General features: G+C 40.9%; 2 protein-coding genes and 1 pseudogene across 3 annotated transcripts; 1 reads left to right on the forward strand and 2 right to left on the reverse strand.

Moving 5' to 3' along the window:
* Nucleotides 1–14,254: 14,254 nt before the first annotated feature.
* Nucleotides 14,255–25,865, reverse strand: LOC110185375 (uncharacterized). Of its 2 annotated transcripts, none has more exons than XM_086838597.1 (2): nt 19,277–25,865; nt 14,255–15,492 (listed from the first exon to the last, which is right to left on the reverse strand). In XM_086838597.1, the coding sequence occupies exons 1-2, from the start codon at nt 20,249–20,251 to the stop codon at nt 15,448–15,450; spliced, it is 1,020 nt and encodes a 339-aa protein (XP_086694723.1). In that variant the 5' UTR covers nt 20,252–25,865; the 3' UTR covers nt 14,255–15,447. The 2 variants fall into 2 exon arrangements, with proteins under 2 accessions (XP_086694723.1, XP_086694722.1); XM_086838596.1 differs by having other exon boundaries at nt 14,255–16,788.
* Nucleotides 25,866–43,692: 17,827 nt separating this feature from the next.
* Nucleotides 43,693–44,378, reverse strand: LOC147642797 (uncharacterized; annotated as a pseudogene).
* A 3,783-nt stretch (nt 44,379–48,161) lies between these two features.
* On the forward strand, nt 48,162–48,782 carry LOC147642798 (uncharacterized). The gene has a single exon (XM_086838599.1). The coding sequence runs from the start codon at nt 48,162–48,164 to the stop codon at nt 48,780–48,782; it is 621 nt and encodes a 206-aa protein (XP_086694725.1).
* Nucleotides 48,783–72,089: the final 23,307 nt, after the last annotated feature.

Here is a 72,089-nt window from a genome sequence, read left to right on the forward strand (position 1 = left end):
TCATGTCTCGACTTAATGTCGGGGTTCACTAAATTAAACTTGAAAAAAGTTCCAGAGAATGATGACTATAGCATTCTCCGAACTAGAACCCTCACAAGCATTCCTATACATGGATTATCTTATAGTCATTGGTTGCTCTGAAAAGCATATGCTTAAAAAACTGATTGATGTTTTTGAGAAATGCAGAGAATACAACCTAAAGCTACCTACATCCAGAAAAATGTTCGTTATCATTCATGAAGTCACATTTTTGGGACATAAATGATCTGATAAGGGAATCATGCCAGATGAAATCGGCGTTAATTAAACCTATTTTGCTGCAATACCCAGATTTTAGTAAGGAATTTTGTATATTAACAGACGCTAGTAAGCAAGCGTGTGGAGCTGTTTTAACTCAAAACAGAGATGGACTCCAACTTCCAGTTGCTTACGCGTCTAGAGCATTCACTAAGGGTGAAAGTAATAAAAGCACAACAGAGCAAGAATTTGCAGCTACTGATTGGGCAATAACCCACTTTAGACCATATGTTTATGGCAGGCACTTCATAGTAAAATCAGACCATAGGCCACTAGGCAAGCAAAGTAACTTGCCAAAATATTTTAATAGCGACCATACAATAGACTATATAATATAGATGATTATGCTAAGGAAACAAAATATAGATTAGAAATAGCATATAAAAGAGATAGGATAATGTTAGAAGAGCATAAGACAAAGAATAAGGAAAATTATGATAAGAAGCTAGTAGAGTTAGACATCCAAATAGGAGATAAGGTAATACTAAAAAACGAAACCGGACACAAAGTAGATCCTGTCTATTAAGGACCATTGGAGGTCATTGAAATAGAGGAAACAACAATGTAGTTATAAAAGATAAGAAACATAAGAGACAAAAAGTATATAAAGATAGATTAAAAAAATTTGCAAATTAAGAAAAAATTAATAAGAATTGGTCTGATCAGCTTTGCCAAATTAAAAAAAAAAAAATAATAATAAACAAAAAAAAAAAACACAAAAATATATATATTTTTATATTAAATACTTTTTCATTAAAATAACTTCATTAGATAACGTTATTTTTCAAAAAGAGGGAGATGTGATGTGCGCATATTAATATAAAAACATATAAGCATAATGCATAACAACAATAAATGCCAATGCTCAAAACATACAAATACATTGTGACACTTTGTTGCAATGCAAGCACAAGTTCAAGTGCAGATGTAATATGATCGCCACACTCAGATGGCGAGCATTTCAAACTGTTTGGTCAGCGTTCCCACGCAGACCCAAAACAGCACATGTATGTAACGAACTCACAATTCTCTCACTGCTAGCATAAGTATATGGAAATAACTGATACACCTAAGCGACCCGCTCCTCTGCCGACTTTAGCGTCAGCTTCGCGGGCTTAGAATAAAGCCAAGTAACCAAAATTGTTAAGATATAAAATGCATTCAATAAAGACCAATACAACGAGCAACAAGTCTTCTTAATGGTAGCAGGTGACTTAGAGCGGAGACTTCTAAAATATAGCCATTTTATATTACTTTACAATTTTGTTTAAAATTCTATGAAAATCGGACTACTATATAGGTCCCGTAGGAAAGATCGAGAAATTAATACAATTAAAAATTAAACCTTTTTCAGTTTTGAACAGATTTTTATCAAATTTGAGATATAGCTATTTTATATTACTTTGCAATTTTGTGTACAATTTTATATTACTTTGAAATTTTGTGTACAATTTTATGAAAATCGGACTGCTATATCCAACAGCTCCCATAGAGAGAAATTAATACAATTAAACTTTGTAACTTATTCAGTTTTCAGCAGAATTTGATCAAGTTTGATATATAGCCATTTTATATTACTTTACAATTTTGTTTAAAATTTTATGAAAATCGGACTACTTTATCAAATAGCTCCCATAGGAACGATCGAGAAATTAATACATTTAAAAATTATAACTTTAAGTTATAGCCATTTCATATCATTCTACAATTTTGTGTAAAATTTTGTTAAAAACAGACTACTATATCCTATAGCTCCCATAGGAACGATAGAGAAACTAATACAATTAAAATTATAACTTTTTCAGTTTTCAACATAATTTGATTAAATTTGAGATAAAGTTTTTTTATAACACTCTACAATTTTATGTTAAATTTTATAAAAATCGGAATACTATATCCTACAGCTCTTATATCTAAAATTTGATCAAGTTCTGTTGAAAACTTTTTATACCCTTGCAGGGTATTTTAATTTCAGTCAGAAGTTTGCAACGCAGTAAAGGAGGCACCTCCGAACATATAAAGTATATATATTCTTGATCAGGATCAACAGCCGTGTCGATTTAGCCACGTCTGTTTGCCCGTCTGTCCTTCTGTCCTTCTGTTTGTCTGTCCGTCTGTCCGTTTCTACGCAAACTAGTCTCTCAGTTTTGATGCTATCTGAATGAAACTTCGTTGGTAGTCTTCTATATACTCTTACAGATACATAAGTCAGAACGGGCCGAATCGAACGACTATATCATATAGCTGCCATAGGAATGATCGCAGAGTTAAAAAATTTTAACATTTTCAGTTTTAAACAGATTTTTATCAAATTTGATATGTAGCCATTTTATATTTCTTTGCAATTTTGTGTACAATTTTGTAAAAATCGGACTGCTATATCCTACAGCTCCCATAGAGAGAAATTAATACAAGTAAACATTATAACTTCTTGAGTTTTCAACAGAATTTGATCAAGTTTGTGATAGAGCCATTCTATATTACATTACAATTTTGTTTACAATTTTATGAAAGTCGGCCGAAATCTGATGTGGTTTAGCGCTGGGCAGAAGCAGAGCAGATGTTCCGGTGTCTCTTGCTCTGTAGGTTGCTTACAGCTTCTACAGATTGCATTGTATGGCAGTGCCAACTTCATTGCGTGCGAACCGATCGCCCAATGTCCCGTGGTGACTGCCGTGATCCTGCTAATATAACGCTTGCTGTTGGATAGGAGTTCACTAGTTCGTTTTTTGTCGTACCTCGGCCAACATTCCCTTGACCTTCTGTGGTCGCTTTTACTTTGCCATTATTTATTAGCTATGTGCATAAAGTGGTCATGGATCCTTGTCTGGATCGCGTTTAGGGAGATCGGTAATTCAAAGTCCGAACTTAGCCTTGACTGCTCGGGCTAGTCTACCTTCTCGTTTCCTGGGATCTCGTTGTGTCCCGATACCCATGTTACTTGTACCTTATTTTTGTCAGCAAGTCTATTAAGGGCCTTCTTGCATTCTTCCACTAGTCGTGAGTTCGTTTTCACGGCACCTAAGGATTTTATAGCCGCTTGGCTATCCGAGTAGATTCGAACTCTTTTGCCCCTGAGGTCCTGCCTTAAAGAATGTTCGACTGCTTCCCTGATGGCTAGTAACTCAGCCTGAAAGACCGTCGCTGAGTTGGAGAGATTGAAAGCCTTTTCAATTCTCCAATTTTCAACGAAGATCCCATCCCCTACGCCGCAGCTCATTTTTGAGCCATCGGTGTAGAGGGCCACCTCGTTCTCCACTACTACTTTGCCCCACTCCAGTCTTCCCTTGATGGATATGATGTCGAGAATGCGTTCCCAAATTTCATTTCCGTGATCATGTTGTCGGTCTTAACGTCTGTGTTAATGCCGCTGTTTCCAAGGATCTTGCGTGGCCGGCGACGTAGTCCCTCCAGCAATGGCTCGCCTTCAGTCTTACTGCGCTGTGTGCCGCAGTGTCCTTCACGAACAGCTCTATCGGCATTATATCCAAGGTAGCGTTGAGAGCAGCCGCGGGGCATAAGCGCATTGCACCCACGGCCCCCGCACTCGCTGTCCGTTGTATCCGTGTCAGCTTCGTTCTGTTGTAAGCCCTAGTTAGTGCCGGCCACCATACTAGGGCTCCGTAAGTTAGTATTGGCCGTACCACTGCTGAGTAGAGCCATAAAATTATCTTTGGGTGCAGTCCCCAATTGTTCCCAAACATTTTTCTACAGGAGTAGAATGCAATGCTGCTTTCCTTACTCTTTCTGCAATGTTTTCTTTCCATGAGAGCTTTTTATCCAGAATTACTCCTAAATACTTCGCTCGCTCCGCTAGTTTTAGCTCCATGCCGTAAATACTGGGCATGATGAAGGGTGGTATCTTAGTTCTTCGTGTGAAGAGCATAAGCTCTGTTTTAGTTGGGTTGATACCTAGTCCACAGTTTTTTGCCCATTTATTTAATCGACCAAGCGCACCCGTCACTATTTCGCTAATAACGTCAGGGTATGGTCCTGATACTAGCAGTAGTACTACTACTGCTTTAACTCCACCCGTATTAAGATGAACAATTGACGTTTTCCTCCCTCCATAGGAGACGTAAATGGCTTTAAGCGATTTGCAAATGGTTTCCTTGGCTGTTGTAGCATTGCCCGTATTAAGCCGTCTGGGCCCGGGCTTTTGTACTTATCGAAAGAATATATTGCCCACTGAATTCGCTAAATGGTAATGATGTCTTTCGTCGGCGTGTCCATTTGAGCGATCGTTCCCTCCTCGGGTTTCGACCTCACTCTTAGACTTCCTGGTGTGAAGTGAAGTGGGTGTCAACTAGTAGCTCTTGTGACTCCTCAATTGTCGTCGTAGCAGATCAGGGTAGGGCTTATGTGCCATTTGGCGAGAATTTTGCTTACTCTCACCGTGTCCTTTATGCCTTCTAGTGATTCTCAGTAGTTTTGCCAGGACACTTTCTTGGCCTTGTATACTGCCTTCTTGTTTTGTGCTTCTTTGTTTGTTTCCCAATCTCGGGTTACATAGGTGTTGTTGAAGGACTTTCTCGCGCTCTTTCTGAGCTCGCCTAGTTCCTTTGTCCACCACGGTGGGTATTGCTTCTTCGAGAATGTTAGCTTACAAGTCTCTTTCAAGGCGTTGTTCAGAATATTTGATAGGTCCTCCACCTCCTTGTCGAGTGCCTTTGCAGTGGATATAGTCTTGATCCTCCTGCCGTTTACTTTAGATTGGACAATTTCGCTGAAATTGCTCCAATCCGTCTTACGGGGGTTTCTTCTTGGCACCTGTTTTTTAACTGGTGTCGTTATTTCAATGAAAATGTACCTATTGTCTGTATTTGTTTTTATTTGTTTTTTTATTCGTATTTTATTATATTAATATTAACATACATGCATATATTAAAAAAAAAAAAACTTTAAGATTTTCTAATCTAAACTTTCAAAAATATATTGGGTAAATTCGAATTTTGAAAATTTAAAAGCTGGAATCGTTTGCCCATTTTATACCAATGTTTGCTCACTAATAATTTTTTTTTTTGCCCACGTCCAGTTTCAAATAATATTAAACTTCGAAAATTCTGGTAATCTCCAAGTTTACTTTTTTATATTTTTTTTTATTGAAATCAAAATAAAATTTTTTGCCCACGTCTGCCCACTCTTTAAAATTTTGGATAAACTATAAATATAGAAAATTTTCAAAATTATATTTGGAAAATTTAAAAGCTGAAATCGCTTGCACATTTTTTGCCCATGTTTGCTTATTAATTACTTTTTTTTGCCCACGTCCCGTTTCAAAAGTATTAAAATTTAAACCTTTTTTTAAATCTCCTCATTTAGTTTTTTCTAAATTTTTTTATGGAAGTTAAAATAAAATCGTTTGCCACTTTTGCCCACGCCGTAGAATAAAAAAAAAATACGTTTGCCTATCATCAACAACTAATAAAATCGTTTGTCAAAACCTTTAAAATAAATATTTTGAAAAAGAAAAAACCATTTGCATACCCCTTTAAACTTATAATTATTGTTTGTCCACCAAAACAAAACACGATTGCCCATGTCTTAAAATTAAATAAAATCGTTTCCCCGCCCCTTAAGCCTAAATATTTTAAACAAAAATAAAATTAAGAAATTATGCCCAAAAAAAAAAAATTTGGTAACAATTTAAATATAGGGTTTTAGGTGTGGGCAAACGATTTTATTTAGTTTTAAGGGGTGGTCGAGCGATTTTTGTTAAAAATATTTAGTTTTAAGGGGTGGGAAAACAATTTTACTTAGTTTCAAGAGGTGGTATAACGTTTTTTTTTTTAAATATTTTGATTTAGGATGAGCAAACGATTTAATTTAGTTTTTGAAGATGTGCAAAAGTTTTTTCTTAAATTTTTTTTTAGTTTAAGGGGGTGGGCAATACATATGTTATAATACAATACCTTGGAAAACCGGAGAAAATGTAGAATGTTGCATATTTTTTTACGCCTGCAGGGGTATTATAATTTCAGTCAGAAGTTTGCAACGCAGTAAGGGAGGCACCATATAAAGATATTCTTGATCACGATCAATAGCCGAGTCGATCTATCCATGTCCGTCTGTCCGTCTGTCCTTCTGTCCGTCTGTCCGTTTCTACGCAAACTAGTCTCTCAGTTTTTAAGCTATCTGAATGAAACTTTGTAGTTTGTTTTCCATATACTCTCACTCGTATATATGTACATATGTCGGAACGCGCCGAATCGGACTACTAAATCATATAGCTGTCATACAAACGATTGTTAGATATAGAAGAAAATGTAAAAATTTTAAAGGAAAACTGTAAATATAATATATATACAGGTGAATGAAATGAAAGCTGGCATTACTTCATTATTTTTTAACATTAATATATATAATTTTGTTAGCTTCCTTTCTTGTCTTAAATTTTATTTTTCCTAAATTCTTAGGGGTGGGCAAACGATTTTATTTTGATTTCCATAACAAAAATTTTGAGATTGGAGGTTTTAAAAAATTGGTCGTGTATGAACGATGTTGAAAAAAAATTTTAAATGTCAACTTTTGGTTTTTGGAAAAATTATGGAAATTTTCAAATTTGTGTGTGATTTTGTAAAAAATATATGGGAATTTATTTGGCACAGTACGATGAAAGAAAATATAAAAAAATTTAATTTCACCGAGCCCTTTTTAGCCTTTAGGAATTGTGATTTGACTTGTGTATTTTAAAAAGGTTATTAATATTTTATCCTGTTATTTGCCTTCAGCTCCTTAGCGGTGTAGTACATTAAAATGATTTCAAAATTCTTATAAACTGTACTTTATAAAGTTTTTGTTTCTAACCATAGCCATTTTTACCGTTTTGGCCCACTTTGTGTATTGTTATTATTATATATCACACTGGCCAAAACCAACTTTGGAATCAATCGAGTGATGAAGAATCTGTGTGCGTGAGGAGCGCCACGTTAACTTCTTTTACTTCACGCTTCTCAATTAAAAAAACAAAAAGAGGGAACCCAGCTCGGTTGGCATTTAAGAAGTCAACAATTAGATACTTTTTGACGCACAAAAAGGAATATGTCAGTTATCTTTGTATTTTATAATCTTCAAAACATATAATTTTAGATATCTTACCTTGCGTTTATGTTTTAAGACAATCAAAAATTTAAGTGCATAAATTTCCTGACTTTCGTAATACATATAATCATTAGTAAACTTGCCGGCGACGGCATTGCCCGAGGCAGTGCATGGCTCTTGAACTAGAGCTACATCAGCGGACCCTTGCTCCATGACAATTAGGAGTTCCGCCGACGCTAACTTGCTCTTATGAAGATTGAGCTGCAGCAACCTTACGGACATGGGTACCGGGCCCTCGACGGGTTGACTACTATCGTTAGGTCATCGTCTTCCTCCTCTTCGGACTCATCCAGCGTTAGTTTCTGGGCGGCGTCAACGATGGTTTCCAGACCTAGGTCCTTCTCCACCTCGCCTGCTTTAAGGGTGTGGTCATCCTTATCCCCGGGATGGCGCTTTTTAAGGCGCAGGTAGACGCTACACATGCACCACGCCATCTTCCCGGATACAGGATGTCCACTGCCTTCTTGTTAATCCGGAGGACTGCGCATTGCCCCCTCTTTGGGTTGCGGGCTCGTGATGTATGCGATTGGAATGTCGGGATTCTGACGCTGCCCCGTCCCACAACGCTTCCATTCGGCCGACCATTTGCGTGAGCCACTTTCTCGTCGGGTCATCCATACATTTTGGATTTTCACCCCATTAAGCTACCCGGCACCATCGAATGTGGGAATGGGTCTTTCTCCATCCCTGTAACCAATGACTCAATGAGCCGCGCATGCACCATCTTCCACCGCGCCTTGGTCATCTTGCTATTCACATCGCTCCTGTCAATGAGTGCCACGATCAAGTGTCGTTCGGTCACCTCACTGGTCTTCGCAATTTTCTGTTGGCGAAACCGGTCGTTGATGCCATGTTAGAAAGCTTAGCGAAGTGCAGCCTGCTCTCTTCAATCCTTTGCTCAGCCCAGTTGAGCTTTACCTTCTCCTCATCGGATAGGGCAGCTTTTTTCCGGTGCCGGCTCTGGATTCGAAGGGCAGCTTTATACTGTGCCTTGGCCTTCTCTCCCTCGTTTAAACGTTTCGGCCCGTCCCTGCGCGGGGAGCTGGTGCCTGATTCTGGTGAGCGAATAGGGCTTTCTTCCTCCTCTTTTGAAAGCTGCGCACTCTCCAGGTCCGAGTCTGTATAGACTACGTCACCTATGCGGCTTAGGCTTCTTTGTGTAGTTATTCTGGCAGAAGCGTTACAACTGACGTGACCTGCTCCCGTCAAATCAGAGGTGTGCCGCTGGAGACACGCTGAGAGGATTGCTTCCGCCATGCCCGCCGGTAACGCCTTCCACCGAAGCTTGGGCTGACATCCCAGCCCCGGCTCTGCTAAAAGTTTGGATTATTTCCAGGGAACCACTCAATGGCGTTTTATGCCTGCCGCTAGGCGCTTCCAACCATGGCTAGTGATTCATTTCCTAAGGCGTTTAAGCGGGAGGAATTTAATCGAAGCCTTAGCTATACACTGCGCTACCCCAGACAAAGCATGCGCCACTGCATTATCATTGTATGTAGTAATACAGTGTCCATTGCCCAGCCGGATCCCTCGTGAAGGGTTCAGCTGGAGGATTTTTGCCAGCCACACGTGCTACACATCGGCAAATGAATATTCCCCTTCAGTATATATAATTGTGTGTATATAATTGGTTTTATTTTCCAATTTAGTTGTGCTGCTAGTGCTAGCTTTAGCATATTTTGCATTCCTTTTTGTGCCTTCTTCGTCTAGCTTTTGTTTGCGCCGTCGCAACAGCTAAACGTTTTATTTACTTATCTCCCACGCTCTCCCACTCTCTCACTTTAGCTGTGCCGCTGCACTTCTTATCTTATTCGATCTCATTCGGTCTCCCGCTCTCTTGCTCTCACTGTGACTCTTCACTTCTTTCTTCATAGCTTTGTTGTTATTTTTTCCAAGTACAAGTACAGTGGTAAGTCCTTATAATGTCTGTAAATATTGTCTGTTTCGTCAAAAGCTGAAAAAAGGCAATTGCTGCAGGTGACCTTACAATCGGCTGCTGGCTGTGCGACAACGTCATGCACGCCAAGTGTATTGGAGTTGCAGCTCGGACGGTGGTCGATGTAAAAAAAAACATCGGCCTGCGTTTCTGTTGTGAGGCCTGTCGCGATGTAGAAAGGGAGATGATGTCTTTCATGCGGCAAACCAAAAGCGGTTTTAAGGGCATTTTAACGAGTTTTCGTAAAACTCTTGATATGTTCTTGGCGCTGGACACCCAATTTAATAGCCTTACGCTATTAAATGAGTCTCCTAGGCGCAAAAAAACTGCTATTGGTGGGCAACATGTAGACGGACCCCAACTACCTGCAACGGGCTCTCAGCAGCAGCCTCCCTCGGCACAGCCCTCGACCTCAGCATTAATCCCAAGAGTGCTGAGATCGAGCGCTAGAAAAGATTTGGTACCCGAATGTGCAGCGGGAGTGGCCGTACCGCCGGTGATTTCTGTTTTGTCCCCTGGGGGGTCGGAAATATTGACCCCTCAAAGTCCCGTGTTTAACGATATATCTGCCCAGGGTGTTAGGACCGGAATACCGGCCGACAATGGCACGGCAGATAACCAATCTGCCTTGCCAAAAGCCCTTATAGCGGTTCCACAGACGAGACATATTTTTGTTTCGCGGTTCTCCCTTGCGAGGCAACACTACAGCCGAAAAAATTAAGATAAAGGTGGAAAAGTTCAAATTTTCTTACGCAAGGGACATTTCATCTTTCAAAATAAATGTCCCTAACGAGCTCTTTAACACTATTTGCTCTCCCAACTTCTGGCCACAGTACATCGTTGTTAAGGAGTTCGAGGCGAAGAGAAAGAAAAAGCGGCCTGTAGGAATAACTCTTCCCAGGCCTGATGATACCACTGTGCCTTCTACGTCTTCCAATCCCTTCCCAATTAACTAACCTACTCCTTAGGTATTTCCTATCAGAATGCAAGAGGCTTACGTAGTAAGCTTCCTAACTTGTATTCTGATAGCCTTTCGTTTGCATCTCAGGTTATTGTGCTCACAGAAACCTGGTTAAAGCCGGAGATTCTGAGCTCCGAAGTTTTTCCAGCTGTGTTCACGGTATATCGTCTAGATCGCCCTATCAGATGCGGGGGTGGAGTTCTCATAGCGGTGGACTCCTCACTCACGTCAGAATTATTAACCTTCGAGGAATGCAACGATGTTGAATTCCTCTGTGTGAAGCTATCTATCAAAGGTAGCTCCATTTTTATTACCTGTTCCTACATACCTCCACTGTCGGATCTTCCTATTTATTGGAATCACCTTTCCGCTATTCAGATGGTTTCGAGTAGACTTTTGGATAGAGACCAGTTGGTAGTTCTAGCAGATTTTAATATCCCTTGTGCTATTTGGTGCTCAAATAATTCCACCAATTCTCTCCATACACCTGCACAACATGACTTTATCGCTGGCTTGTTTGACATTTCGCTATCTCAAGTCAACCATGTGCGAAATTCCTTACAGCGCTTGCTTGATCTTTGCTTCGTCTCTGATCCTGCGAGAGTCAGTTTAGCAAAGGTAGCGCCTCTGACGCAGCCCGAAGATCCTTATCATCCAACTTTCGATGTGACTCTTGATATTGGGTGTGACGTACAAAATATTTCTGACCGTCCAGCCAATAAAGTCCTATGTTTTCGCAAAACGGACTTTGAGCGGCTGAATAATTTTATAAACGAGTTCAATTGGTCCGATCTATACATGTGCACTGACATGGCAGTTGCCGTGGATATTCTTTACAGTGCCATGAATTCATTTTTTACTGAATGTGTTCCGTTATATTATCCGCCAAGCTCAAATAAACCGCCGTGGTTTACTAAAGAGTTGAGCCGACTTAAAAAAAAAAAATCTAGACTGTATGTTAAATTTAAAATCACCGGTTCTCAATCTGCCCTTTCATCTTATTTATCAGCTCGGTCAATCTTTACCGTGCTGAACGCGCAGTGTTATACAAATTATTTAACTCGTTATAGGGCCCAGTTCTCACAGGACCCAAAACAGTTTTATAATTTTGTTAACACTAAACGTAAGCCTAAAACAAATCCTTCCTCGCTGTCATTTGAAAATACTACCGCAAATAATGATCAGGCAATAGCTAATCTATTTTCGCAGTTTTTTCAAACAACCTATTCTAGCTCTTCGTATCTACACCAGACCTATTCCTACGACATACCCAAATTAAACTTAATTTTCTGTCCTAGCCTAAACGAAAGCTCTCTCCTTTTAGATCTTCATCGTGTCAAGCCAGTTTATTCGCCATGTCCCGACGGAATTCCTTGCTGTGTGCTCAGGTATTGTGCCGACGCCCTGTGCTATCCCCTTCTGAAATTGTTTACCTTGTCGTTGGAAACCTCCCACTTTCCCATTATTTGGAAGGAATCGTTTATTATTCCTCTCCACAAAAAAGGTAGCAAATTGGATACCAGCTAATGTAGAGGAATCTCTAAGTTGTCGGCCATCCCTAAATTATTTGAAAACATTATCACCCCTCACTTACAGCACCTTTGTAGATCGGTTATTTCTCCATGTCAACATGGTTTTATGAAGCGAAGATCAACAATAACAAATCTTTTGGAGCTCTCTTTCTATATTATAAAGGGCTTACATAATAATTGTCAGACAGATGTAATCTATACTGATTTCAGTAAAGCATTTGACTCTGTTAACCATTCCTCGTTAGAAAACTCGATTCAATGGGTTTTCCAAGTGATCTTTTTAATTGGATCTCAAGTTATTTGAATGGCAGGACGCAAAAGGTCCTCTTTAAGAATAATTTATCCAATGTTCTAAGGGTTATGATGTTGCCTGCCAGTCGGATTTACAAAAAGATCTTAACAATTTTCAAGCTTGGTGCCGTGTAAACTTATTAAACTTGAATGGCTCGAAATGCAAGCTAATGACATTCTCTCGTGTCGTTCCTAAGCTTGCTACTTACACGCTGAACTGCTGCTCTTTGGAAAGACTTAATAATACTGTTGACGATTTGGGCATCCGTTTGGACCCAAAACTTGACTTTATTGATCATATTTCGTCTATGGTAAATAGACCCAGGGGTGTGCTTGGATTTATTAAACGGTGGTCGAAGGAATTCAATGACCCCTATGTTACTAAATCCTTATATACTTCCTTAGTTCGTCCTATCCTAGAATATGGATGCTGCGTTTGGAGCCCTCACGCGGTTTAAATTGGGATGCAAACCAAAGATTACCTTCCTACTCTAGTAGACTCCTATTTATAAACTTGCCGTCCTTAGCCAATCGTAGAACGATGCTAGGGACAACCTTTATTTTTAACCTTATACTTGGTGAAGTGAAAAGTGCTGACTTGTTGAGTCAGCTTAATTTCCATGTACCATGTAGAACTACTAGATCCTATATCCCATTAGTGTTGCGCCACTGTAGAACCTCCTTTGAACTGCATGAACCTTTTAAAGTGATATGTGCAAATTATAATGATTTGTACACACTAATCTCTAACGTAGATACCCTTCCCAAATTAAAATCTTTAATACTAACACACTTAGTAAGCAGGCAAGCTAACAATCTGGCAGCACGCCGGTGCTCGTATTCTGTCCTGTATTTTCCATCGCGCCTACTAACACCTAACCCAAACGGGCACGTGCCTGGTGTCACACGGGCCACTTGAATGTACTGACCTTAGTGCATCAACGACCAAAAAGTACCAAAATTCCTTTCCTGACCATTTCCTGGTGTCATGTTCTAAAAACAAAAACAAATCTCATGTGTTTCGGTAAGACAACTCCGAAACAAAGTAGGCAGTAAAAATTCTACCTGTGTTCGGATACTGCCAAACAATTAATTGTTGTTTTCGAAGGGATTCGGAGCAGCGGTTCCGATATTATATTGAGATGATGAAAAATAATATTTAACGAAAAATAATAGATTTTTTCGCAGCTCTAATGACAGCTGAAGTATTCACAAATGTTTTGCAATGTAATTTATTAAATATTGTTAAAGGGTAAGTGACTTATTTGTATTCAGTTAATAAATTCATTTCCAGAATTGCTTTTGAACCTGGACTCTTTTTTAAGCTAGACGGTGTGAACGGAAGGCTATTATATATCCAGTATTTGTTTTTGTTCGCGCCACGAGGGCGCTTTATTTCGAGAAGCAGTGTGGGGGCACTAGTTTTCTCTCTCGCTGCTCCCGATCGTCGCTCGCTCCCTCTCGTCTCTTAGCCGAAGGCGACTCCGCGGTCCCAGCTGCCCTTGAGCGGGGCTTTAGTTTTAGTACAGCAAGAACTGCTTAATAAAGCAAACATATAGTGAAAACCGACGCCCATCTACTTGTCATTTTTTTCTGGGAGAAGAACAGCCACTGCAACACCAACAACAAACAGCATTTATCAGCCTGACCAGCGGCAGCCGACGAAATACTGAGCTGACGACAGCTACTCATTTTTGTTCACCATCCGCCCTCTCCTTGTGGGAGAGCTTGAACACTTGTTCACAAGTGTCCTTTTACATGCACCGACCTTAATTAAGTGCATCTTTATTACCCCATCCATTGACCGGTTGACAGCTAACCCCCATTAAAAACATTTGTATACCCTTGCAGGGTATTATAATTTCAGTCAGAAGTTTGCAACGCAGTGAAGGAGGCACCTCCGACCATATAAAGCATATATATTGATCAGCAAAAGCCGAGTCGATCTAGCCATGTCCGACTGTCCGTTTCTACGCAAACTAGTCTCTCAGTTTTGACGCTATCTGAATGAAACTTTGTAGTTAGCCTTCTATATACTCTCACTCGTATATACGTCGGAACGGGCCAGATCGGACGACTATATCATATAGCTGCCATAGGAATGATCGAAAAAATTTTACAAAAAAAATTATAACATTTTCAGTTTTCAACAGAGTTTAATCAAATTTATTATATTACTTTATAATTTTGGGTAAAATTTTCTGAAAATCGGACAACTATATCATATAGCTCCCAAAGGAATGATAGAGAAATTAATACAATGAAAAATTTTGACTTTTTCAGTTTTCAACAGATTTTCATGAAATTTGAGGTGTAGCCATTTTATATTAGTCTTAAATATAGTATCAAATTTCATAGAGGTGCCATACAAACGATCGTTTTATTTAGAGGAAAAATGCAAATCTGTGTATGTAAAACTGCAAATATAATATGTATAATATAATATACTAGCGGCCCGTCCCGGCTTCGCACGGGTATTAAACATTACATTTAGATTTGTCAATTTTAACACATTCATAATAATAATAATAATATGACACATATTCATCCCTTTTTGCGTCGAGCTCCTAAAAAAGAGTAAATAAAAAAAATAAGAATAATTAAATTCAGATTGTTTTGAGGAGGGCATTAATTTATGCCACCTATTAAGCGAATTGATTTAGCGAGGGGTTTGTTTTGTGTTGGCGTAAAATTAGTTATGTTTTAATTTGTGTGTGCTTGTGTGTGGTTTGGTTACAAAGTTTTTGTGTGTTTTTAGTTTCAACGTAAGTGAGCGAATGAATCGAGAGAATAGATAAACCAAACAGAAGAGCTGCGGCGGAAGAGCTTTCATGCCGGCTTATGAGGTGGAAAGCTTCTGCCGCAGCTGATCGCTTGTTTACAAATAATGATTTAAAACATTTAATATTAAATCTGCTGCTTCTGCTCCCGACATGCTCCCCCCGCTGGATGCGGCACGCTGCCAGATGAGGTGGTTTCCAGGGGTAGAACAGCTATTTTGCCAACAGCCCTTTTTATTAGGCCAGTGGCTGTCCGAATGACAGCGACACGGGCCACACCGTCAGCTCCATGGATAATGCTCTCCACTCTGCCAAGACGCCATTGAAGCGGAGGGATGTTGTCCTCCTTGAGCACCACAATGCTATGCGGTAGGATGTTGGGCCTTGATGCACGCCATTTCCCACGTTCTTGTAAAAGCGAGAGGTAGCTGGTACTCCACTTCCGCCAGATGATTTGCTGAATTTGGCAAACTCGTTGCCAGCGGCTCAGCCGATCGATGCTGAGGTGCGTGATGTCGGGCTCCTCGATTGTGGCGAAAGAAGACCCAATCAAAAAGTGACCAGGTGTAAGGACATCCAAATCGTTAGGGTTTTCTGAAATTGGACAGAGCGGTCGAGAGTTAAGCATCGCTGAAATTTCATAAACTAAAGTGCGAAGCTCATTGAATGAGAGAATAGTGTTGCCAACGACCCGATGAAAATGATATTTTGCAGATTTGACGGCAGCCTCCCATAGGCCGCCGAAATGAGGCGAACGAGGGGGAATAAATTGCCATTTGATCCCGATGGAAACGAAGGCCTGCTGAAGATCGCTGTTTTGAGGGTCGGCGAGAAATAGTTGCCTCAGTTCCAGCAGCTCGTTTTTGGCTCCAACAAAGTTTGTAGCGTTATCGGACCATATTGTGCCAGGCTTGCCCCTTAGGCTTATGAAGCGCTTGAGGGCAGCGATGAATGAAGCCGCAGACAAATCCTCCACCAGCTCCAAATGGCAGGCTTTAGTGGCGAAGCAAACAAATATTGCGATATAGCATTTGACGGGTGGCCGGTTTCTGACTTCAGACTTGGAGTAGAAAGGACCACAGAAATCGATTCCCACTGTGACAAATGGTCGACTTGGCTGCACGCGGTTGGATGGCAAGGGGGCCATGATGTGCTCAGCTAATTTGGGCTTTAATCGAAAGCAGCGAATGCATTTGTTGATAGTGGCGGCGACTATTTTTCGACCACCAATTGGCCAAAACCTTTGCCGTAAAGCCGCCAATAAGCTCTGCGGACCTGAGTGAAGAAATTTCAAATGATAGTGAGCTATGATTGCTGACGTGACTGGATGATCCTTGGGAAGCAAAATTGGGTGTTTTGCATCATAATCCAATAATGAATTCTGCAGCCGACCGCCAACTCGAATAAGTCCCGATTCATCGCAGATTGGATGCAGCGAGTACAGCTTGCTTTTTGAGGAAATCTGCCTTTCGGATTGCAGGGCCTTATACTCCTCAGCAAAGTTGATGAGCTGGATTCCCTTGATGAGCAGATGCGTGCCTCCCTTGATGTCGTCTACTGTAAGAGGTCCTCGCCGTCGTGGCTCCTCCTTGGCTTTTAGCATTAGGAACCGATGTATGTAGCCAAAGACTCGCTGCAGCTTTCCAAAACAATTTTGAAACTTGCAGCCATACGAAATATCCTGGCTTTGCGTCAGCAACAGCGCGAGGCGGCGGCGTTCAGGCACATCTACTAGAGTCTGTCCGCAGGAATGGTGGGCCCTCACGCCACAGCGTCGAATCCAAAAGTTCGAGCGGAGTACATCCTCTGGATAATATGTCAGCCGGGTTGTAGTGGGTCGATATATGATGCCAAGCCATATCCTTGGTCCTTTCTTGAATCTGCGCGATTCTGTTGGAGACAAAAATGTTAAAGTCTGATGGGGCCTGGCGAATCCAAGAGAGCATAATTGTTGAGTCAGACCAACAATGATATGTGCAAGGCTGAGAAATGGGATTAGCGATGTTGTGGATGAGTTCGGATAGCAATAGAGCTGCGCATAATTCAAGTTTGGGTATGGTTATTGTTTTAAGCGGCGAGACTCTAGACTTGGAGCAAAGCAAATGTGATGAGTAGGTGCCCCCTGCTTCGGAGCGCACATAAATACAGGCACCATATGCCGCCAAGCTTGCATCACAAAATCCATGAATTTCCAAAGATGAGTCAGATTGCATGATGAAGCGAGGAAATTTTAAATGGCTGACTGCCGAGATTTGCGCGGAGTGTTCCAACCATAAGTCTCATCCCAGTCGAGCTTATCTTTCCACAGGATTTGCAGGAATATTTTGAGCCTGGTTATAATGGGCGCTATAAGACCTAGGGGATCGTTGAATTTGGCTACGGCTGATAAAATAGACCGCTTGGTAGCTGGCTTGTCTGCTACATTTCCAGAAAATCCAAAAAGCAAATTATCGGAACTTGTATCCCAGTATAGGCCAAGTGTTTTGGCGACGTCAGTCCCATCACTGAATTTGAGCATTTTCTCGCGATCAGCCTCAAGTTCTCCTTCAAGCGCTGCCGGCTCATTGGAGCACCATTTACGAATTGGAAATAGGCCTTTTGCAAGTAACGATTTAACCTGCTGCCGGATATAAACGACCTCTTCGATCGAGTCGCCTCCAGAAATAAGGTCGTCAACATAAAAGTCCCTACGCACGATCTTGGCTGCCACAGGAAAATCCTTTTCCTCATCATAGGAGAGCTGCTGCATAGCACGAATTGCTAGGAATGCAGCAGGCTTAGTGCCATAAGTGACGGTGTCCAGGGTGTATATTTTAATTTCTTCGCCTGGACTATCACGCCAGAGGATGCATTGGAGCAGATTATCAGGTTCGGAGACACGCACACAGCGATACATTTTGCAGATGTCGCAGCATAGTGCCACTTTAAAGAATCTAAACCGAACCAAAGTGCTGAAGATTTTAGGCTGAATGGAGGGACCAGCAAAGAGCAACTCGTTTAAAGAGTATCCAGACGAAGACTTGGCAGAACCATCGAAGACTACCCTGAGTTTGGTAGTCGAGCTGTCCAATTTGTGAACGCAGTGGTGGGGCAAATAATATTGCGGCAAAGCTGACTGCTTGCAAGAGAGCGACATATGGCCTAAATCGATATACTCCTTTATAAAGGCAATATATTCAGCCTTGAGATTAGGATTTCTAGCCAATTTGGATTCCAATGATTTGAATCGCTGCGAAGCACGATGGTATGAATCTCCTAGCATATCGAGACTAGTCTTTGCGGGCAATCGAACTGAATATTGGCCTGACTCAAGCCGAGAATAAGATTGAGCAAATAAATTCTCGCACAAGGCATCCTCATCAGTTGGAGCAGATGACGATCCACAATAGCTGTCAATTTCCCAAAACCGTTTGACAAGGTCCGGCAACGATTCAGGTTCCAATTGTACATCGTGCTCAACTGACAATGCGGGAAGAGAAGAGTGTTTATGGGCCGGCGAAGATATGCCACCGGATACTACCCAACCCAATCTAGTTTTTTGCAAGGAGGGAAGGTGATCGGCCAGCCGTATCTGCCCAACGCAAAGCAGGTCGAAGAAGATTCCAGCTCCTATAAGAATGTCAATCCTTTGACTTTTATGAAAGAGCGGATCGGCGAGGAATAAATTGCTGGGGATGTTCCATTCTGAAGAGTTTAGGTCGAAATGCGGCTGATAATTTGTGATGGTGCTAGTCATTATTGCAGCGAATGATGTTCGGTAACCTTTGTTGCGAGATTGTACAATAATATCTACCGCCTTATCAGCCATGAGTGAAGACTCTCCTATACCTGAGATGCATGTATTTGAGCGACGAGTTGACAGTTGCAATTGATGAGCGAGTCGAGAAGTAATGAAATTAATTTGCGATGCAGAGTCGAGCAAGGCTCTGCAGGGCACCATTATGCCGGAACGATTTCGGACATATATGATGGCAGTGGCAAGAAGCACATAATCAGATTGATGATCTACCGAGGCTTTAGGTGGGGGTGAATTTGGCGAAGCAGAAATGAGCGAGGCACTATTTTGAGGAGCAGAAGTGGATGTGGGCTGCGAGGGTGATGAAGCATGATTTGACTCCAAATGTAGCAATGTATGATGCTTAGAGCGACAATGCCTGCAGTTCCCAGCCTTGCACTGCTGCAGGCTGTGGCCTTTACGCAGGCAATTTAGGCAAAGATGTAGCCTTTTTGCTTCTTTGTAGCGTAATGTGGGACTCAAGGCAATAAATTGTGGACATTTCGAAATAAAGTGATCCTTAGAATCACACAAAATACATAATGAGGTGTAGGATGATGCGGTGCAAGCGTTTTGGACATTTTTATTTATAGTTTTTCCCACCTGGTTGCTAGGTGTGTGGGTTACCATAGCATTTTCAATGTTTTCCATCATCCGACATCTCTTCTCCAAAAAGGCAGCCATATCCGTCCATTTTAGCAGCTTATTGGTAGGCAATCCCTCTTCCCACTTCTCCTGGGTATGCTGATCCAGTTTGGAGGACACCAGGGATATGAGCATTCCATCCGCAATCTCCTGGGTGGTTGCCATTGTGTTAAGGGCTCGCAGATGAGAGTTGATGCCGTCGCTCAATTGCCGCAAACTCCTTGCCGACCCTTTCACCACACTAGAAAGCCTGAAAATAGATCGTATGTGCCCCTGAAAATGCAAAAGTTTGTTATCAAACCTAGCAGTCAATAGGTCGACTGCCTTCTCATAATTGGCCTCTGTTGGCTCCAGCGAGCGAATTGTGTCTAATGCGGGGCCATCCAAACAGGAGCGTAGATGCTGGAATTTTTCCAAATTGGTCAGGTCCTCGTTGTTGCCGATGACTGTAGTGTACATAGCGTAGAAATCTGGCCAGTCCATATAAGCGCCTCCAAATCGTGGCAGCTTAAACTCAGGTAGCCTAGTGGCCCGAACACCAGCCCTGGAGGTTGAAGCCTGCTCGATGTTGAAATTTGGGAATGCAGTCGAATTTATCACTGACACTCGGCGGAGTTTTGCTAGTTCGCGAGAGATTTTGGATTTCACCGCACAATAAATGTTTAGAAATTTTGCACGCACATCACTAGCCAGCTCTAGTAGATTGAGCCTTTCGACAGCTGTTTGAGACTTATCAAAATTATCTCGCATTTTTTCAATAAGCTCAAGCCTGACTTGAAGGTCGGCCTCGTCAAAATGAGACGCCTCTTCTGAACCGAAAAAGTCATTTAAAGCCACTAGCTGTCGAAAAACCGAGTCCGCTTTGGCTTTATAAAAGTCAAAATCACTATTGGCCTCGGATGGGCACGCAGTTACCGAATCATTCTCTGCCATTTTATTTTCAAAAAGAGTATTCAAATGTCACCTTGGGTTTGCGACCGATGCAGCTGTACCAAACGCAGAGAATAGAGAACGAAAGAATAGCGGAGCCAAGCTTGGCGTTCACTGACCGCGAGCTAACGGTTCTATCGGACCACCAAAACCAACAGCACAAACACAATTTGCACGAAAAGTATATAAAAGGGCTGCAACTATATGCTAGTGCACAAATATATAAAGAGATGCTATGTACTCGAATGTACCGATAAAGTTCAATAGCGATGCAACGATATGCAATTGTATTGTGTGAGCATACGAACTATATATAAGCACTTTTCACCTTTTATTTTAACGAAAACGATTTTTTACGCGATCACGTCGGGGTCACCAAATGTTTTGAGGAGGGCATTAATTTATGCCACCTATTAAGCGAATTGATTTAGCGAGGGGTTTGTTTTGTGTTGGCGTAAAATTAGTTATGTTTTAATTTGTGTGTGCTTGTGTGTGGTTTGGTTACAAAGTTTTTGTGTGTTTTTAGTTTCAACGTAAGTGAGCGAATGAATCGAGAGAATAGATAAACCAAACAGAAGAGCTGCGGCGGAAGAGCTTTCATGCCGGCTTATGAGGTGGAAAGCTTCTGCCGCAGCTGATCGCTTGTTTACAAATAATGATTTAAAACATTTAATATTAAATCTGCTGCTTCTGCTCCCGACACAGATATTATTTAATGATTTTTTTGTATTTATGTTTTTTTTTGTATATTTTTGGGTTTTTTTTTCTTTTTTTTGATATATTTTTTTAAATTTTTTGTTTTTTTTTTTCAATTATTGAGGTCATAACCCTAAAAGAAAATACATTTATTTTGTTAGCTTCTCTGTAAACAATATTTGATGTTGTTTTATTTTGTGGCAGCAAAATAAATTGATTTTCAGGGGCTCCGACTCGCGGTAGACCAACATACAGTTGACCATGAGTAAAATATTTCTTTCGCAGGTCGATCCCTACTAATTCGAAGGTTTGGCCTTGGGACTTGTTAATTGTTAATGCGATAGATGTTTTTACCGGAAATTGAAGCCGTTTAAATGGGCAATTGGCAGATCAGTTGGGATCATCGGTATCCTCAGTATATGAGCTAGTTTTATATATGTAAATGGGTTTAGTTCTGAAAAGAACTTTTTAAAGCGGTTTAGTTACTTACTAAACGAATTATTATCAAGCGTAAATTCCGCACACGTCCATCACGTAGGGAGCCGACCGCGCGAGTGAGCCGTGCGGCAAGTTTATTTCGTGATCTTAACCCCCTTCCCGTACCCCTGCCCGCGTGACGTCTACAACGCATAGCTAGCCGAATACAGTTTATTTTTTAATTTTTTTTTGAACTCGTGATATCTTTTGAATGGATTGTCAGAATCGAATAATTCAAAAAGTAATATAAAGATATTGAAGCAGTCTTAAATAATACATCATTAATTTTGATAAGGGTTAATACCAAGGTACAAATAAAGAGCTTTTTGTAGCGGTGGTATTTTAATTTCTTTTTTTCAATAAAAACAAGAAAGAAAGCTAACTTCGGCACGCCGAAGTTTATATACCCTTGCAGATAGAACTTCTATGAATAGGAATCCATACAATATAAATTATATATATTTGTGTTAAAAAACAATGAAGTAATAGCTGCTTTCATTTCATTCACCTATACATATTATATTTGCAGTTTTACATACACAGATTTGCATTTTTCCTCTAAATCGATCGTTTGTATGACACCTATATGATATAGTCGTCCGATTTTCATGAAATTTGACACAATATTTAAAACTTATATATAAAATGGCTATACCTCAAATTTAATGAAAATCAGCTGAAAACTGAAAAAGTTATAAATTTAATTGTATTAATTTCTCGATCGTTCCTATGGGAGCTATATGATATAGTAGTCCGATTTTCATAAAATTTTACACAAAATTGTAGAGTATAGTAAAATGGCTATATCTTAAATTTGATTCAATTCTATTGAAAACTGAAAAAGTCCATCACGTAGGGAGCCGACCGCGCGAGTGAGCCGTGCGGCAAGTTTATTTCGTGATCTTAACCCCCTTCCCGTACCCCTGGCCGCGTGACGTCTACAACGCATAGCTAGCCGAATACAGTTTATTTTTTAATTTTTTTTTGAACTCGTGATATCTTTTGAATGGATTGTCAGAATCGAATAATTCAAAAAGTAATATAAAGATATTGAAGCAGTCTTAAATAATACATCATTAATTTTGATAAGGGTTAATACCAAGGTACAAATAAAGAGCTTTTTGTAGCGGTGGTATTTTAATTTCTTTTTTTCAATAAAAACAAGAAAGAAAGCTAACTTCGGCACGCCGAAGTTTATATACCCTTGCAGATAGAACTTCTATGAATAGGAATCCATACAATATAAATTATATATATTTGTGTTAAAAAACAATGAAGTAATAGCTGCTTTCATTTCATTCACCTATACATATTATATTTGCAGTTTTACATACACAGATTTGCATTTTTCCTCTAAATCGATCGTTTGTATGACACCTATATGATATAGTCGTCCGATTTTCATGAAATTTGACACAATATTTAAAACTTATATATAAAATGGCTATACCTCAAATTTAATGAAAATCAGCTGAAAACTGAAAAAGTTATAAATTTAATTGTATTAATTTCTCGATCGTTCCTATGGGAGCTATATGATATAGTAGTCCGATTTTCATAAAATTTTACACAAAATTGTAGAGTATAGTAAAATGGCTATATCTTAAATTTGATTCAATTCTATTGAAAACTGAAAAAGTTAAAATTTTTTTTGTAAAAATTTTACGATCATTCCTATGACAGCTATATGATATAGTCGTCCGATCCGGCCCGTTCCGACATATATACGAGTGAGAGTATATAGAAGGCTAACTACAAAGTTTCATTCAGATAGCTTCAAAACTGAGAGACTAGTTTGCGTAGAAACGGACAGACGGACAGAAGGACATGGCTAGATCGACTCGGCTGTTGATCCTGATCAAGAATATATATACTTTATATAGTCGGAGGTGCCTCCTTCACTGCGTTGCAAACTTCTGACTGAAATTATAATACCCTGCAAGGGTATAAAAACGCTTATTGTGACATGACTGTAATAGTTAGAGATATGCTGCCGCTGATTTTTTGTAGATAATGGTGTGTTCTAAAAAAATGTAGTATATCATTTTGTTCTACCATCAATAGTTTTCGCAGCGCACGCAATGTAAGGTAGTTTTTTTGATATTTTTTTTACACCTTGGATTACGTTATCGTAATTTTAGTAAGGATGCCTTTTTTTTTAAAATGAAATATAGCCTATGTCACTCAGGAATGATGTAGCTTTCCAACAGTGAAAGAATTTTTCAAATCTGCCAAGTAGTTTCGGAGCCTATTCAATTCATACAAACAAACAAACTAACAAAAAATCAAACCTTTCCTCTTTATAATATTTGTATAGATAATATGTATAGGTGAATAAAATGAATGCAGGTATATCTTGAATGTTTTTTAACATAAATATATATAATTTATATTGTATGGATTCCTAGTCATAGAAGTTCTATCTGCAAGAGTATATAAACTTCGGCGTGCTGAATTTAGCTTCCTTTCTTGTTATAACTTAAACCACTTAAAGTTTTGACAGCTAACCCATTAATTGCATTTCTATTATCCTTTTTGCAGTCATCAAAGGTCCAGAAAATAGGCTTTTATTACTATTGTGGTCCCCAAAAGGAAAGTGTGGCCAACAAGTAATATGTTGACAAGTCTATAAAAATAATTAATTTTAACAATATCTGATATTACAACTGAAGCTATTCAAAAGAGATTGAATAGAGTTGAAGTAGTTATCTCAAGCATTTTGAAAAAATTAAATTTTTTAAATAATTCATTAGTTTTAGAAAATAAAGTATAATAATATAAGCCATTTAATTTAACTTTAATTTTAGTTTGTACTTAAATATGAGTAGGCGGGGTATTATTAATGAATTACACGCTCCATCACGTAAACATTTTTTACTCCGTAAGGTCATCACAAAAGGTATTAATAATTTATTTCATGGTGACTTGCTAGAAATGTGGAAGTACGTTCGTCAAAAAATGGATATGTATGGCCATTAATCAATGAATCATCAACACCGCCTTGACTGTTGATGAATCGTTGATTAATTACTGATGAATGGTACTGCAGGGAAGTCAAAACGGGAATGAGCTAGTTAAGTTTTTAGAATGAAATCGGACTACTAAATATGTACATATGTATGTATGTACATATAACACATGGCTGCCATACAAACAATCTGGGAATTAAAAGAATATATTGTAATACTAGCTGTACCCTGCCACGTTTCTCTGTGGCATATTGTGGTTAAGAGGGCACTTCTGAATACATCAATGTTCCGGCAAAATCATCTTCCTGGCATTAGGTGAAGAAGGCAGTCAGAGTTGTCGCTGGCGGATTCAGGACTCTTTCTTGCACATTTCTTTCTGTGAAATAGATACGTTGACCATTCTCCAAATGGACTGCCAAGTGAACTAAAGCTGGATAGCGTTCATGAATGGGGAACGAACAAATTCTCCATGCAACCTCGTTGCTGCTTATGTATCTTCCAGCCTGGTATTGAGATATTTCATCGACAACTCGTACTGCATTGCTGTCACCATTTTCTGCCTGAACACCAAAAACTGCCATATCGCTGCCTTTATTCACGTACTTGCAGATATATTTAATCGATTTCACGGAATTGCAATATTCTACGTTGATGTGCGCTTTGTATGATTTTGACAATAGTGGTGAGTATGGAACCACCCAACGATTGTCTACCTCAATATCACCAATTCTCATGTTTAAAGTTGCTGAAGTCCCTCCATCTTCAGTTGACCGTCTCCTATACAGAGGATATCCATCTTCCCCTGTTACGGTGTTGGCTGTAAATGTTCGAGGATATCGCTTGAAACACTTCCCGTCTACCATGCTTGGTGAACTTCGGTTGAGGGTACCACATGGGCCATGGATCATGTTCTTGATGACAACTGCATGCAAATCTGTATCAACCTCTGCCCGTGGAATCTCAGCGCATATCACATTGTCAATTTCGTCTGGAGTAATTTTATCATACAGCCAAATCAGTATGTGCGCATGCGGCAATCCTCTCTTCTGCCATTCTACTGAATACATCCAGCACCGCACAGATCCAAAAACTCCATGTTTCACAATGAAATCCATCAGTGACTTGAGCTTTTGTCTAAAAACACGGGCTGTGATGTCATGCCTATCCCTATATGATTGTCCAGGAAATAACTGCTGTACTATCTCGTCCCAAGCTGGATTGCATGTGAAGGTGATAAATAAATCTGGTCGGTCGTAGCAACGAACATATCCTATGGCATCTTGAGCATATTCATGCATGTGGCGTGGACTACCTATGTATGAGGATGGCAAAATCGTGAGCTTTCCAACGTTGGTTGTATTACGGTCATTCATCACAGCATCCCGCAAATGGATATATTCCTCGGACCGAAGTTTCTTCTGATTCAATCGGAGGAACAGCAAACGTTGTTTCAATTTTTGCATACATATCGACAATGTACTGATGAAACAACTGACGACATTTCAATATATGATTGCAATCGGTCCTCCGAACCATTAACCTGTATGAGTAAAAGTTCATCGCGCAGCCGCGTCTCTCGGATGGAGGCCCGTTCTTCGTCAGTCATATTCGTAATCTTACGTCTTTTTGCTTCTGTATTGCGAATACGACGACCCAATCTCGACTTCTTTGGTGGCATGACTTCGTTTCTTACTGAACCTGAACAAAAAATAAAATTTGTATCTCCAATTTCTTCTTTCAATATGTTTTTAATGTTTGACAGGAAATGCTTTGATTTGCTTGTAGAGGGCGCAGTAGTAGGGGCACGGGAAACGCTAAAAAAATAGATATATTCGCAACCGCAGATAAGCTATCAACATCAAAAGTAGTCAATAACCGAGCTGGAACCTCAACGCATGTTCTCTAAAAATTTGGGCATAAACGGTTCAGAACTTTTCAAGTTTCTTCTTTCAATATGGTTTGAATGTTTGACAGGAAATGCTTTGATTCAGCTAGCTGCCTGTAGATGGCGCAGCAGTAGGGGCACTTGGAATCGCAAAAAAAATAGATATATTCGCCACCGCAGATAAGCTATCAACATCAAAAGTAGTCAATAACCGAGCTGGAACCTCAACGCATGTTGTGCCAAAATTTGGGCTTAAACGGTTCAGAACTTTTCGAGTCTATGAAGGATGTAGACACGAACAGAGCATTTTTATCTATATAGATAATATAATAATATATTGTAATATTCAACATATTATTGTCTACTTTTTAATATTGCAATTTTTTATAAGTTCCGATTTTGGGTTTTCATTTTATGCAAATCGGATTACTAAGTATATCATACTATATTACTACTACTATATTATCATACTATAAAAACGATTGAAATATTTAGGGGAAATGTAAAATTGTAAAACTTAAAATTAAAAAAAAAAAAAAAAAAATGGCATGTATCGGTAAATATTATAAATGTTGGCAGTACTTGCTTGTTTTTCAATATAAACCTTTATAATTTGTTTTATTTTAGATTGTTAGCTCTGAGATTTTCTTATTTTGTACAATTAAAAAATGTTTTTTGATTTTGATCTAGTTAACCAAAATAATAATATTCTTAATGGTCAAAATGCTAACTGCAAGGGTAAAACTAGTTTCCTTTCTTGTTTCTATTTGACCAAATGCTGAGGTATCAAGCTTCAGCGTTCCAAAGTAAGCTCTGTTCCTTTTATATATGTATGTATGTATGTACATATGTACATACAGTGACGCACTAAACTGTTGGCACAGTTGCAAACTTGAACTTTAAGTGCTATTTCTAGGCTTTTCAGATATTTTAATAAGTCTATTTTTTTTTAAGATAGTTAAATGTTATGTTATGAACTTTGTGCAGTAATACACTGCTGGTCAACCAACTCCTTTTGATACCGTTAATAAAAATGTAATCAAAGGCCACTGATGATAAATTAAACGCTGTGATGAGTTTTCATCTAGTCCATCAGTTGTTGCCGGCGGCAGCTATTCATTTAACACAGATTCAATTCTTATTGATTGCTGATGTGACCTCAGCTCGATTGCGACACACCACGTCACTCACCATCTAACACACTACCCAAAAACGTGCAGCTACCGTCTTTAGAAATCATAAATCGACATTCGCCGATGAATTGCGACGTGATGGGAGTTTAGAAAAGCCTCGCCAAATCGTTTTCATTCGTGGAAAAGCTAACTTTCTTAACTAACTTTATTATTTCATATAAATGTATGTATATGTACATGTATGTATTGTGTATCAATTGGTGGTAGAAATAATTTTCTTTATTCATAACTAACACACAGTTCAATTATGGGCCCTGATTCGATATCTAAGAATTCCAAACGTTGTTCTTCAAATATTGGAATTGGTACAAAATTGAAAGGGGATACTCCGCTACGAATTAATATAAATATAAATATAAAATAAAATAAAACGAAATAAAAATAAACAAGAATATATTAACGTATCAACCCACCATTGTACAAATGTGTTTGTATTTAATTCATATAATCATATTGAAATTTTTATTATTCTATTATTATTTTTTTCAATTTTAATTGTAATAATTTTGTCAAACGAAATATTTATACAAGAAATATTTCATGTTATAATTCTTAATACGTTTAGAAATATAATTATGGCTGCCACCTATTACAGGGTTCGGGAGGACCCGCGTAGTAGGTGGCTCGACATTTGTAAGTTAATAAAGGCTACATATACCCACTTGCTTGACATTCGTTTACCAAAGGGTGAGAGGTACATCAACGTAGTGTATTTCAAGCTCAGTCATGGAAGTAGTCATAAAAGATATGGTTCCATGCTCGTTTATCATAGGATCAGTTGGGGAAGTACCCATACACGAAAAAGCTGGGTATCTACCCCGCAGTATCACATATCATTAATAGGCCACTGTCATCAACAGTCATCTACGCGTCGACTGCGACTTCTACTTCGACGCTCTGCCCACGATACTGTTACGACGGTAGTCTAGACGGCAGTCGTCGTCGTTGTTGATGTGATGAATTTGTTGATGAATTGTTGATGAACTGTTAATGAATGGTTGATTAATTTGTTGAAGGAGTGAAGGAGTCATATTCGCAATATAAAGTATATGATCAGCATCAACGGCCCGTATATCCGATTATATGAAAACTAGTCCTTCAAAGCTATCTGAATGAAATTTTGTAGATAATCATTTATGTACTATCACTTTTTTATATCACTATATATATATATATATATATAGCTATATCACAACTGTAAACGCACTGACGCAACTTTACGACACCCTCGCATTTTCAAAAGATTTTTAGCGACAAGATCGGCACCATACACATTTTCGGGTCTTTGAGCCGGATTTCAAAAAGGATATCCTTCCGCCTTCTTATATATGTATGTATATAGGAAGTCGAATTAATGTTCCGTCAGTTGACTAACAACGAGTGGTTGGTTTAGTGTTCTTTATTCGTTTGATATCAGCTTAAGATTAACTTAAGGGTCTAATCCTGCTTAATCGCTGCGCTGCCGCCAAAGTGCCGGGTCAGCATTTGATAGCCGGCCAGTAGCGATCATTCGCTGACCGAGTGTTCTGGCCGAATTCCGGGCGATAGCTTCCAGATTGTGGAGTTGGCACTTTCTTAACTGCGCGTGTTGGCGACCTGATAGTTTCTGTCCGCGGCAACTGGATGTGTTAACTTATACATTAATCGAGAGTGCGACTGTCACTTAGGGACCGACACTTATTGATTTCAAGAATTGTTTGTGTTAATATGTGAATATGTCACTGTGCATTGTTTGTGTGAGTATGAAAAAATGTTAAATATGTATTTTAGGATACAATGCAGGCAACTGGATTTGTGCCGATTCTATTTCGTTTTGTGCCTCTTGTTTATTTTTTACTTCTTTTCTTAATTTTTTATTCAAAATGGTAAGCGAATTTAAAGCAAAAAATTTTGTCGGACAAGAAAAGTAACAAAAACAGCAACTAATTAGTATAATTACATAAATTCTGTTATTATTATCTGAAATTAATTTTAATATGTCATTATGTTTTGCCATCTTTATCTTAGTTACATTTATTGGTACATACATTGTGTTAAATCAAATTCAGGACTTAACGAGTTTTCGCTTAAACAACATTTCCAATCTTAACTTTATATTGTCTTATTCTAATAATTTTGCATCCATTTATTTTTAAATCGATATTTAATTCTGGACAATTTTGTGTAATAGTAGTTTCAGTTAGATTCCATGTAAGTATAATATTTGGTTCGACGTATTGAATAACTTCTATTGAGGGAGTTTATATAAAATTACAAATTGGATTCTTGCGTTAATCGTGTTTTGAATACAATCGTTATTGTTATTATTATTCTTTATTGTCTTGATATATAATTTTATTTTCATTTTCAGAATATAAGTGTTGATCTGAATAACTATTATGGTCGTGGTAGGAAATTATTTTAACTATGTTAATGGTTTTTTGGTTGAAACAAGTAGTAATTCGTTATTATTGTGATCAATCCAAGTTGAAGTTTTGATTAAAAGTATAATTTGGCTGTTAATGTTTTCTAGTTTGTCGTAATTAAGTAATTTTGGGTTAAAAAGTCCAAGTTCAAGTTTCATGCCCATTTCTATGCCTTCTATGTACTCAATTATTTGCATGAGTTTATTAACAAGGGTGTCAATACTATTGCGATTATTTGCGTAGTTAGAAAGGTTATGCATTTCTTCATTCACAAATTTAATGACATCATTTAATTAATGCAGTTTGATTGCATTTTCTGCAATTAGATCTATTTTATTGTTTATTTTTATCCTATCATTTTCATCAAGTGTACCAAAAAGAAATTAAAAAGATGAAAGTATTATGTTGAATAGTCCACGTTTCTGTCTATTTTGCTGATGAATAGTGAAGCCATTTAATTCTTTCAATAGTTAATTGTACAAATATTTCATTCTGGGCGAGTTTGTTATTTTGTTACCAAAAGATTTGAAATAACTGATTTCCGTTAAATGAATTCAAATACAGTGATGTTCATACACTACCGGTATTTCACTTGAATTGATTGAGAAGAGTATATAGCCAAAGTCGGAATCTGTGCTGGTTATTTTCATTTGTTGAATGAAGCCCGTGGTGAATAATAGAAACAACATCATTGTACACATGGTTCCTGCGGAAGTTTAACGGTATCAGTTATCTTTTTCTTCTTAAATTGTGGTTTGTGGTACTGGGTTTCCCTATTACGATTAGTAATTTTGCAATTGTCTTCATACAGTTTTTCTACGTTTTTATTTGCCTGAATGGGTTTTCGAATATTCCTTTTTGACTTTGAGCTTTTCTGTATCTAGTGTCAATGTTAAATTCCTGTCGATCCTAATTTATTTTTTCTATTTTTTTCTCTTTAATTTTATTAGTTGTTTGTCCAGTAGTGTCATGCTTAGTTTTATGGGTGTATGTGTATAGGATTGTTTCTATCTTGCTTAGTTTTACTTCTTCATCATCGGATGAATTTATTATATTTTTTTTTTCTTCTATTGTCCTATGTAGTCTTTCGACGTCTGCTACACCGTTTTTGGTTGTATTGAGTTGTAATTCGATTCATTCTGCTTCTAGCTTTAGACAAAGCTGGAGAAAGCTCCGTCTCTGTCTGCCTTTAGTAATTTGGGCTTACCTAACTGATTAAAAATACGCATTAGTGCGTTCCTGCATTCTATCCAGTCCTTTGTTTTAATTTGTTCAAGTGATGCTAATTTAGAAAAAATGTCAATGCAATTGAAGTAATGTTTCCCTTCTGATGCATAAATATCTGCCACAAATTTGACTCAACAATGTTCATGGTTGGGTGCGATTTTAAACGTTATTTTCGTGTTTCGGTGTTCTGTTTTAGCTAAATTGCATAAGATGCATTCATTTATTATATTCTTAAATAATAGTTTTAGTTTTTATTTGAAAAAACGTGATTTTCTTTAAATAACCTTGTCATTTTCTGTATACCTGAATTTAAAAGTTTTTCATGTGATTGATTACCTGGCAGTAGGCATACAATGCAAGAAGGTGGTTCCCCTGAAATAAACCAAACTGTTTCGCAGGGATGCGAAACAGGATAGGCCAGCTCCACCGGAAGAACTCAGGAGCCTGGTAGAACCCAACCCTAAGGGCCAGAAACTGATCGTGCATGTACTAGAGAAGGTGAGAGAAGGAGAAGGAGAAAGGCAACCATTGCGCTATCTAGGGAGATGCTCAGTAGCACATGGGGTCTCTCGCCCGCTCTGATGCTTTGGGTCTACATATCTGTGGTGTGTCCGACATTACAATACGGAGTCTTACTGTGGTGGCAAGCCATGGAAAAAGGGACATACAAAAAGCTTATGGAGAGAACTCAGTGCAGGCACTGCTCTGTAGGTCAACCCCCACAAAAGCTCTAGAGACTATAATTGGAATTGATCTATGGAATTGAAATATGTCACCACAGGAATAAAGGCACAGCTCAATTGGTCGAACCATGAACAGTACATCTGACTACATGACACCTAGAACTTGCCCCGATGTGACAACTTCAAAATTCATGGGACCTGAAGACTGGAAAACGGTTCAGGACCATGCTCAATACCTCAACATATACACTGACGGCTCCAAGATGGAAGGAGGAGTTGGAGTGGGCATATTCTGTACAGACCCCGAGACGAGGCTGTTGTATAAGCTACCAAGCCATTGCAGCATATTCCAGGCGGCAGAGCTTGCGCAGACAATAGACCGCCCATGTGAGGCGGTAAACCTGTTTGCAGACAGTCAGTCAGTCAGTCAGTTCCAATAATGTAATGGGAAGCAGGGGCGCTCTAGATATCCTGGGCACGACAACGTCAGTGCGGATTTATTGAGTTCCCAGCCACCAGGGCATAGATGGAAACGAAACTGCGGACGAGGTTGCAAATGAAGGAGTCGGACTGGCTAGTGATAGAACAGGAAACGTTTCACTTCCTGCAAGAACGCTCCAAAGCGAGTTAGAGAGACGGGCGGACGCACGAGCAAAAAGCAGGTGGAGAAGAAACTTTGCAACCTGCAAAACATCTTAAATCATGTGCAAAGAGCGCAATGATAAACTGAGCCACTACGTACTGCATCTATCTCGAAAAGACTGCAGACTATTAGTGGGAATTCTTACGTGTCTCTGCCTGGCTGCCACACATGCAGTCATACTGGGCATCACCAATAACGGCAACTGCAGGAAATGCGACGAATCTGAGGCAACCGAAACCTTGGAGCATCTCTTCTGTAAGTGTCCAGCCCTAATGCAGGCAAGAGTAAAACACCTAGGTGCCCCAATACTGGCATCACTATAAGATGCGTCGAAAAGGTCGCCAGGGGAACTACTTGCCTCCGCAAAAACTACCGTGATCCTAAAGGACATCAACACCGCATAATATTCTTCAGATCCACGTGATAACAACATCCGGATAAATCAGGGCCATACTGGCCTATGATTGCCCCCTCAGGAGGGCCCTCTTGTTCAACTTTATCTAACCTTAATATTCACGAGAACTGGATTATAAAATTTGATTTATTTTCCACTCGAGGTTCTTTTTTTCAATCAGGACCATACTGGCCTATGATTGCCCCCCAGGAGGGCCGTCTTGTTCAACTTTACCTAACCTTAATATTCACGAGAACTGGATTATAAAATTTGATTTATTTTCCACTCGAGGTTTTTTTTTTCGGATACTTATTTGTATCCTACAGACTGCGCTAGTGAAATTTATTGTGAGTCGAATTAATGTTCCGTCAGTTGAGTTAGAACACCGCTGAGAACAAATTTAACAAGGGGTGGTTGGTTTTGTGTTCCTTTTTTGTTTCATATTAGCTTAAGACTAACTAAAGGGTCGAATCCGGCTACAGCTCGAGGCCTCTGCCTGATCGCAGCGCTACCGCCAAAGTTCCGGGTCAGCATTTGATATCCGGCCAGTAGCGATCACTCGCTGACCGAGTGTTCTGGCCGGTCTTTGGACGATTGCTTCCAGATTGTGGAGTTGGCAGTTTCTTAACTGTGCTTGTTGGCCACCAGATATGGCCTGTAACTCGACAGATGTTGTCCGTGTGAACTGGATGTGTTAATTTATACATTAATCGAGAGTACGACTGTCACTTAGGGACCACTGTAAATATATAAGTGCGCATTTTTTATGTGAGTATGTGAATATGTCACTATTTAACAGTTCGCGCAACTGTCCACTAAAGATAAGTACTAGCTCTTTTTCGTACCTTTGCGCTGCCGATCTTAACTGAGTTCCGAACATTTATTTTCGGTCGCACTGCTGCAAGATTTCTAAAATAATTTAAAATCTGATAATTTTCTCTGTCAACAATTAGTTCATTTTGTGTTTTTACAACGAGGAAAAAATCGACTAATAGTGGGCCTTTATGTTTTAAGTCAAGCACAAATATAAAAGATCTCCACGTCCGATCCACACAATTGAATACCCATATAAATTAATTAATAATAAATAAATATAATAAAAAATCTTCAAGGCACCATCTATACTTGCTTCACAGCCTTAAAGATGTCCTCTGTTCAAGTCGAGGCTTGAGACTATCTCCTTGTATATAAGGTTTCCTTAAAGCTTCCCAAATCACACTTTCTTTGTGGAAGCATTCCATACACAACTAGACCGAAATTCTAACCAGGATGGAGTTAGATGCTGTTTTGACAGAGCGCCATCGTACTCTGAAGGCCATAGAAGCTGCCTTGGAGTTGTGCTCCGACTACAAGAGTAAGCAGCTCTGCCTCAACTGTTTTGCACGAGGGCATCAAAAACGGGACTGCACCAGTTCACATAGTTCATTTACATCACCTTCGGAGTTAATTGTGCCCCTTTCCTTGCGATCCGTGTCCTGCAACAGCTCTCCGACGACGAAGAGTGGAGGTATCCACTGGGAAGTCAAATAAGCCGACAGACTTTAAACCTGAGGCGCAACTGGCAGTCCGCGAGCTGGAGTGGGCTCAGGGTTCGGGAGTTTTCCCACTTAGGACGACGCCCTTTCTCAAGATTTCTGTCCTGGATAATTACTTCGCGCTCGATCAGGTCCTAATTCCTCAATGGGTCGCGTTTCGAACATAATTGTAATCCGAAATGGCCGGCGCCGTACTTCCTAAAATGTCAGGACTTGCGGTCGTCTTACACTGTTGGACTCACTCACTGGTTGCACTGGGTGACTAAGATAACCCAGCTCACTGTGGTGGAGAAATGGGTACACGACCGCTCCGAGCAAAACACAGCGGATCTCGCGGGGGTAAGGCTTCAAGACCATCTAAATAGCTTCGGCCGAACGTCTCCTGGTTTCTGTCACGCAACGCAGAGTTTTCGTTCGAGATTGGCTGCTTAAGCCAAGAGGTACTACTACCGGAAACCAGTCTCATTCAAAATCTCAACCCGTTCAATGACTCGAAGGGGCTCATAAGAGCCTGCGGCAGGGTTACGGCCTCCAAGCTTATCCAATATAACGAACAGCATCCTTTAGCCTTCCCGTACAACTGCCATCTGTCTCGACTTCTCGTCCACTTTACGCATCGCACAACGCTGCACGGCTTCCTTTGATCCGGTTTAAATTAAGGGTTCCGAGGGTTCCGTAGTTTCAACCAGTACTGATTCCCTTCTTTTTTTTCTAGTCATATTCCGGCAGTCATACCCAGTCATGATGCCTCTACGTCCACGCAGAGCCATCGCACTGGAGAGCAGATGTAGTCGAGGTACCCTGTCCAACAGTTACTGAGTCTGCAGTCCGTACTGCTCCAGCTGTCTGGCCCTCGAGCATTCTGACGGAGCGTGTCGGCGAGGTGACTGTTGCTAAACGTGGGGGCAGAAACGTGCAGAAGCAGTCTTCCACCACGCCAGGTCCCCGCAGAGCGCGGCCGCAGCCCCGACGCTGTTGTCACTGTTGCAGCGGTATAGCGTATCCGCTCTGGTGCGGATTGCCACCAGGACGCGCGTTTTCGACACGGCATCGCTCATAGACCCGTGCAAGCCTACGAGCTGCATCGACGCGTCGCAAGCGGAAAGTTTCCGCCTGCCCACTACCAAGGTTGGAGGCCGGCAGATTTGTTAGGTCACCGAGGGCTCCAAGGCCGATAGCAGTGTCCGGCTCGACTTGGATTTCAAGATTGAGTCTTACGTTCGCATTTGCACTCCAGACCGGGAGTTGAGGGAGACGGTGCGGGCCCACTTCCGGGGCATTACTCTGATCGGCGAGCGGCTCTTTCTCTGTGGTCTTGCGAGCGGAAATGTATCCGCGAGTGATGCAGTCAGGATTCCTGAAGATCAAGGACGGACTTCCAGTGGCCCAAAGGACCGTCTTCGGATGGGTCGTGTGCGGGCCCTGCCACCACAGCTTAATAAAGGTGATATGCACTGACGCAACTCCAAGACGCTTCTGCATTTATTTATTTACCAACGGCTTTCGTTTGCGACGTGCAAGGGTTTACAAACTTTGGAGATCCGTTGTTGTTATTATTTTAGTTACTTCGAGGATACCTAAAATTTCGGCTGTATTGATGAGTATCGGAGAAGGCTTTCCCCATACACAACGGGAGGCGGTCCTGCCGCTAAAGATCTTTGGAGTTGAAAGTAACTCTCACCACGAAGTCGGAAAAAAATATAACCTGTAGAGGCTAAAAAAAAAGAAGTCGGAAGAATTCCCGACCGATAAGCTAAGCTTAACAGTGCGAGAGCGGGCCCGAGAAGTGGAGCGCGAACCAGCCGTCCCTCAGCGAGCAAAGGTCGGGAACTCGGGAGCGGGCGTTCGCGAATACCGATGAGAAGAGAGCGGAAGCACTTAGATTACTTCGATGAGCAGTGCGCGAGGGGCCGACATGTGGGAGTAGCAAAGCGGCCGAGCTTTTAGAAGTTCGGTGGACAGAACCGGAGACACGGCCGCCGCGAAGGGCCACCTGACGTGAACAAGGGTCTCGTGGTGATTGCGTATTTTGTATTCATGTTTAGTCAAGATCCGTCGGTGTAGATGATTTTGTGATTTTTAAGCAATGTTTTTACTTTTTTGATATGTTTCAGGAAAGGTTTTATGATGTATTGATTTTTTTGCTAGGTAACTGCCATACTGGTTTTAATTTGTGGCTTTTTGGGTTGTTGGGTATTTGGTATTTTTTTTATTGCTGAATTGTTAAGGTCCATTTTGTTATTATTTTTGAATGTTTGTTTTATACATTTGAAAATTCGATTGTACTTGGATTGTATTAGAGGTTTGAAGAGTTTTAATTTTAGGTGATCACGGGTTTGTTATATTTTTGGTATGTTACCTATTGGGGTTAGATTATAATAGAAGAAAATAATTATAAAATATATTAAAAATAAGCCCACATTACCAAGCGAACCGCTTATGCACACATTGCAGGGTATTGCGTTTTAAACCACTTTTGGTTGCAGCTGAGGCAAATCATACGATTTTTTTTCTTCCTCTTACGCAAACTAGTTCTTCAGTCGTTTAGCTATCTAAACTAAACTTTGCAGTAAGTCTTCTATATACTCTTACTCGTATATATGTCGGAAAGGTTCAGATCGGACCACTTTATCACCTTATCAATTTTCATCAAATTTGAGATATAGCAATTCTATACTACACTACAATTTTGACTGAAATTTTATAAAAATTGGACTACTATATCATAAAGCTGTCATAGGAACGATTGAGAAAAAATAATCAAATTAAAAATTATAACTTTTTCAGTTTTTAACAGATTTTCATCAAATTTGAGATATGCCATTTTATATTAATCTTAAATTTTTTTATAAAATTTAATGAAAATTTGACTATTATATCATATAGCTACAATAGGAACGATCGAAAATTTAATTCATATAGAAATTATAGCGCTTTTTACAGATTTTGATCAAATTTGCGATATAACCCTTATATTTTATTTTAGCATTTCAATTTTAGTTTTATAAAAAATTAGACGAATATATCATATATTTACAGACTTTATATATGGATTATCTATAGACTGCAAGGGTAAACAAACTTGGGCATGCCGAAGGTAGCTTCCTTTCTTGTTTTTAGTATTTTTAATCTCTGTTGTATTAATAATAAATGATTTAATTTGCAGTCGGCGAGTATATACAATATATTAATGCAATTAAGGAAGCTGACCTCGGCACCTGTATGATTGTAAATCCCTATTTGTAGTTTTTTCTCGCAAAAATTTGCTGGAGAGCCCTTTTCGATGGCCTGGAAATGAACCGGCTTTTATTTTATTTGATTGAACTATCTTACTTAGTATTGATTTGCTGTATTTAAATATGGAGGTTGATGTACTTTGGTCAGTAAACTAGAGTGCTCCATGTGAAACCAATCACGATCTTGTTTTGGTTACGTATTAGTAGGTGCAAAGGAAAATATAGAAAAGTATACTCGGACAGATTGTTTGCTAGCAAATGTACTAATTGGGTTAGGATTGAAAGTTTTAGTTTTGGCTATCTACGTTATAGGTTGATGTGTAAAATTTTTATAATTGTCAAATAAGACTTTAAACGGCTTATGCGATTCAAATGGCGCAACACTAAGAGTTTATAGGATATAGTATTTCTATTCGGTAATCGGAAATTAAGCTGACACACCAGATCAGAACTTTTCACGTCACCACGGATTAGGTAAAAAATAAAGGTAATGTCTAGAATAGTTTATAGTGGTCTTAGGAGTGTAACATAGTCAGAAGGAGTCTATGAGAATTTGATGGTAATCTTTGGTTTGTATGTTGGATAGATCTAGTTAAGTTACATATGCAGCAAAAACTTGAAGTTGGGAGCACAATAAAGCTCTCTTGCGCTCTCTGCGAATTCGCCTCGCCTACGCCAACCGTTGTGTAAGCTAGGTTAAGCAAGAGCATCTTGAAACTCGAGCAAGTATTTTCGTTGTCGTTAGCCAAATCGCTTGCCACCAACTCGTCGGTTAAAAGTATTATTTTAATAAACTAAATAAAAAATGCATAGCCTCCGGGTGGACATAACTTCGTTTAAAATTGGCAAGATATTATAAAAAATAGTTACAGTTACTCATACATACATAAATATATATAAAAACAGTGCGGTTAAAAAAGTATTTTTGTTTTAGTTTTTTGTAATTCTGAAGTAATTGTTGCCCGCGACTCGTTTCTGTGTTAGTCTAAATAAAACTAAAAAAATAATCGTGTCTGTCGCGAAAAACTCTGACTTGAGCCACTTGAAAGTGGCTTCTGGAATATATATATTTACATATATAAATATCACATATCAGAGGTATTTGAGCAAATATATATATACATATATATATATATATATATATACACTTAAAGGGTAGCATGGGGGTAGTCCCATATATATATAAAAATATATATATATATAGCATGGGTATATAGCATGGGGTATGCTTATAAGTAGGCACGTGCTGAAGTCTATGGGACTATATGTATATACGCCATGCTACCCTATAAGCGTAAATCCACACAGCAGCAGTTTTTATGCAATGCAATGTAAATTCCTAAGCCGAAGAAGAAAACCCGACACAGGATGTAACCCGAAACTCCAGATATTCCCCAACAGAAGAATAAACATCCGACAGAACTAAACATTAATTGCCTAAGCCCTCACCAAATTGTCACATTCCACGTTCAAAGTTCGGACTTGCAATTTAAGCAAGAGCACTCGTATTCAAGAGAACACGCACATAAATCCAAGAGAAGAATCAAAGACATCCAAAGTCAATAACTCCAAGCTCTCTCTAATTCTCCCAGAACTTTTGGAACTCAATATCTAAGAAAGCTCGATAGCGAGGCTTGAGCGTCAATCAATGCAGATCAATAAGTTAAGTTTAGTTTGAGACGCGAAAAGATTTTTTTAACCTTCCAAGAAAGCATTTAATTATTTATATGTTTTTTTGTTTAATAAATGTATAATCTGATTCGACAGTTATTATTATTAATTATTATTTTCGTCATCGTTCTGCTTTAAAAAAAATAATTTTTGGCCATTACCATCTTGTTTAAATTAATTTAATTAATTAATAAAAATTAGCCAAGCTTAAAAAAAAGCATCTTCATTATTCGTCGATTTAAGAGTGTTTGGAACAGGGATCGATTCCTATTAAGAGGAAGAATTAAAATTTCGATTCCAAAACTTAAATGCTTCGATTAATAAGGCAAAACAAGTACAAGAACGGTTAGGAGACATAGGTAGTGGCGATGAATATTGCAACGAGTTCAAAGAACATATGATAGTGACCGAGGCAATATTAATGTCGCTATTATCTGCCTTAAAAACAGCAGCCAATTGTCTGCGAAAAGGCCATACCTCGTAGAGCGAAAAGTAAAAGGATGACCTGCATGTGAGATAACTTGAGATCTACCATCGTGTTTCCCAGCAGTCCATCCATTCTTATGGAAGTCCTTTATAAAATAGAAACTGAGTTCCAAAAGATTAGTTAAAAAAGAAAAGTAACTGACCTTCAAAAGTGCTGGAAAACTGGAGTAATGGCATTATTAAAAAGTTTTGGGATGGCATTCGGTTTGCTACCTCCTTTTTGCTAAGAAATTATAAGAGGAAAGTAAGGAATTTTTTCTAAGGATAGGATAAATAATTTCTGAAGGGAATTGTATAGGGCATAGCTAATTAAATGGCTTAACACGATGAATATTTAAAGGAATATAGCTTTCGTTTAAACTAGCTCTGAAAATTCGGTTCGTTGTGAGCAAGTTGTAAACATAAGCCAATTTTAAATCTGTAGAGTTTGAATATGTTGTTTCAAAAACTTCACATTTTCAAATGAAAGCGAGGAAGAATACAATTACTTAAGACTTAAGTTATTTTATAAATAAATAAATTATAAAACTGCTTAGAGTCCCCAAATTGCCACAGGGATGTTAAAAGTGCGTAGAACTATTAATTGGTCCAAAATCTCAAAAGTCCATTGAAAACCAGCTGAAAGGTGGTTCCAATCAATGAGAAATTTCGAAATGAAGGCGCTTACAGGCAGGCGGCATGGGCGTAAAACAATTACCTTACGTGGAGCTTCCTGGGGTCAGGAATCACCATCGCAATACCGGGTAACTTTGGTGATCCAAGTCAAATCGTTTTTTTTTCCGATAAGTGTGATCTCTTCAGGCGTTGCATGGCAATCGTTATTGCGGATTTCTCTAAGCTGCAACCTCCCTTGTGCAGGAGGAGGCACGAGCAGATGTTTGGCCAGCGTTTCCATTCACGGCACCCATCCGCAGTTCGCTACGACTTTTCGCTGTACCTTAAAAGGGGCGTTCGAACAGAACAGCGGAGCTGGGTGCTGGGAACTTCAAGGAAGATTGGTCTCAATGTCGCGGATCTGCCGAAGACTACCCATCCGCTAGGTGGTCCACCAATAAAATTTGGGGCTCTCGCAACCAAGTTGAGCCGGCATAACCTCCATCGCTAAAGTATCGTATATCTAACACCTACCCGGATAAGTCTACGGGTAAAGACGGTGGCGAGGGTCGAGTCTGCACCACATCGGTCGGAGACCCCTATCAAAACCCACGCTCATAGGCAGCTAAGGTGTATTAGGTCAGCTCCGTGTTTGTGACAAGATGGCCGCGGACCGCTCTGAGTCTGCATCACATCGGTCGGCAGTTTATCCTCACCTAACGGGACCTTCTGTAGGAGCTAACTGGAGCAGAACATGACGCCAAGAAGCTCATGGAGAACATTAGGAATGTGCTGGGGAAAAGAATCTCCATTTGAGATCTTGCTAGGCCCTCTCTGAGCAAGCGGGGCTCCCGACTAACTCGGTGGCAGTCAGGATCTTCAGAATTGGTGTCATTGGAGATAAAAACTTCCCCAGTCTGACTATTAAGCCAAATTACTGCCGACTTTCATGCTTGCGGTATGAATAAAATTCAAGAAAAAATTCGATGAAAAAAAAAAAAAAATTGGATGAAGCTTCGCCTTTTTACATGCTGGATTTTTACATTTGTTACATTTAAATCCTAGTAAATCTTTGAACCATACTTACACATTTTTTTTTTAATATTATACGACCAACTGCTAGGCCGATCTAGCCGATGCACCGCTGAATAAACTTCAGAGCTCAGAATCTGTAGCTTTAACAAAGTTTCTTTGTAAAAAAAACCAAGCCGTGGCCAGAGAACCTAAACAACAATATTGGTATAAAGGGGCAAAACCTGTAGTAGGAGAGTCGGGATGTGCCGAGGAATGTATTTATTATCTTACTGCTTGGTGGTTGGCGCTGGATGGTATCGCAGATACGTCTGGCACGCTTGGGTAAGAACGTGGTGTAACGGAATGGTAGCGCCGTCTGCACGTGTATTCCTCTTAGTGTGTATATTATTGTTATGTTTTGCAACTCGTCTGTACTAGGCAGCGGTAGAAAGCGACAGAAAAAAAGCCAGAGAGCGATCTAGGTTCATTTCTCGGATAAAAAAGAGTAAATGTATCAATTAGGGTCTAGTAATTAGCTTATATTTAAAAAAAATGTACTCAATCTAGTATGTTTTTTTTATTAGATGTTAGAATTGTTTATAAATCAAAGACTTGGGATGGTGTATCGTCGTTTGGGTAGTCTCAGGGACAGCCAGGTTCCGTTTCAGGATTTTTTTTTTCGTGGTTGGTTGCTGTAAAAGATTTCGACCCGATTTCCCGGGAGAACACTGCGAGCTTGTTTGTTGTCGTGTGGCTCTGCTTGTTTTGGTTGTTCTTACAAGAGAGAAGTTGTGGTGATGGAACCCTAAAGCTGTCCGGGGAAGCTGTTCTGGGACCCGATCTCATAAGCTAATCCAATCAAAAAGTGGCTTGGCTATTAACTATTGGATGTGGTAAGCTTACCTCACCCGATCACTGTCGACTGCTGAGTGCCGAAATACGGCTGTAGCCTACGTTATATATGCTCTGGCGCGTTCTAGTGTGCCCGCCAAAATTAAAATTCAAATTCTCTTCTTGTATTATTTTGTCTCCTTGCATTATGTTTAGCAATCTCTTTTCTACTTAATTCTTCACTATTTCTTAATAATCTTCTATCTACTCATTTTGCTCTTATTTCAATGTGCGCGGACCAAAAGTTTATGGCGGGGTGCGTTATGGTCGCTCCTAGGCGGTACGCTCTGTGCTTACATTGTTGAATTTCCCGGATATTTCTACAAAGGCTCCGAGCGCATATTCCTTGTTGTGCAGGGCTCTCTCAATGGTGGCTACTAACAAATGTAGCGCCGTCTCCACTGATTTCCCTTTTGCTTCTGCATGCTGGGTGGTTGGCAGTAATCGATTCTGATGTATAGGTCCTGCATCTTTTTTACCGTATTGAGTAGAAAGAAGATGAGGCTTACCGGCCTGTAGTCCTTGGACTGACGTGGCTGCTCTTTCCTGCTTTGGGCAGAAAGAGAAAGAGTGATGACTTCTTTGGTCGCCTGCAGCATGGCTGGAAATATTCCATCTAGTCCTGGCGCTTTTATCCCCGCAAAGCAGTCAATAGCCTAGTGAATTCTTCTAGAGGATATGAGATCGTTTGGGAGATGCTCTTCCCTGGTTGCTAGTACCTGGTGCTCGTTAGCATTGGTGATCTCTGTGCAGCCTGGGAAGTGCGCGTGCATTACTGCTGTTCGGGGCTTTTCGCTGCCCTTACTCAACTGCCCGTTGTCGCGTTTGAGCTGACTCCGTATGGAGGGTTGCTTTAAAATCAACTTCCGTAGTCTAGCCGTTTCTAGGGCAGTCTATAAGTTGGAGCAGAAGTTTCTCCAAGAGCTTCTTTGTGCCCTGCATATTTCCTTTTTGTAGTTCCTTAGCAGTACAAAGGTGTTTCCCTCACCCACGTTTGCTATATATAAATTAGTTGAAAGTATGAAATCTAAAAGTGACTCACCTCTGTCGTTTATATCGGGGCTTCCAAACATACTGTGTTGCGTCTGCACCCACGATCAATTGCTGGTTCTTTGGCCTGGGTTCTACCAGGAACCTGGTTTTTCCGGTGGAGCTAGCCTATCATGTGCCATGTAGCAGGAAGCTACCAGTAGGCGCTTCTTCTTGCTTTCTAGCAACACCACAGTCAGGTCGTCCGATCTGTAATGAGATGCAAGGTTAGCTTAAAGACCCTTCCGTACGTGTACGGCGGTTCTGTTCCAGCTTACTGATGCTGGGAAAAAGCGTTATTATTTGTGGACTTTAGTCCGGCGACGGCATTGCCCGAGGAAATCCATGGTTCTTGGTCTGAAGCTACATCGGCAAACCCTTTCTCCATGGCAATGAGGAGTTCGGTCTATGCGACCTTACTCTGTTGGAGATTAAGCAGCAGCACCCTTGGGGACAGGGGTACCGGGCTCAACTCCACTTGACTGGTTGACTACTAACGTCAGGTCACCGACTTCCTCCTCTTCTGACCCATCCAGCGTCAGTTCCTGGTCTAGGTCTTTCTACATCTTGCCACCCTTCAGGACGTAAGCATCCTTATCCCCGTGGTGGCACTTTTTGAGGCGCAGGTATACGCTACCCATGCCCCTGGCCATCTTCCTGTATCTGGGATAAAGGATGTCTTCCCCCTCCTTGTTAATCTGGAGGACTGTGCATTGGCCCCCCTCTATGGGTAACGGGCTCGTGATGTGCAGTTCCTTCCAGTCTGCGGCTGGAATGTCGGGATTCTGACGCTGCAGCAGCTTCAGCGCTCGGTCCCCTTGGATAACTATGGGGAAGAGTACCTTCGCTTTTGGGATGGATGAGATTAGTTCCCTGTCCAATAACTCCAGCTTGGCCCCATCCAACAACGCTTCCATTCGGCCGACCATTTGCGTCAGCTACTTTCTCGTCGGGTCATCCATACACTTTAGGATTTTAGGACTCCATTTGGCCACCCGGCACCATCGAATGTGGGCATGGGCGCTACAGGGTCTTACTCTATCCGTGTAACCAATGATTAAACGAGCCGCGCATGCACCGTCTTTCATCGCGCATCGGTCATTGTTCGTTCAAACTCTTTAAATTCGCATCTCTCGAACCGTTTCTTTTTGAATATACAATGTAAACAAAAGCTCATTAAGTTAAGTTACCAAATCTCTGTTCTCTAATTCTGCTGCTGTTAATAAAAGCCAGTTGCTGATGTTAGATTGCTTGAAACGGTTGGTTTTGGCCTTTGTTTAATAAATTGATCTTAGTTTATGCACCTCCCAACCTGATATCTCATGTAGCACAAAAAACGCCTTGTGCATTAAACATTTTGGCGTCCAACGTGGGGCTTGGATAAACAAATTATTAACAATTTATTGACTAATAAACAATTGTCGATATATCACCCGCAAATCATTGGCTTGACCCGCTCATCACAACTCATCATCGTAATAATCGCATTCATAGTGAACACTGATACCCACCAGTGCACCATCGCAAGCTTATAATAAATATACAAATAAAGTCAACTACTCGCAAATTTCTAACGCCAACTACTGGTTCACACAACAGAACTATTCGCTATTCTTTTTTGCATATCTAGTCGTTGGTGTGTGTGCGTGAAGCCCGGTCTTGAAGCTCGTCGTCGAACTCTCAGTTTCCTTCGCTCCGTCAGTCTGCCCAACGAAGTGTTGTTTTTGTTTGATTCGCCAACTACAGCCGCTGGTACAGTTTTCGAGTTATCTTCGCTACCTTTGGAGTCACGCCACGGAATGGCCAGTTCGTCACTTTTCGTCACCGCTTCGCTCTTGCAAGGTCTTGTTGCTGCGCTTTAGCTCAAGCTTTTCGGCACTTGCACTCTTGTCGCTGCAATGGTAACAACTACGTTGGAAACATTTAAACGGCAGCGCTCGAACATTAAAAGAAATAAAGGGAATGGTCGATACCAAGCAAGAAGATGAGAGGAAATCGCCAGCTGAACTTCAGTGCCGTTTGGGAATCTTGGAGTCCTACTTTAAGCAAGCCCCCTCCGTGCAATCAGAAATTGAAACCGTGGAGCCCGCAGATAATGGTCGTGCCGACCTGGAGGACAGTTACATAACCACAAAATTGTCAATTCAACAACTTCTTGGAGAAGAACTGCACAGCACAGTGCTCGACCATCTCGCGGCACCAAGCTACAGCGCGCCGTCTCGACTGCCAAGGTTGGCACTGCCTAGCTTCGACGGAAATCATACGGACTATAAGAACTTCATTTCGTCGTTCCTGCAACTGGTGAACCGTGAGCAAATCTTGAATATAGACAAATTTAACCATCTCCGCAATTGTTTAAGGGGACCTGCATTGGAAGCTGACGCAGCCTTCCCGGTCACTGGAGAAAATTATGCAAAAGCTTTGGAAAAAAGGTGAAGGATCGGTATGACACTCACATTCCGGCCAGAAATCACAGGTTTTTCTTGCCACTGCTATGGTTATCGTAAAGGATGCATTTGGAACGTATAGACCTGGGAGAGCTCTTCTTGATTCCTGCTCCCAAGTGAACTTCGTTACGGACGATTTTACACAACGGCTTCGTCTACGACGGGAAAGAAATCCAGTGCAAATTCTATTCTATTCATCTATTAAATCTCGTATGTCATATTTCATACTCTCCGCAGATCTTTGTATTACGCCACGGATTTCATATCAGCCAGATCTCGCCATTGACGTTTGGAAGTTGTCAGAAAACACGCCTCTCGCCGATGAAAAGTGCTACCAAGCTCGTCACGTCGACATGCTTCTGGGAACCGAAGCCTTCTTCGACGCCTTGTCAATATGGCAAATAAGGCTGGGACCTCGAGGCTCGCTACTGTAGAAAACTCTATTTGGCTGGGTGGTGACTGGACGACTTCAACAAAGCGGATCAATAGAAGTTTCCACTTGCATGGTTTTAAGCGCAAGGTCAATTGATATCAATCTCAAACGTCTATGGGAGCTCGAAGCGGTTGACTCGACACCACTGCAGAACCTGGAACATTCCAGTTGCGAGACACAGTAAGAAAAGACCACTCGCCTCGACAGCACTGGTAGGATTGTCGTCAAACCCCCATTCAAGAATGACCCAAGCAGATTGGGAGATTCGTTTGATATCGCTCGTCGTCGGTTTTTGAGCATGGAACGTCGTCTATCGAAAGCTCCAGCGCTTCGTCAGCAATACTGCGACTTTATGAAAGAGTTTGAAAAATTGGGTCACATGTCCCCAGTTAGTCGTCCTAAATTGAAAGAGTCGCACAATTACATCCCCCTTCACTGCATCCTTAAACCCAGCAGTGAGTCTACCAAGCTTAGGGTAGTATTTGATGCCTCAAACATCGCTTAACGATTTGCTATGCGTTGGCCCAACACTCCAGGAGGAGTTCTACCTACAGCTTCTAAAGTTCAGACTCTATCGTTACGTCATCACTGCAGATGTGACCAAGATATACAGGCAAGTAAATTTCAACATTGTTGATTGCAAATACCAGTACATCCTTTGGAGAGCATTTCCAGAAGACACGATGCGCACGTATCAACTAAATACAGTGACCTACGGCACTTCAGCAGCCCCATTTTTGGCAACACGCAGCCTAAAACATCTTGCCGATGTCCACCGAATCGACTTTCGAATCGGCGCCGCCATCATAAAGACGTCCTTTTATGTTGATGACTTACTCACGGGTGCAGACGACATAGCGACACTTCGCATAAGCAAGGATCAAGTCACAGAAATTCTTCGACGAGGACATTTCCCGCTTACCAAATGGCATTCAAACCACGCTGAATTTATGGAAAATCATGCAGCTAAGGACCTCAATTCATGTGGAGAGGGATTAGCCAGCGTTCTTGGCGTGAACTGGAATCAGCACATGGGTACACTATTCTTCAAGTTCTTACCAAAGAATCAGTCATCGAGAGTCACCAAAAGAAGTATTTTGTCCATTGCATCCACCTTGTTCGACACGCTTGGATTGCTCGCACCGCTTGTTGTTGTCGCAAAAATACTTCTTCAAGAACTTTGGCTCGCTGGCCTGTCATGGGACGAGAGCGTTCCAGAAAACAGACACACGGCCTGGAGCAAATGCCTAGAGTCATTCGAAACTGTCTCAATTTTGTCGATTCCCCGCTACAGTCTCCAAAACAAGATTCGATCACTTCAACTTCATGGATTTTGTAATTCACCGATCAGAACAGAAGATACTCTGCATATTTTTGGACGGACTCGCAAATTGTGCTGCACTGGCTAAAACAGCACTCAGTCACACTTTCAGCTTTCGTCGGAAATCGAGTCTCCGAAATTCAAGAATGGACCGCAGATGGTCAGTGGAAATTTGTGCCGGATGGTAGCAACCCGGCAGATATTGTTTCGCGTGGAGCTACAACAGCCGAGCTGGCAGCATCAATGTGGTTCACAGGCCCACAGTTCTTGCTTCTTCCAAGCAAATCGCACTTTGCTTGGATTTATGTTCGACACTTGCATCTGAGGAATTGTCACGCAGGTCCGAAGGCTCAAGTCCCTCTCATCCGTCTGGAGTACTGGATCATCAATGCCAGGGATCTAGCTCGTCGAGTGGTGCGCTCCTGCATCGCCTGCGTTCGGTTCAGGCCCAAACTGGAGAACCAACTCATACGATCGCTTCCTCTATAACGAGTCCTGCCGCAGCGTCCGTTTCAGAAGTGTGGCATCGACTTCTGCGGATCATTCAACACGTATCTTCGGATCAGAGGAAAGGGTCCAACCAAGTCATACCTCGCTGTCTTTATTTGTTTGGCATCTAAAGCAGTCCACATAGAAGTCGTCTTGGATTTGTCCAATAAGGCATTTCTTGCAGCACTTAAACGGATGATCGCCCGGCGGTCGATCCCAACAGACATCTACTGCGATAACGGAACCAAGATCGTCAAAGCTGCCAACCATCTTCAAGAACTACGAGAGTTTCTTGAAAACAAGGCCACGCAAGAGGTCATTTCATCTTATTTGTCAACCGATTTCATAACCTTCCATTTCAACCCTCCCAGAGCTGCTCACTTTGGAAGCCTTTGGGAAGCGGCGGTGAAAAGCGCGAAAGGTCTGCTCTACAGAACGTTGATGAATTCAAGAGTCACCTTTGAGGAACTCAGCACAATAACCGCCGAAATTGAAGCGATTCTTAACTCGCGTCCGTTATCTCCGCTATCTCCAGATCCCAACGAATTTGGTGCACTTTCCCCAGGGCACTTCTTGGTTGGAAAGTCTCTTCGCTCCCTTCCAGAAAGGCCCGTCTCGTCAACACATGCGACTAGTCTGGAACGGTTCGACGCCGTGACCGCAAGAAAGCAAGAGTTTTGCCGCGGTGGTCATTCGAATATCTACAAGAACTACGCGCTCAAACCAAATGGACAGCACCATCGGCAAACATCAAGGCGAACACCATGGTTATCATCCACGACGATGAGACAGTTATTCCCGGACAGGATGGGCTAATCCGAGTAGCCAACATTCGAATTTGCACTGGTGTATGCTGCCGACCAGTGCATAAGCTGGCAGTACTCCCCACTGCATCACAATCTTGTTGAAATATGATACTTTCAAGGCGGCCGGGATGTTCGGTCAAACTCTTTAAATTCGCATCACCCGAACCGTTTCTCTTTGAATATACAATGTAAACAAAAGCTCATTAACATGAAGTTAACAAATCTCTGTTCTCTAGTTCTGCTGCTGTTGATAAAAGCCAGTTGCTGATGTTAGATTCATTGAAACGGTTGTCTTTTGGCCTTTGTTTAATAAATTGAATTTAATTTATGCACCTCCCAACCTGATATCTCATGCCTCCCAACCTGATATCTCATGCCTCATATTTTTCCTTGGGTTTCTTCGCATTCAAGGGGGGGTCTCCTTCCTTGGGCAGCTGAAGCCTGTTCTAGATGCAAGAGGAGGCTTTATACTGCGCCTTAGTCTTCTTTCCCTCGCTTAAACGCTTCGGCCGTCCCTACGCGGGGAGCTGGTACCTGGTTCCGGCAAGCGAAGAAGGCTCTCTTCCTCCTCTTTTGAAAGCTGCACGCTCTCCAGGTACGAGTTTTTATGAACTACTGCACACGAACGGCTTAGCCTTCTTTGCGTCGTTTAGTAGAGTTCCAACTTTCGTGACCTGCTGTCATCAAATCAGAGGTGTGACCGCTGGCGACACGCAGAGAGGATTGCTCCCCTCCGTGCCCGTCGGTGGTAGCGGTTACGCCTTCCACCGACGTCAGGGCTGACATCCCAGCCCCGGTTTCTTATTCTGTCTCCATTCCTGTGAAGAAATTGGTTTATTTCAGGGAAACCACCCACTTGCGTTTTAAGCCTGCCGCCAGGAACATCCAACCATGGCTAGTGATTCATTTCCTGCGGTGCTGAAGCGGGAGGAATAGAATCGAAGCTTTAGCTAGACATTGCATTACCCCGGACAGAGCTTGCGCCACTGCATTACCATTGTACGATAATACAGTGCCCGTTGCACAGCCGGAGGCCTCGTGGAGGGTTCAGCTGGAGGATTTTTGCCAGCCGATAACACTCGCACTCAAAACGAATGGTTAGAGCAGGCAACGGTAGGCAAAAACGCCCAGCAAAAAAAGACTATGGGAAAAACACACACATATTACTCAGGTGTCTCGAAAGATTCGGCCTCAGATTCAGACAATTCTTTGGACCTCAGAAAGAGATCCGGAACGGCTGGTTTATATTGCAATATTTTATTAAATAAATCTATAAATATTTTTAAAAAATAATTTTTCTTTATTATTTATTATTTATTATGATGATTAAATTATTTATCAGTAAATAATTTTAATATTAAATGTATTATTATTATTGTTCACGTCAGGAGGCGCCGCCTCTGCCCACCGAGATTCCAAAGTTTGCCGCTCTTGCACTCCCGCAAGTCGGCTCTTGGCGCACTGCTCATCGGGCCAGTCTAAGCGCTCCCGCTCCCACTCTTCGATGTTCGCGAACTCCCGCTCCCGAATTCCCGATCTTCGCTCGCTGCTAAGCGAGCTGAGGGACGGCTAGTTCGCGCTCCACTTCGCGGGCCCGCTCTCGCACTGTTAAGCTTAGCTTATCGGTCGGGAGCGCAGCCCTTACGTTTAAGCTAATTAGTCTTATGTATGCAGCGAAATAAAGCTGACGATTTTGAATTGCCCACGACGCCCCCGCCTTTACTCTTCGACTTCGTTTGCGACGTGGGAATTTTCATTGGGCTACATTTTCCAGGATCTTTAGCGGCAGGGTCGCCCCCCTACAAACATTGGTCCTTCGAGCCGGATACAGATATCCTTCCGTCCTTTCACCAGCAGTTCCCGGTGATTTTTTCGCTAAAGATAAGTATATGCATGCTTCCGTCTTGTTCTCGCTGCCGGTCTTCAACAGTGGGCCTAACATTTAATTTCGGTCGCACCGCTGCAAAATTTATTGTTTTATTCGTGTCAACTCCCCGTCCGAGTTTTCCTGACACCACGGCAGTGAGAAATTCCACTTTCTATTCGCCTCCGAACTTCGAAATTTTCCATCCGTGTCCGTTTTGTGTGCGCCGCCATCTTCCTCGCCGTCTCTTCGATTCCCCGTTGTTCATCCACTTGCCAGCGTTCGAGGCCTATGTGCAGCCACATACACACACACGCATTCTAAACTTGTGCTAATATTTCCGTACAAAAAATTCTCCGTAAACAGTGAAATTGTGTTACAAAAAGAAAGTCATAATTAATATCGGCCAGCCGGTGTGCGCTTGTTGGGGGAATTCACCCTGATCGCCGAACAGTCTGCCGCTGTCACGATATTTTTTCGCTCATTTTTTGTGCTGTATCCATACACATTTTTTCTGTTCGCACAATTCAATACAGTCCACTTCTCGACGCTCCACTGTGCCAATACAAACCCTACATATTTACATACCAACATATATTGGGCGAACATACATATGTATATATTGGGCAAGCTTCGCGCTATTCTGCGCTGAGCATCGATCTCCACAATTATTTACATATATACATGTATATTGGGCAAGCTTCGCGCTATTCTGCGCTCAGCATCGATCCCCCAGCTATTACATACATGTATACACACATCCGCATAAGGGCATATCAAGCGATTATTTGTCTTTTTTTTTCGTCTCCTCTTCGTGCCTAGAGCGTGTACAAGCACCTGCACTTATACATTCCACAGCCGAACAGTGCCTACGAGACAAAATCCGCCACCTACAACTTTGGAGGAATTTCGTGAACCAAGGATTTTAAATTATCCGAATTTTATTTATCCCATTTTCTTTTATATCAAGGAAATACCAATTTACACACCTACATCCATACATTGGGCAAGCTTCGCGCTATTCTGCGCTGAGCATCGATTTCCACAATCTACATACATACATATATTGGGCAAGCTTCGCACTATTCTGAGCTGAGCAGCCAAACTCAAACTCAAACGAGAGTGTTTTTTTTTGGTTTTAATTGTCTTCAATTTAACCGGCTCAACGGCTGTGTTGTTGTTGCCCTGTAGTTCTTTGGGTCCCCCACTCACCACTGCTTTGTCGACGGCTTGTCCCAGTAAGCTCTTTTCCGCGATCAAAAAACGAATGTTTGTTTTTTAATTCTACCTTCCCGGCGCTTAAATAATTAAACATCTGCGGCTCATAGTTTAACATCCATCCAGATCCAGAATTTAAATTTGATTAATTAATTTTTAATTTAACCTTTTCAACTTAGCCGCCGCAACGGCCGTGTTGTTCTTGCCGCTTAGTTGGTTTGAGTTCCGCACATATGCACTGCTTTGCCGACGGCATGACCCATTGAGTTTTCTCTCAAACAAAAGCCATGGGTTTATTTCGACCATTTCGGATCCGTGATAAATAAATTTGGCAACAATTACTTCCGACCAATACGTTTCTAAATCCGTACTTAATTTATTACGGGATCCATCCACAATTCCCAATTTTCTGAGCAAAATATAAGCAAACCTCCACGTCCGAAATATAGTATATATTCTAAAATACACAAGACTTTTAATTTCGAATTAAAATTATTCCAATAATTTAATTACGGCCGATTACGCCAATTCGTTTGGGAAGATCCCAGCCTGCATCTCCGCGACCCTCTCCGCCTAAAGCGAAGTTCACTGCTGTCCGCTCAAGAGCAAACAGGTTTAAATACTAGCCCAGCTCCATCACTCACGGACGACCACAAAAATGGCTCAAACCGCCATCGACATTGCGTTTAGGAAGTTTATTGGCTTGACAGATCGTGTGAGTCAATTTGAGGCACAGATCCAAACTCTAGGCGCCCCAGAAATCACCCAGCCCTCTCCGTCCACGTGTAAAGTGCGTCGCGACCAAATCCGGGCTTTGTGGGAAAAGGTGGAGAAGAGTTACGAGAGCTGCTCCGAACTGCTCTCCGTGTCCGACGACGGCGCGGACACTTCAACGGTGTTAGAAGCTAAGTATAGCTACTGCTACTCCATCTATTCCAGGTGTGTGGCCCAGCTGCAGGAGATAATAGAAAGGGGCGCGGCCCAGTCAACTCTGGCTTCCAGTAGCGTCCACACACCCCCTTCCACCGGTTGTCGTTTACCACCGGTAGATACCGAGGTGTTTGCGGGCGACTATCTTCGTTGGCCCACGTTCAGAGACCTTTTCACGGCGGTATATATCCACAACCCTCGTCTCACCCCGGTGGAGAAATTGTTCCACCTACTCTCCAAAACAACTGGCGAAGCGAACGCCATAGTTTCCCAGGCCCCGCACCAATGAAGGTTTCGTCTCGGCGTGGCGAAGCCTCACCGACCGCTTCGAAAATCGAAGATTATTGGTTAACAGCCAGTTGAAAATCCTCTTCAACATCCAGGCTGTCCTTCCAGAATCGGGAGTCGCGCTGAAAGAGCTGCAAGGCACCATCCAAAGCTGCCTGGCCGACCTAGAGATGTCCTCCATTCAAGTTCAGGCTTGGGATTGTCTTTTGGTGTATATGGTTTCCTCAAAACTTCCCAATGTAACTCTTTCTCTGTGGGAACAATCCATCCATAACAAAGACAGAATTCCGACTTGGAACGAGCTAGACCTCTGACCGAACGCCATCGTACGCTGGAGGCCATCGGCGATGTTACGCCTACCAGCTCACGGCATTTTCCGCCAAAGTTGGCGACTCCGAGGGCCCCAGCGCCCCGGCTACATTCTTCCGACTGCAGGGTGACTCCGACACCCAGAAGGTGTGACCAGTGTTCTAGGGAAAACCACCCCCTGCGAAGATGTCCCCGATTCCTCAAAATGACCGTAGTCGAGCGATCAAATGTCGTCCGAAGCAAGCAACTCTGCTTGAATTTTTTGGCACGAGGCCATCAGCAGCGGGATTGCCCTAGTGTCAACTCCTGCCTTACATGCCGCAAACGGCATCACACCCTGCTGCATCCCAGAAACTGTTCCTCCAGTGTTCAGATTGCTCCTGAACCTTCCAGCCCAGTAACCGCACCGATCCAAAGGATATCCGCGTTCTCCACGCAAATCACTTCTCCCAACGCCTTAAATTACTGGGTACCCTACGACATCAAGAGCAGACGTTCCCGAGGTATTTTATCCTACCCATGCCGAGTCTGTAGCGGAGTCCATCCGCTTCGAAAATGCCACAAGTTCCTCAGGCTTAGTGCTGAGAAGAGGCTCAGCGCGGTGTCCACCAACCGCTACTGTTCGAACTGTTAGGCCCACGAACATTCCCAAGGCAAGTGCCGCAGTGGTGACCGATGTAAGACGTGCAATCAACATCACCACACGCTCCTGCATATGCCTGGAAGTCCAGTTCCCGCACCCCGATCGCAGCATCGGATGACTCCGTGCTCCCAATTCGCGTTATCTACTGACCAATCTTCTAAATTATATATTTTTTCCAGTCCGCTTCGAGAAGATAACACCGCTTCGCACCACGCGAACGCTCTGATCAGAGGTCCAATACAACCGATTCCCAGTTTGCCACCGAACTTCATCCGCTACCGACGTCGACGTCACCTCTAGGATCCTGCGCCTCCCCCCGGCACTCCTCAGCCACTCCACGGCCGTCGTCCACCGATCCTCCGCTGCATTCCGGTGCGGATAGGCAATTTCCGCCTCTAGCCAGGACACCCTGAAGAAAGCGGCAGTGCTAAACAGGACGAATATGTTGCAACCCGAAAGATTGCAAGGGGGGGGGGAGAATGTTCACGTCAGGAGGCCCTTCGCGGCGCCGCCTCTGCCCACCGAGATTCCAAAGTTTGCCGCTCTTGCACTCCCGCAAGTCGGCTCTTGGGGCACTGCTTATCGGGCCAGTCTAAGCGCTCCCGCTCCCACTCTTCGATGTTCGCGAACTCCCGCTCCCGAATTCCCGATCTTCGCTCGCTGCTAAGCGAGCTGAGGGACGGCTAGTTCGCGCTCCACTTCGCGGGCCCGCTCTCGCACTGTTAAGCTTAGCTTATCGGTCGGGAGCGCAACCCTTACGTTTAAGCTAATTAGTCTTATGTATGCAGCGAAATAAAGCTGACGATTTTGAATTGCCCACGACGCCCCCGCCTTTACTTTTCATTGGGATACATTTTCCAGGATCTTTAGCGGCAGGATCGCCCCCCTACAAACAATTATTAGCAGTAAATAATTTGATAAATAAATAATTTTACTACATGTTTACATAAATTAAAATGTTGCTACAAAAAAAAGTTTCTTTTAATATAATTTTAAATACTTAAATTTATAATATTTACGATATACTTCGTAATTATAATTTAAATGAAGGCATTAAAAAAAAACCCAGGTAAAAAATACACTCGGGTGTTTCTTATTACTGCAAGAAGGGTACTATAAACTTCCGATTATTTCAGGCACCTTGTGTTTCGCCGGTGCACTTATAGTTGTGGTGGCTTATAGCAGTTCTCTGGTTTGTACCTCACTTCGCCAGTAGTAACCGTTGAGTTTCGGTATTGTATGATAAAAGAGCCTTGTTGTTTTAGCTGCTTCCCATCTAGCGATAGTTCAGCAGATACTGCCAAGCACCATCTCCTCAAAATTGTGTATGTATATACTACTTTAAAAAATAAGTTATTTTGTTTTTTAAGGATATCTTATACTATTGTGGTTTCTGTGGTTGTAAATAAAAATAAATTTACTGCGTTTGATTACGCCCATATATTGCGTGTATTATATTAGTAATTTCCTCTTTTATTATTGATAATCTTTCATTTTTCCAAGTGAACGGACGTATTTTTTTGTTGCGCTCTTGTTTTGTGTTTAAGGTGCCTTTTTGTGCCTTCTTCGTTATGCCTTTGTTTGCGCTGTTTCAAAAGCTAAACTTGCATCTTATCTATCTTATCTGGTCTCCCACGCTCTCTCGATCTCGCTGTGACTCTTCACTTTTTATCTTCATAGCTCTGTTGTTTTTTTCCTCTCATTTTCTCAAGTACAAGTACAGTGGTAAGACTTCATAAAGTCCGAAAATATTGTCTGTTTCGCCAAAACCTGCAAAAAGGCTATTTCTGGCCTTACAATCGGCTGCTGGCTGAGAGACAACGTCGTGCACGTCAAGTGTATTGGTGTTGCAGCTCGAACGGTGGACGACGTGATAAAAAAACCATCTTCCTGCAACGGGCTCTCAGCAGCAGCCTTCCTCGGCACAGCATTTATTCCGAATGCTGAGATCGAGCGCTAGGAAAGATTTGGTACCCGAATGTGCAACGGGAATGCCCGTACCGACGGTGATTTCCGTTGTGTCCCCTGGGGGGTCGACCCCTCAAAAGCCCTTATAGCGGTTCCACCGACAAGACACATTTGCGGCTCTCCCCTGATCAAATTTCGGATGGTGTTTTCGTCTTTATACGAGGCAAAACCAGAGCCGATAAAATTAAGATTAAGGTGGATTACGCCAAGGATATTTCATCTGTAAAAATAAATGTACCTAACGAATTCTTTAACACTATTTGCTCTACCAACTTCTGGCCAAAGTACGTTGTTGTTTAGGAGTTCGAAGCGAAGAAAAAGAAGTAGCGGCCTGTAGAAATAAGTATTTACGACAAGACACATTTGCGGCTCTCCCCTGATTAAATTTCGGATGGTGTTTTCGTCTTTATACGAGGCAAAACCAGAGCCGATAAAATTAAGATTAAGGTGGATTTCGCCAAGGATATTTCATCTTTAAAAATAAATGTACCTAACGAATTCTTTAACACTATTTGCTCTACCAACTTCTGGCCAGAGTACGTTGTTGTTTAGGAGTTCGAAGCGAAGAAAAAGAAGTAGCGGCCTGTAGAAATAAGTATTCCCTGGCCTGATCATTCCACTCCGCCTTCAACGTCTTCCAATCTCGACCCAAAAAACTAACCCACTTCCTAGGTATTTCCTATCAGAATGCAAGAGGCTTACGTAGTAAGCTTCCTTACTTGTATTATGATTGCATTTCGTTTGCATCTCAGGTTATTGTTTTCAGAGAAACCTGGTTAAAGCCGGAGATTGATCGATCTGAGCAGCGAAGTTTTTTCAGCTGTGTTCACGGTATAACGGCTAGATCACCCTATCAGGCGCGGGGGTAGAGATTTTAAAGCGGTGGACTCCTTACTCGAAACTTCCTATTTATTGGAACCACCTTTCCGCTATTCAGAAGGTTTCCAGGAATCTTTTGGATAGAGACCAGTTGGTAGTCCTAGTGATTTTAATATCCATGGTGCTACTTGGTGCTCAAATAATTCCAGCAATACTTTCCTAATTTCTACACAACATGACTGAATCGCTGAATTTTTCGACATTTCGCTGTCTCAAGTCAACCATGTACGAAATTCCTTACAGCGCTTGCTCGATCTTTGTTCCATCTCTGAGAGTCAGTTTATCCAGGGTGGCTCTTCTAAAGCAATCCAAAGATCCGTTTCATCATATATCCGATGTGACCCTTGATTTTGGGTCTGACTTAAAGAATACATCTGACCGTCCAGCCGATAAAGCCCTCTGTTTTCAACGAACGAACTTTGAACGGCAGAATAATTTTATATATGAGTTCAATTGGTCCGATTTATACATTCAATGCCATTAATTAGTTTTTTACTGAATGTGTTTTCTTATACTACCTCCAATCCCGAATAAACCTCCGAGGTTTACTAAAGAGTTGAGCCGACTTAAAAATAAAAAATCGAGGCTGTATGCTAAATTTAAATTCACCGGTTCTCAATCTGCCCTTTAATTTTATCTTATCTCGGTCAAACTTTACCGTGCTGAACGCGCAGAGTTATAAAAACTATTTAACTCTTTGTTGGACTGTTTTATAATTTTGTTCACACTTAACGTACGCCTAAAACAAATCCTTCCTCGCTTTCATTTGAAAATACTTTAGCAAATAATGATCAGGCAATAGCCGATCTATTTCCGCAGTTTTTTCAAACAACCTATTCTAGCTCTTCGTATTTACACCAGACCTATTCCTACGACATACCCAAATCAAACTTAATTTTCTGTCCTAGCCTAAACGAAAGCTCTCTCCTTGTAGATCTTCATCGTGTCAAGCCAGTTTATTCGCCAGGTCCCGACGGAGTTCCTGGCTGTGTGCTCAGGTATTGTGCCCTCAGGCCCTGTGCCAGCGCCTTCTGAAATTTGTTAACCTTATCCTTAGAAACAACCCACTTTCCCATTTTTTGGAAGGAATCGTTTATTTTTCCTCTCCACAGAAAAAGGCAGCAAATTGGATGCCAGCAATTATAGAGGAATCTCTAAGTTGTCGGCCATCCCTAAATTATTCGAAAAGACAATAACTCCTCACTTGCAGAACCTTTGTAGATCAGTTATTTCTCCATTTCAATATGGTTTTATTAAGCGAATATCAGCAACAACAAATCTTTTGGAGCTCACCTCCTATATTATAAAAGGCTCCCATTATAACTTTCAGACAGATGCAATCTATACTGATTTCAGTAAAGCATTTGACTCTGTTAACCATAAGGTTTACATCTGGCCTTCGCGCAAGGAAGCCACTTGGGACCCTTAACCTTAACTCTAGAGTGCTTATGAACGCTGATGACGTCAAGCTTTGCGTGCAATAAAAGGACGTCGCCTGCCTGTCGGACTTAAAAGCAGATCTCAATAATTTTCGAACTTGGTGCCGTGTAAACTTATTAAACTAAATTACTATTAAAACGGTGGTTGAAGGAATTCAATGACCCTTATGTTACCGTTTATACCTCTTTAGTTCGCGGTTTAGATTGGGATGCAAACCAAAGATTACCTTCCTATTCAAATTGACTCCTCTTAATAAACTTACCGTCCTTAGCAAATCGCAGAACGATGCTAGGAATAACCTTTATTTATAACCTTATCCATGGTGATGTGGAAAGTGCTGACTTGTTGAGTCAGCTCAATTTCCACGTACCATGTAGAAATACTAGATCCTATATCCCATTAGTGTTGCGCCACTGTAGAAACTCCTTCGAACTTCATAAACTTTTTAGAGTGTTATGAGCAAATTATAATGATTTGAACACACTAAATTAAAATTTGTAATACTAACGGACTTAGTAAACATGCAAGCAAACAAACTGGCAGCAGCGCGATAGTCAATTTCCTCGGACTCTGGCCTATATTTTCCATCGGGCCTACTAACACCTAACCCAAACACAGACGTGCCTAGTGTCATACGGGCCACTTGAGTGTACTGACCGTAGTGCATTAACGTTCATAAGTTTAATTATCTTGTATATTTCAGGATTATAGGGTTTTCGAGGAGCTTCCAGGAATAGAGTGTTGCTTCGATTAGCATCAAGCGGAATGGCCTTAGGATAAGGCTAGGGGATCGACATAAAACTAATATAAGAACCAAGTACTTGGGACGAGCAGGTCTCTGGTTACACACTGCCTACAATCTACTATACACGAACTCGGTGGGTAGGAACAGAGCCTGTATAGCAGTATAGAAACATTATAACGGCTTTCTCTGTTCTAATCTTAGTACGCCAGATCTAGCATTGACCAGGAAGAGAGGGAATTCTAGTCGCCCCAACCTACATAGTTAACGAAGATCCATCCTGCAATGGGCTGAAGATAAGAAGAGGACCCTAATGATCAGGTGCGACGCAAGAGCGAGGCATACACTCTGGGGAAGTTCAGAAACAACTGAGCTGAAAGAGGTAAGTCACTTTTTGATCAAATTATAATCGTAATGTCATAACTTACCTAAACCTGCCAGAAGAGGACACATTCTAGAAAAGGACTATAGACCAATCAGTCTAACTTAGTTCATACTGAAGACGATGGAGAGGCTGATGGACATACACATAAGGGACAGTTATCACCTATCGGATGGCCAACATACATACCTCAGGGGTCAATCAACAGAGAAAGAATTGCATGAAGTAGTGAGTCACTTCGAGAATGAGTATCTACAAGCAACACATGATGACCACATTCTTGGATATAGAAGGTATGTTTAACAAAGCCAAATCCATCCTGATCTCACTCAACTCGTTAGGTATTGAGAAAGGCTAGGCAAACTAGGTGGCACTCACCTCAAGCGAGTAGCGAAGAGAGGCAAGTGCGGAGTTTTATCTTCCTTATTCTGGCTAATCAATATGGACCACATATTGAAAAAACTCAATCGTGTAGCAGTAAAAGCAGTAGCTCACTCATTGCGGCAAAAGTGGACTTTAGACAGAGTAACCGAACAAGATGCGGTATCACTCTACAACTTTGGCTATAAGATGAGCTGCGGTGTGGGGCCGGGATTTTTTTTGCTGAGAGCTGGGGTATTTATTGGCTTTCAGTTTCCCAACATTAGGGACAGTCTTCCAGACTTAGGTACTTGCTATATTGGAGACAGAAAGACTCTCAATACGACACGACCTAAGAAATACCAAGGTGAGGATTAAATTTGATATTCAGGCGGCTGTCAAGGCTTTGGACGCAGTCAAAACGAACTCGCAGTTAGTGGCAAAATGCAAAGTAGCCCTAAATGAACTGTCACGGGATAACGATATCAGAATAACCAGGCTGCCAGGACTCAACGACAATTCGGGAAATGAGAAAGCAAACTTATGCAGCCTCAACTGGACCCTGGGCTATTAGAGTGCACGCAATGAACATGGGGCTACACCATAACATAAACAGCAGAAGCTGCAAAGCATCAACGGAGCACTGTCACTGCCCAGCACTAAAAAGAACCAGAATGCGTCACTTAAGTGCCTACCAGCTAGAACCCTTGGAGAAAGTAAGAAGCGCAAGATCGCAGCCATCCTTGCTTTCCTCGATGATTCCGGATGGTGCTGAAAGAGGGTGTGGAACAAAACGGAGCCCAGCTCTATTTCATGGCTCCAGATAGGCCTCTCCACTTCAACCTTCATACCATTTTAGGATATTTGCTTTTTGATTTTGAATTTCTTCTTGGTAGCCTCCAATTAGAGCTGAGCTCTGTTTTGATCCATTCTTTGCTGGCTAAAAGTTTAAAATAGTCATGAATTTCCGTCTGGACTGAGTTCAGAGAGACTCTGGTCATCTCGTCCGCTTTCTCGTTTCCTGGGATGTCGTTATGTCCCAGGCTATGAACCCTGTTGTCCAATGCTAGTCTGTTTAGTGCCTCTTTTAATTTCACCCCTAGTGTAGATGTAGTCCTTGTTATTAAAAGAGATTTGATGGCTCCTTGGCTGTCTGAGTAGATCCTTACCTTGGTATTCCGGAGGTCTCGATTTAGTGAGAGTTCGACTGCTTTTAGTATTGCGAGAACCTCCGCCTGGAATACTGTTGCTGACGCTGAGAGGTGGAAAGACTCTTCTACTCCCCAGCTATCGGCCAAGATTCCGGCACCTACCCCGCAGCTCATCCATGAGCCGTCGGTGTAGAGGGATATCATATCAGGCACGGGTACCCTCCCTCTTCTCCATTTTTCCCTTGTTGGGTATATCTTGATGTAAATGTTGTCATATAATCGGTTGTCATATAATTCGTTTCTTACATAATTCTCTTTAGTTTTCGAAAGGGAACGCATAATAAATGTTATTGGTCTAGATTTGGCTCTAATACAGCACCTATTGCATAGATGGAACCACTATACCTTCTTTGCCCAAGTTTAAAGAGGGTTTGCTTAGATATACGGCCTCGGTTATTTGTTTTTCAACGTCTTGTCTTAACAATGTTGGGTATTGGTAGTGTATTACGTACACGTCGGAGTCAGGCCAAGTTCTGATTTCACCTACTACTTTGGTTGTGTATTGAATTTTTGTATCGGGGTCGGCAAAGAGATTTTTGAGACTTTTAACGAAAGTTAAGAGAGAGAGAGAGTTAAGTCATGTGGTTCTTTAAAGGGTAACAATTGAGACAAGCTGCCAATCAGGCCTGTGACAAAGGTGTCCGAAGCCTTTTCCCGGTACATGACTGTCAAGAAATACACGGTATCTTGCGAGACATCTAAGTTGCCAATTTGGTTCAAAATTAGAAAGAGTTGTTGATTGACAGTTTGGAATTCAACTATGGTGGTGCTACCTCGGTTAAATGCATAAAGTTTATATTCTAAAGTTTTAAGGTCGCATTTGTCCGCAAAATGCGCTGTTAGACATTTCGAGATTTCTGTTCAGTCAAGAGAAGTAATGTATGGCTCCAGTACAGCGTCTGCTTGTCCAATTATTTTATTGGGAATTTCTTAGAGGATTCCGTAATATTTAGGTGAACCCATTTTGTTTTTGTAAAGTTTTAACATTCTGGAGACACGTGATCGGAAAATTTCGGGTAATTTATCTAACTCTCTAAGATTGTGTGCAAACTCTTCTTACATTTCAAAATCTTCATATTTCGAGAAGTCTGCAAGGTTTTATAATTTCAATCAGAAGTTTGCAACGCAGTGAAAGAGTCACCTCCGACCATATAAAGTATATATATTATTGATCAGCATCAACAGCCGAGACGAACTAGCCCTGTTCGTCTGTCGTCTGTCCGTTTCTACGCAAACTAGTCTCTCAGTTTTTACTGTTGAATAGATATGTTGCAATCCAGTTAGTTAATAAAACAGGGAAACCCAAGAGCGTAAGATTTTTTTTTAGTAATAGTAGGTGATTAACCGAGTCAAACGCTTTGCTGAAATCGGTGAAGATAACGTACGTTTGGAAATTCAAGTTGAAAGCGTTTCTAATGACAGCACAAAATTCAAGAAGGCTTGTAGACGTTTATCTGTTTTTCATAAAGCAGTGCTGAGAGGAGGACATAACTGACCGGCATTGGTGCTGCAACTGCGCAGTAATCAAAAGTTCGAATAACTTGTGAATAGCACTAAGCTTTGCAATTTCTCTGTAGCTTTAGATATCAAATGTACTGCCCTTTTTATGGAGAGGGATGATGAAAGTTTCCTTCCAACTTTCTGGAAAAAATGTAAGCCGATGAGACATCTGAAAAACAATTAACAGAGGTCGGCATAAAGCACCAGCACAGTGTCTCAAAACATAGCTAGGAACGCGATCAGGACCAGAAGAAAAGGAAGACTTTAGTTTCCAGAGGTTTTGAAAAACATCGTCTTCGAATATAGCGGTCATGAAAATGGAAGTGGAATGTGGAAGAGAATGAAGATACGAAGAGCTTTTATTGTAGCAAATGGATGTGTACGTGGACTGGAAAAATTTTGCGAATAGTATAGGAATAGAATAGAATAGGACTCAGTATTGAGCTGAAAACAAGAAGGAAAAAGTTGGGATCTTGGTTTTGAATTATCAAACGCGTAAAATTTCTAAGGATTAATCTGGAACTCATTTCTAAGCTGATTTAGGTGGTTTCTGTTTTTAATACAATTAAAAATTAAAATTTTTCCAGTTTTCAACCGATTTTCACCAAATTTAAGTTATAGCGATTTCATTTTATTCTAAAATTTTGTGTACATATTTATGAAAATCGGACTACCATATCATATAGCTCCCATAAAAACGTTCGGGAAATTAATACCATTTGCATTTATAACAGATTTTCATCAAAGTTGACAAATAGCTATTTTGAATTTCTCTTCAATTTTGTCTTAATGGGGCCCATCCACAGTAGAACATGTTGGCCGAGCATGTTGAGCTCGACGAAATTTTCATCGTTAGTGCTAGTGCTCGCGTACAAATTTCGTGTTCGTCGAGCCGCTCGAACAAAATAGAAATCATTCTATCTTGCTTGTGTTCGCAACAACATGCTCGACAATGGATGGCAACGTTGGCACGAACATCATTTGAAGCAAACGTTTGAAGCGACAACACCTAATAGAGCAGCTCTAAGATGTCAAAAAAATTTATTTATTTTAATTGAAAACTTTATTTTCCAGCCAAAGGCGCAAACATTAATTGCCAAAAGTGCAATTAAAGTGCAAAAAAAGTGGCGCTGTCGTTGTCCGTTGCCATGTTTGCTTCTCAAAGATTTGCCAGCAAATGATGTTTGCGAGCATGTTGCCACTAGTTGGTGGCAAATGAAATTTTTGCTCGACGAGCGGCTCGGCCAACATGTTCGACTGTGGATGGGCCCCATAAATTTTATGAAAATCGGACTACTATATCATATAGTTGCAATAGGAACGATCGAAAACTTAATAAAATTAAAAATTATAACTTTTTTAGTATTCAACAGATTTTTTTTTTAAATTTGAGATATAGCCATTTTATATTTCTCTACAATTTTGTGTAAACTTTTATGAAAATTAAACTACTACATCATATAGCTGTCACAGGAACGATCGAGAAATTAATAAAAATTAAAATTATAACTTTTCCAGTTTTGAACAAATTTTTATTAAATTTAAGATATAGCCATTTTTATATCTTTACAATTTTGTGGAAATTTTTTTGAAAATAGGACTACTATATCATATAGCTACCATAAGAACTACCGAGAAATTAATACAATAAAAAATAATAACTTTTTCAGTTTTTAACAGATTTTGATCAAATTTAAGATATGTATATGCCGAGGCCGTACATGTTTTAAATGTGACAAAAAACTCCACAAATTGCTGCATCTTGAAACTACATAAGGTGCAGCAACCAAGCCATGATCTATTGTGCAGCAAGTCATAAATGTTACTACCTACAGGCCACAATTAAGGTATCAGTTAAATCATGCCATAGTCAGGTGGCCACTTTCAGAGCTCTTCTTGATTTAGGATCACAAATAAATTTGGCTTCTGAAAGAATGTTTTTAATGGTATCATTTAAGCTCCACTATCCTTTATTAAACTTTTGTGTTATCACACATCATAGCTGATCAATAGGCTTATCAATTAAATTTGACTTGTCTTCAACTCCCAAAAAACATTGCCCGTGGCAGATTAATACTTCAACAAGCCGGGAAAGCAATAAAAATTAAAGGTATTATTTGATGTTTGCTGTAAAACCACAAGCAATAAATCATTTTTTAATATATTATATTATATTAACTTATTGACAACAGATATAGAAAGAATACCGTAGACGGCAGCGTTCCAGATCTCGACCAAATTCAACAAGAATAAAACAAAATAATGCAACCATCCAGGTTCAATCTCCGAAAATTATGCTCCAACAATGATTAAATTCTAACACAAATTATAAATTATTTTTAATAGGCAGTGTGATCCCTCTATCTCTCTTTCTTTAATATTTAAAGCCAAACCTCCAAGCATTGGTCCTTCGAGCCGGAAATCTCCATCTCCAGCAGCTCTGGTGGCTTTACACAAAATTAGGTATTATTACATTATTGCTTCCGGTCATAACGTTAGGTTTTGTGAAAATTTTTTTAAATTGCCAGGCGAATGTTTTTGTTGCTAAAAAATTTTAGAAAGCCTAACTAAAAATTCTTTAGGGCCCCAAATAACCAAAAAGAGCTTTGTGATTTTTTTTTATGCCTGCTTTTATTAGGCGACTTAACATTGGACGGCGTATATGTGCTGCACAGATGCAAGAGATATATTTGTAATAATAATAATAATAAAAATGCATTAAGAAATGTATTCTCCGTGCAGAAACGCTACCTCAGAATAGACGAAATTTTACTAGAAGAAGACAACCTTTAAATTTAGACTTAATTTGCGCTGATTGTGGTCAAGATCAATTCAAGCTTCCCACCGATGCACCTATTACAGAGGTTTCCGAGAACTTTTCCATTAACTTCTAGCTCTTAGTTGTAACTTATTTACATCTTCGATTAAACTTGTCGTATGACGTGTAAGCTTTTTTAAATCGGGTATCGTAAATAAACCAATAAATTAAATTAAACAGTAACACCAGCGGGCTCGAGCCGGAATCGCCAGTTAAGCATCCCTTTTTCGAACCATTGATTTAATGATTTTTTTTTTCGTAAGCAGTGATCTATAGATTTCGGCATCGTATGAAATCGTTTCCTTAACTCGATCACGATGCGGAGTGTGATTCAGCAACGTTGCTTTTGCAAAAGCCATATTATTTGAGCACATAATAACACATTAAAATTTGTTGACATTTAATCGGTGGAAATAAAAGTGGTTTGCCTGGAACAACTACAAGACAATTATCTGATTTGTGCGGCTCTTTGAAGAGCTTTATGTTATTCAATCGTAACCAGATGGGAAAAATACGTTGATTTTGATTCGTATGAGGAAAAACTATGCTACACACGTCATTTCGAGTCACACGTGAGCTACGACGTGACCTCACATTTCAAAACAGTATTTCAACCACTTCACTATGTGGAATTTGACCCGTTTTCGTGGCCAAAACTCATTTTTCGCGAGTATTTAAATTTTCGTATTTTCAATGATACCGTGTTAAGAAATGATCAAACTGCAATGTTACATACCTAAAATGATAACTTAACAGTTCAATGTTAAAATAACAGCTGTTAAAGTCAGCTGTTGCTAGCGAACATCACGGGCTATCTTAAAGGTTGACTTTGCGGTGCTGTTTCAAATTGGCATATCTCTGACAAAAAATCATTAAATAACCAAATTGAAACTGAATATTAATTCTTGGAAAGAAAAACCCCAAAGGGTTTTAAAAAAAGGTTCAAATTGTATTAGTTAGTTTCCATATCATATATGTTGTAGGTTTGAAAATTTTGAATTCAAAACATGTAAGCTCATTGTGCGTTTTTTGCTGTTTTTTGCGTAATTTGCATTATTAGGAAGCAACATCTTTATCAGAAATGCAGAACTCCTAGTAGTGTGGCGTAAGCAAGGGCGGTTCAATTCCTCCGGAAATATATTGTGGAACAATCAAAATCCGCAGAATATAAGGTTTTCTTAACCGTTAAAACTGATATCGACGTTAGGGAAGACGACAATACATATTTTTTAATAATAATTATGAAATTGATGACCGAGATGAAGTTAATAATTAATATGTAGAATAATAAAACCAAAAAAAAAGTTCTTCTTGAATAACTTCTATATTTATTATCCGATCTGAACCAAATTTGTAAGACACGTTTAAAATAAGAAATTCATCCTGTGTTCCAAAATTGGAGTCTCTAACTTGAAAATGCTTCAAATATTCGTCTATTTTTATTTTTGTGGGCGGAGGGGGGCGTTGACACGCCCACTTCTCTAAAATACCTTCCTATAGTCATAACCATCATTATACAAGAAACCTGCAGTGAAAAATGTTAATAATTTCAAAAATTTTAATTTTGGCCAAAACGGGTCAAATTCCACATAGTGCACTGTTCAAGCAACATATACGGCTCAATTAACCAGGTTGATTTTCAGTTCAATGGCTTCCAAACCAAGCTTTACGGACTGCCAACTAGTTTATTATTTAAAATCTAACCTTTCCGGAGTTGCGCTCAAGTTAGTTAAGCCTACTCCGGCAGCATCGAAATGTATCGAGAAATTCAGGTATTTAAGCCGCACATCAATCCTCAGAGCATTGTTTAGCGAAAGAATGAGAATAAACAGCTGCTTTATTTTCGCCTATGGATTGGCACCGTCCCCATTTCTGGCTGTTCGAGTTCTTAAGGAACTGGCGGCCGATCACCGCCAAGAGTGGATGATATCAAAACGGTATACAACTCATTCGAGGAACTTATGAGTCTGAAGAACGAGCTAATTGGACTGTTGGATAAGTGACAATTTAAACTAAGGAAATGGAATTGACGTCTTTTAAAATCATTGCCAGAAAAAGATAGAGCCTATCCAGCTCCTTAACAAATCAGCCGAGTGAAAATTCTTGGTATCCAATGAATTTCCGAGAAGGGCGACATGTATCTTAATCTCAAGGAATGCGATACGACCATTTCTCCGAGAACTCTTGTAACAACTATCGAGAATATATGATTCGCTTGGGGTGGTAGCACCGGGCATTGTTTTCCTGAAGTTTAATTTCCAATAAAGCTGGACAAGTGTACTGCATTGGAATTAGCCAATTTCTGCAACCCTACGCTCGCGCTGGAGAGCCGTGGTGGAGTACTAGCCATGTTTTTATCTTTTTACACAATAAATAACTGCACCATTCCGAGACGTAAATTAAACGGACTTGAAAATGCATCCATGCTCGCCTACGGTGCGGTCGTTTGGACTCGGGGTTCAGTTCAGTTAGCGTTAGCTTCGCGAGCTTAGGCTTAGTCCAAAAGCTAAATAACAGTTTAAGAGAATTTTTAATCGAGCTAAGCAGACGAATTATTTGTGATATGCTCAGCAAATATAACTCTCGCTTGGCCAACAGCTTAAAGTTACAAACAGAGCTTGACTATGTAATTGATAAAACAAAGCCACATACAAAGCCTTGCACTGAAATTCACTCAGTGAAAATAATCATTAACAAGGACACAACTAAACTAATACCTCCACTTTCAAAGCCACTACCGAAGTTAACAAAGACCTACCAAGCGAACTGCAAGGGACCGTTGTATACAGCTTCTGGCGAGTACACCTGTTTAGCCAGCACCTGTGCCACCCCCCACAATAACAACATGAAGACAATAAGAAGACAATTTTTTCAAGAAGCCTATGCCGCCAGCACCGGTAATGCCTGGCGCTGCAAGCCAGACCACAATTATACATATGCACTGCGATTAAACAAATTTTTAATTTAAAATTTTTGATGTAAAACTGAGCGACATTAACGTTGCCCGACTAGTGTGGCCTCTAAAGCCATAAAAACTGACAGGCGGGAAAACTGTAAAATTTAAAAAAATGAATGAGTAAATTATAATTTTAATTAATATTAAGCATGATGAAAAATTGTAATGAAATAAATTTTAATTAATTATGCAATCAATTATCTTACTAACGTATTTTGTTTGATTTTAAAATATTAAGTAGTTATTTTTGAATTACAATTCAAACTAAAACTGTACGAATATTGGTGATCCTATATATCTTTTTGCACTTTATATTGACTCTTACGGTTTTCTATGTGATATTAGAAAGCAAAAGTCAAAGCAAAATGCTTTCGTTTAAGATATTGACATCAAAACAAAATATGCCATTTTTTATGACTTTTTTTAATAAAAACATCATTATTTGCGTTTCCGCGTGTTTGACATAGATTTTTTTTAATTTATTTTAGAAAATGAAAAATTCTCTCAGTCTTGATCAATCTGTCAACTTTTTTATATAACCATGTTAAAAATACTCGTTTTTAAGCAATTTTAAGTTTTTGACCGCGGTGGACCTATCTTGAGAATTGCCCATATATGTATATGTCAGTAGTATAAATAGACAATAGACCTTCACTTTATAATTACAGAATTTTTGTTTCCGAAATGGGTTTAATTGACACCATGACTGTAGATTCAATAAAGTGGAGTCTTCAAGCATTGATCTTTGTCTCACCAATACTTTAATAATAGTAATCATGGTACTTATTATTTTTCAACAGGTGCCTGAAAATAAAGTATTTAAGCTAGGCAAATGACCCTGATAATATTTAAACCTAAAAGGCAAACAAAAACAAAACAATATATATAAATGTTGTTTAAATTAAATAGGTTAGGTTATGTTGAACCGGACGGCCCTCCTGCGGTGGCGAATCATAGGCCAGTATGGTCCTTATTTATCCGGATGTTGTTATCAAATGGACCTGGAGATTGTTACGCGGAGTTGAAAATATAAAGAACATAGATAGAAAACAAATGAACATATGCATTAATCGGGATTCAGTTATATAAATTACACACTGATTATTCATCTAAAAATAATTGTACAATACAGTGACATAGTTGATATTGTCAAGAAAAATACTGAAAGGCTAACAGGAAAGCCAGTGTAAGCAATAAATTAAAAACCATTGCCACTAGACGGAATATTATAGCGGATGTTCCAGAAAATTAAGAACTACACGCAAATTAAACTAGAAATTAATTAAACTGGAAAACTAGAACAGCTAGTAGAACTGGATTTACCTAAACCAACTATAGAAACGGATTTAGATAGCGAAGACGAAATTCTAAAAGTTTTAATTGTTGACCAACCCACCGTACATACAGACATAAATATGGCACTGTCACAGCCAGAATTTTTGAAATTTTCCTCATTAATCTTACCAGATTTTGATCGCAGGGCAGAGAATCTACAAAGTTTCTTAGATGCATTGCTCGATTCATTCAAAGGAAATCATGAGTTAACAGCAATTATTTTTATTTAAAACCAAATTAAAGGGTCACGCTAGAAATCTTAGAAGCAACAAACAAACAGTTGTAGAGATAAACAATGCACTAAAAACTAAAGTTAAGGGGGAATCAGTGTAAGTAATTTCCTCAAAACTCCTTAACCTTCAGCAAAAACAAAAGACAGCAATCCAGTGTATACGAGATGTAAGGATGCTAATCGCGGGCCTGGGTATAAATAAAGCTGGCCCAGGATCCTCCACAGAAGTCTTTCTATTTACGGGGATGGGCAGGAATTCGGCCCCGAGAGGAACAGGAGGGGAGGAGTAGAGGGGGAAGGGGGATGCTGCGCAACGGTTTCCCGGCGGTTCAGGGTTGGCCCGTCACCCGGATACCGACGCCTGTCCCACCGACGGCCATGTGCGGCTCGGCTTCGGTCCACGCCTCGTCAACCGGCGTCGTGTTCCCTGGCCAGGGAGGAAGGACTCGCTCGAGTTGAGGTTGGGCCGGCCCCAGTGCTGGGTGCCAACTGTCCCTGAACCCGACCAAGGCGCGGCCCGCGTCCCCGACCCAGTCACCCGGGTATCGGAGTTGCAGGACTTTGGGTGGAAGGACACCTCCGGGCATAAACATGGCGATCACATCAACCGTGTGCCGCCCGCTACGGCCAGAGAGAATCCCTGTTTGGTCGCTGCGCCGTCAACCGTGGGTCAGTTCCTTACTGGGGGTCTGGGATGACTCGGTCGGCCGCGGAGGTCACGGCCCCGACAGCCGTGAACCGTTCCCGCCTTGACCGCCAAGCTGGGTGGTAGGATAGGGGCACGGAGCGCGGCGTGCCAGAGTTGGGATTCGGTCGATCCCGAAGATCCTAGTGGTCGTCGGCGATCGGCTTCGCTGTCGGCAAGCGGGTTTTGCCGAAGCTGCTCGTTGTGATTCGTGTGTGTCGATGCTCGGCTGTGTGCTGTTTTCCCTCTGCCGATGGTGTGTGGCTCTGCCGATGCCGTATGGCTATGCCGCTCTGGGCTCTGCCGATGGAGAGTGGCTCTGCCGCTGTGTGCTCTGCCGATGTGTGTCTTCTCGACTGCGTGTGTGTGTGTTGGTTCCGGTGAAGTGTGTGGCTCTGTCGGGAGGTATGTGGCTCCGCCGTGTGTGTGTCGTCGCCGTGTGTGTGGCCTTGTCGTGTGTTTGGCTCTGCCGTGTGTGTGGCCCTGCCGTGTGTGTGGCTCTGCCGTGTATGTGGCTCTGCCGTGAATGCGGCTCCGCCGTGTGTATGGTCCTGCCTTGTGTGTGGCTCCGCCGTGTGTGTGTTGAATCCGGTGGGGTAGGACCCCACTCCTACTCTTCTCCCTAATGCTATTCTCACTTCTTACTACTATTTCTACTGCTAATCTTACAACTCTTCTTACTACTATCCCTACGCTATTCCTACTACTATTCTTACTACTAACTTTACATTGTGCCCTCCTTGGGTCTACTCCTGTCTGAACTACATCTATAGATATTTACATAAGTATGTGGGGAACCATAGGTTCCTCACAAAGAAGTAGAAAAATTAACAAAAGCATTGCAAGAAGCCTATCTGCACGATGGGTTATCCACGGACTTAGCCTAAAAGCACAGCATGTCAATTGCTGAACGCAATGTTCAAAACTTGTACCATTGATAATGTTAAACTTATCATGAATGCCAGTACATTCAATAGCATGGACGATGCCATGCCTAAGTTTGTCAATAGTTGCAGTGAGGCAACTGGCCAAGCAAATACAGTTTTGCATTATTCGGGACGGCAATACAACAGAGGAACTAGGGATAACAACCGCGGAAGAGGTAATTACAGAAACAGCAATTACAACAATAACAACTGTAGGGAATTTCAATAAGATTCACTTACAATAATTTTCTTACAGGATTGGTTTAAACAGAAGTGCTTAGATTAGCTTCACAAGTTCATTTTCTTTCGCTTTTCACACACAGCGTCTTCTTTTTCTCAAGTTCTCACTAGCTCTCTCAATCGACGACTCCCTTACTTCTAGCTTTTTATTACGTCTTAAAACATTCGGCTATTATTTAAATATCGAAACTGATTATGAGTTGCTGGATAGCTTAACCCGCTTCTAGTATGCCGCGAAGGAAACCCGCCTATTTCGAATCCCACATTTGGCCCTCCTGACTGTTCATTCGCCCTGAATGGACCTGGCCATGGCTTAATAAATTCAGAAACGGTTGATGTTTTGAACGGACCCTCTGTGTCCCCTATGCGCTCTACCTCATATTGCCCATGA

Source organism: Drosophila serrata, unplaced genomic scaffold (assembly GCF_035046125.1).
Source record: "Drosophila serrata isolate PLE 108 unplaced genomic scaffold, ASM3504612v1 contig_354, whole genome shotgun sequence".
Taxonomy (NCBI): domain Eukaryota; kingdom Metazoa; phylum Arthropoda; class Insecta; order Diptera; family Drosophilidae; genus Drosophila; species Drosophila serrata.

Excerpts from the sequence above, each read along its gene's own strand:
- LOC110185375 (XM_086838596.1), bottom strand. The coding sequence starts at position 20,251 with ATGGCAGAGAATGATTCGGTAACTGCGTGCCCATCCGAGGCCAATAGT. Across the intron at positions 16,789-19,276 it reads CCCACACACCTAGCAACCAG|AATCGCGCAGATTCAAGAAA; the intron begins GTGGGAAAAACT and ends TGTCTCCAACAG.
- LOC147642798 (XM_086838599.1), top strand. The coding sequence starts at position 48,162 with ATGATCGCCCGGCGGTCGATCCCAACAGACATCTACTGCGATAACGGA.